This window comes from Halichoerus grypus, chromosome X (genome assembly GCF_964656455.1).
Source record: "Halichoerus grypus chromosome X, mHalGry1.hap1.1, whole genome shotgun sequence".
Taxonomy (NCBI): Eukaryota; Metazoa; Chordata; class Mammalia; order Carnivora; family Phocidae; genus Halichoerus; species Halichoerus grypus.
Genome location: NC_135727.1, coordinates 49,637,461 through 49,709,549, shown reverse-complemented (window position 1 = coordinate 49,709,549; position 72,089 = coordinate 49,637,461).

Genomic DNA, 72,089 nt, shown 5'->3' with positions numbered 1-72,089 from the left:
TTCATATCCATGTTGGAATGATCAGGTGTGTGTATGTGAGTGTGTGAGTGTGTGTGTGTGTGTGTGTGTGTGTGTGTGTGTATGTGTGCATATTTCTTAAATTGTCATTGGTATGGATGAAGACAAAGTTAAAAGCCTTGCGAAACATGAAGAAGCAAAACATCTTCACATTACTGTAAGAGATTTCCAATTCATTGAGTACTTTTTAATTACTTTAATGTTTCAACTTAAAAACAGATCCAGCAGAATGATAGCATTCATGGTTTCTTAATCATTTTTATCAAACTCTTTAACAGATTGGTTTATGAAAAGAATGTAATCAATCTGAAATTTCCTGGGATTATTAACCATTTGAAATGTTGAGAGTTTTGTATTGGTGAATCCATCAAACAGAAATATACATCTTTAAGGCTGAAGGGGTTATTGATTCACTGACCCATGATTATTTTCCAAAATGAAAAACACAATTAGCAAAAGGGATTAAACACTTTCTTAAAAATCCCACAATTCAAATCAAATCAAATTTGATTTCCCTAGAAATCTTTTTCCCCCCGAGGGACTGCATTACAGCTGCTGCTATGGGATTATCATAAGATTAACAAACTGTGAGATTTTTCAATCAGATGTTAAACTTTGCCATGGCAGAGAAAGCACTTTGTAAGATAAGCATCAATTTGTCTGTGCACAGGGATGGAAGCAGTTTGTCTGGATTTTGCTTGTCTTCTCAGCTGAGCCTAACATTGAGAACTCTAAATTTCAAGTTCAAAGTTGAAAGTAGTACAGGGTATTCAGCTAAATTCCCACTCTTAAGGAATGGATCATCTATATACTTTCTCTTAACTTATAATTGATTTGCTTTTTCTCTGGATTGGCTAATGCAGAATTTCCAGACACCCTTTTAAATGTCCTAATAGTCAAAATTTTCTAAAAGTTCCCAGGGGTGTTTTATATATGCACATGAACCTTGTAAATTGTTGATTGCATTTCCCTGCTCTCTGTGTTCTGCCTCCTCTACCTCCAGTGATATACACTAATGCTTTTTCTTGTGTTCACAGAAGAGTAACTGACTGTGGGCACTCTTTTCTCTGTCAGAATTCTTTGTCACATCTACTTAAAGCCACAATTTCATACCATAATGGTGCATGTTCTTTGGATTCCTCAATAATCTTTAATCAGCCTATGTTCACCATGGAATGGAATCAATGTCTCCCTATCATATAAATTTTAGACTTTTCTTCATATGAATATCCCAATATTTTTCACATTATTTAGTAAAACTATTTTTAATGTTTTCCCTCACTTACAGTGAAGCCTCCTGCCCCCCATATAAGGTGCATAAGATGCAATCTGTGACATGAAGAGTCTACAGAAAAATCCAAGTGATTAAACACCACATTTTCCAGAGGTTCACATGCTTCCAAATCTTTCTTCACTTAGAAAGATGACTTAGGCCCATGTGCCAATAGATTTTTGTCAGGGATTGTCCCATAAATTGGCACTTCCCAGATACATAAAGAAAAGTAGAAGCAACTAAAAAAAAGTAGAAGCAACTAAAATGAAGAAGTCTCAGTGATATTTTTTCTTACAGGGAGTTGCTAATGAGTACAGGAATATGGGTGAGGAGGTGCTGAAAACCCACAGGCTCAGTATGCTTTCAGTTTTACCTTGTTTCTCTATTAGACTGGCTGTAGAAAAGGTGGTGTAAAGGTAAGCCTGATACAATAGTTCTCCATAGTTTTCCACCTAAACTGTTCACATGCATAAAACATTCTCTTGTAATTGTCTTTCTTCCTGTAATGATTCTCTAGGAAATTGATCACTACGTATTGGGAGCTGTAGGAAGTAGAGGCATAGAACACATATCAGAGAATCTGGACTTAGAGGAAGTATGTTAATTTGAAAAAACCCTAGGCCCTGGAAATTTCTACAGGATCTCACCCCCACTCTTGCTTCATAGAATCACTAATGTAGTGTGAAAGAGTCCTGGCATTTGGGGGATATCATGTTTTTTTTCCACCTATGATCTATGATCCAGGCTATTCTATTAATCCTTATTTTGCTATGACTTTTGGACTTCACCCTTTGTTTTTGTTTATAAAATTTTGCTCTATAGAGGTTTTACGTATTTTAATATACTTTTTTCTTGTTTGGAACTGCTGCCTTAACCTAGTTTGGGTCAAGACCAGTCAATTCTTCTTCTTGAGCATCTGATTAAGTCCACACCCAGCATCTTCCTTAACTGGGCTTTCACATTCTACAATACTAATCACCTGGGGCTAGGTACCAGACAAATAGGGATAGCTCCTATGCCCCAGAGCCTACCAAAATTCAAACTATTCAAATTAGTGACTTTGTAAGAAGACAGTGAAATATAGCTAACCCCACCTCACTTGCCATACATAAGCTGCCTCCTATGGCTCCAGCTTGTTGTTACCTTGTCCTCAGGTGTAATCTTCTTCAGGGCCCTGCTTTGCAGCCCTCTCTCCTTTGGAGCTGTAAGTAACAAAGAATTCTGTGTTTCATCTATCCTACTGACATTGTGCCTGGCCCTGTCATCAAAAGAATCTTTAAATCTTATAAAACACATATTTATTTTTTATATTTTGTCCTTCAGTAGTATCTGACTTTACAATGATCTCTCCCAATCAGATACTTGTAGCAGTAGAATATAGTAGGACTTGGAATTAGACCTGTCTGAACTCAAATTCTGGTTCTGACACTGATTAGTTATATTACCAGAAGCAAGGTCCTGTCTCTTTGGGTCTCTGTTTCTTCATTTGTAAAGTAAGAGTATAAATAATAGTACCTGTTTCACAGTATTGTGGTAATAATTAAATGATAGTTTAAATCTATATAAATAGGTATTGATATATAGATGATATAGATACAGATATAGATAAATATAAATACATGGTCTTTTCATACTACCTCACATAAAGTAAGCACTAAATAAATGGTAGCTATGATTATTGATAAGTATATATTTTTGTATTTGTTTCTCTGATTTGACTATGTTATAATTATATCTTTTATTCTCCCAGGGCTTATTTGGTAGAGTAAAAAGATAAGTGTTTTATTTTCCAAAATATAATCAATTGTCCCGGCAGGATTTTTTCAAAATTCATCTTTGTGTTTCCAATAATTTATTATTCCACTTTTACCACATACTCCTTATGAGTTCGAGGGTTTGTTTTGTGTTATCTATTTTGTTCCATTGATCTGCTTATTTTTACATTAATATCATACTGTTTTAATTATTGATGTTTTAAATAAACTTTAATGACTGATGGCTTTCTCTATTACTCTTTTTTCCTCAATAAGTTCTTAGATACTCTTGCCTTTCTATTAGTCACAGTAAATTTTAGAATCACTGTGTCACACTAAAAAATTCTTATTGGTAATTTTACTGTAATTGTGTTAAATCTAAAAATGAATATGGGATAAACTGGAATCTTAACAATTAATATTTCCCTCTAGGAACATCGTTCTCCACTTATGATGTATCCTTTTTAAAACATACTTAGGAACCTGTATGAAGGGCAAGCTACATTCTAGTACAGTTCCCCTTGTAACTAAATATGTGCTTTTGGATAAATTTTATAATCCTGATCTAATTCCTGCTCTGTAGAGCTTATGGCATTTATATTAAAGGTAAAGCAAATTAAAGTATGCATGTGAAATAGCAAAGTAAATAGCTCTGTATTCATAGAGAAGCAAGAAGATATTACTATTATTTAAAAAGTAAACTTGAGAAAAAGTCAAATTTTTCATCTCAAATAAAAGACCTCCACAGAAAAAGAACAAAAATTAAAACAGAAATGCAGAGATCCAAGTATGTCAATATTGATAAGATCTTCAAAAAAACTCTTTACTAACCACTACTAAATTAATTCCAATATCTCCATATGGTGAATACATTTTACCATGGAATCTATACACTGACCTCATAAAATCAACCTCATGTTTACATAGATTCATAAAGTTTGAAGGGACCATGAGGTCATCTAATTCAAATTTTTTAAGTGGAAATGCCTTTCCTCTAATATTTCCAGCAATAGTGAATTCATTATTTGATAAGTAATTATTAGAAATCTCATCTTTTGAAATGTCCTTAATGTACCAATATCTGTTTCCCTGTAGCTTTCACCTATGCACAGGTGCTATGGAAACAGGAAAGTGAAGCATCTAATTCCAACTGTCAGGAAGTAAGGAAGGGAGTAGGAAGGGTCAGCCAAACAGTGCATTCTAGAGGATGTATGGCTTGAACTGAATTTTGAAGAGAGAAAGTTTAAGGCATTCTAGGTCAAAGAGCATCACTGAAAGTATGACACATTTGGAAACCACTAAGTTTGGTTCTGCTGAAGAAAACATATATATGAGGGAGTAGTAAAAGATGAGGATGAAGAAATAGGCAAGTGAATGGTACAGAAAGCCTTCTGTGCCAAGGTGACTTTAGGTTTTGTTGACAATAAAAAGTCATTAAAATATTCCTTAAACTCAGTGGTATTGTTTTAGTTGTACTTGCTGAACTTACACAAAATCTATCTATCTATCTATCTATATTTAACCTTCTCTAGTTTTTCAAGGCACTTGAAGGTAGTCTTATGTCTTTCTAGTTCTTTTAAGAATTTGTCATCTAAATATTTTTGATATTATTACCCTTGTGGTCCTTTCACCTATACTCATTCTAGTTTGTTGAAATTCATCTTAAATTGTAATACCCAGAATCAAGTTAATACTTTAGATATGATTTAATGCTGTAAAGTAGTTCAATATTATGTTATCTCATTAATTCTATACAAAACTTTTTTTAAAGATTTAATTTAATTTAGTTTGGCTTATTCTGGAGTTGGAGTGGGGACAATACACCAGACATTAGAAGCTCTGTTGTGCTGCACTAACAACTCCAAAATCTCAGTGACTCAACACAACAAAGATTTTTCACAGTCATTCAGGGACTCAAGTTGACAGAAACTTCACTATAATACCTGCTTCCAGTCAACAAGACAGAAAGAATGAAAAGTAGTCAACTGTGCACTGGCTCTTAAAGTTTCCAAAGCAAGTTAATTGGTCTCATCTAAATTCAAAGGGAGTGGGGACATGCAGTCCTACTATGGACCTAGAAGGAGAGGAGAGCTAGGCTATTTGACTAGTCCTGATGACTTCCACCAGCTTACAACTAGATCACAAGGATCTTGTTACCAATTATTTTTTCTTGTTTTGACATAAATGGGTACCAAGCTAGGTCTTCTTAATATTATAAAATCCTTTTCATTTTTTAAAAGGGTTACCAATTTAGATTCAGTCTACTGTTTGTTTTGACCTGAATGTTTGTGTCACCCCCAAATTCATATGTTGAAATACTAACCTCCAAGTGATGCTATTCAGAGGTAGGGCCTTCAGGAGATGATGATGCCACAAAGACATCGCCCACATGACTGGGATTAGTGCCCTATTAAATAGAGGCCACACAGAATTTACTTGCCCCTTCTACCATGTGAAAACAGCAAGAAGATATGGTCATCTACAAACCAGGAAGATGGTCTGCACCAGCCACAAAATCTGCCAGCCTCCAGAAATTGAGAAATAAATTTCTGATGTTTATAAGTCACTCCATATAGTATTTTGTTATATCAGTCTGAAGAGACAAAGACATTGTTCATATTTTTAAAAGATGTTAATCCAGCATATATTTTACTGGTTAATGTTTACAGCTTTGGGTCATGTTGCAAACTAGCAAATATATAATCTCTGTCCTTAGGAACCTATGACACTGTACAAGACACTTTAAGTTACATTGATCCATTACTTTATTGATGCCATAATGGTAAGGTATTCAACCTCTGGAGTTATTCTTAAAAAATATATTATAAGCCCTAAGGATTGAGTGTGGAAGCAGCTGAAATGTCAGCAGCATTCCTGTTCTTGGGCTATTGAATGCAATGGCTTGGTAGGAGCAGGATCCCACAATCCCCAGCGGCAGGGCATAAGTTAGGAACTATGAAAGAATGTAACCCTCAGTCTCCCCTTTCTGCACCTGGCAATTGCTAGCCCAAACATCCCACTTCTCCCTTATCCCATGACTGACTCCCTACATGCCTACATGTAGGGGAAAATGTTAACCTCCTTCAAGATTTTTGCCATCCCTTTGTACTCCTTTCCCATGCTTGGAGGCATCTATCCTTGCTTTTCTGATAAAAAACAAAGTAAAAGCTATGTGCAGGATTCAGCTGCTGCTGCTCTTCCTTGCAGAAGCAGCCCTCCATGACCACTCAGATTGGTGTCTGAGAATTTTATTTCAGTACGCAATGACACAACCAGCTTTCAATCTACCTAACTGTATAACCGAGTCTTAGTTCAACAAACGACTTTAAGATTATCATCTGAGACTTTACCAAATGCTTTGCCCCAGTCAAGTTATAAAATATCTAAGCATTATCATGGTATAGCAACCTAGCAACCCTATCAAGAAAGGAACCAATTTTAGTTGATTTTGTCTTGTGTTCAAGTTGATCACGTCTTATGTTGGCTCCTGATTACTCTCACTCTTCCAAATTTCACAAACTATCTTGTTAGTAATCTGTTTAAGATTTTTTGTTAAAAACTAAACCCAGCATTTCTAGTACATAGTTTCTAAAAACAACCTTTCCTCTCCATTTTTGGAAATCAAGATATATGTTCTTATCTCCAAAATTTAACCTTCCTTCTCATTTTATATGAATCTTCAATTTTTATATACGTTGGCACTGATACAAATAGGCACATTTTTAATAGAGCTTTTGGGGAATATGTAGACTCATTTCAATGCCACCAGAACTTTGTTGGACTTTAAACAGAATTTATAGTGTATTATTTATGATATTTGTTCTAGATTTTTTCAGTTGGAAGACCATTTTACTTGCCAGAAGATATTGAGGTAAAATAGATTTGAAATAGTTCAAACTTCTTTTTTTTTTTTTTTTTTTTTTTTTTTAAAGATTTTATTTATTTATTTGAGAGAGAGAGAGAGAGCACATGAGAGGGGGGAGGGTCAGAGGGAGAAGCAGACTCCCTGCTGAGCAGGGAGCCTGATGTGGGACTCGATCCTGGGACTCCAGGATCATGACCTGAGCCGAAGGCAGTTGCTTAACCAACTGAGCCACCCAGGCACCCAGTTCAAACTTCTTTCTTTCATCTGTTAACATTTATCATCTTCCCCATGCAATGGACCTCTCCCTTTGTTCTTACTGCTTTAAAACTTGCTTGAAAAACTCCTTTAATTTACCCTAACATTTTTCACAAGTCTCAGTTAGTTTGGGGTACTAGAATCTTCAACGATATTGGTAGAGTTTTGTGACATTCTCTTATATTCTGGTCATTTGAAGCATTTTTTCATTTAAAATTTGAATCTCTTCCAAAATAAGTTATTGCCAATACATATCATATAGACATGTTTTCTTGCTTTCTCACTTCAATCATCTACTTGGAGTTACTAGTTACTTAGTGTTTTCTTTTTTCTTAGAGTGGAAGACATAAAAAAAGAATAAATATCTATATGTAGATATAATAAACTCCAGAGATGGTCTCTGTTAATATTTTGGGAGATTTCCTTCCAGACGAATGTTATTTCAACTGTGCAGGAAAAAAAATTCTGTTTATTGAGAGGCTTAACCTCTGTAAATCTCTTTTATCACAGATATGAGAGTGATAGCCTATCCCTAACTTCCCACTTGATGCTTATTAAATATTTCCTAGAGATTTTATGGTGTTTCTATCACTATTATATCTGGGTTGTCAAAATAAAGAGATAATTTTCAAGAAGAATGATAATAATTATAACCAGATGGAAAGACAAATATTAATATAATTATTGTTGTTACAATTATAATAATAAAACCACATAAATAGTTACAAGGTACTTTTCTAAGTATGGTTGATTTATATTTAATTTTTTAATCTTCATGGTAACCTTTAGATAGGTGCTTGGATTTTCAAAGCTGCAGATGGGTAGGGCACAAGATCTTTTCTCTGTGCAAGGTGGAGTGAGGGGGTCAGAACTGAGAACCCAACATAAAAGCTTATGCATGAATTACTATATTCAACTTTAAAAGTTACATGACAAGAAATCTACAGGCTGCAAAAGGAGATGACAAGAAACCTTATTAGTTTCAGCCTTCCTCTAGGATAAAAAATATAGTTTGCATCTTTAATTCTTAATTGGATGTTAGGTTCAAATTTTTACTACATATATGGTCTGGTAATTCCCAGAGGCATCAGTGTAAAGTATTTCTGGGATAATAATTCTCTAAGGCATCTGGGACAAACAATTGCCAATCTTATCTGGAAAGGTTCATCTTCAAGACAAGCCATGCATTATTCTCACAGATAAAATCAAGTTGAATATGAGCAAACAATTGAAAATGATAAAATGCACAAGGAAAGATGTCACCATGAGTAGGAGCCAGGTTAAACACCAATCATCAAATTTTTTAAAATTTTTATTGTTATGTTAATCACCACACATTACATCATTAGTTTTTGATGTAGTGTTCCATGATGCATTGTTGGTGCATAACACCCAGTGCTCCATGCAGAACGTGTGCTCCCCAATACCCATCACCAGGCTAACCCATCCTCCCACCCCCCTCCCTTCTAGAACCCTCAGTTTGTTTTTCAGAGTCCATCGTCTCTCATGGTTCATCTCCCCCTCCGATTTCCCCCCCTTCATTCTTCCCCTCCTGCTATCTTCTTCTTCTTTTTATTTTTTCTTAACATATATTGGATTATTTGTTCAGAGGTACAGATCTGTGATTCAACAGTCTTACACAATTCACAGTGCTCACCATAGCACATACCCTCCCCAATGTCTATCACCCAGCCACCCCATCCCTCCCATCCCCGCCCCACTCCAGCAACCCTCAGTTTGTTTCCTGAGATTAAGAATTCCTCATATCAGTGAGGTCATATGATACATGTCTGTCTCTGATTGACTTATTTCGCTCAGCATAACACCCTCCAGTTCTATCCACGTCATTGCAAATGGCAAGATCTCATTCCTTTTGATGGCTGCATTATATTCCATTATATATCTATATATCTATATATCTATATATATATATCACATCTTCTTTATCCATTCATCTGTCGATGGACATCTTGGCTCTTTCCACAGTTTGGCTATTGTGGACATTGCTGCTATAAACATTGGGGTGCACATACCCCTTCGGATCAGTACATTTGTCTCTTTGGGGTAAATACCCAGTAGTGCAATTGTTAGATCATATGGAAGCTCTATTTTCAACTTTTTGAGGAACCTCCATACTGTTTTCCAGAGTGGTTACACCAGCTTGCCTTCCCACCAGCAGTGTAGGAGGGTTCCCCTTTCTCCGCAACCCCACCAACATCTGTTGTTTCCTGACTTGTTAATTTTAGCCCTTCTGACTGGTGTGAGGTGGTATCTCATTGAGGTTTTGATTTGGATTTCCCTGATGCCGAGTGATGTTGAGCACTTTTTCATGTGTCTGTTGGCCATTTGGATGTCTTCTTTGGAAAAATGACTGTTCATGTCTTCTGCCCATTTCTTGATTGGATCATTTGTTCTTTGGGTGTTGAGTTTGATAAGATCTTTATAGATTTTGGATACTAGCCCTTTATCTGATATGTCATTTGCAAATATCTTCTCCCATTCTGTTGGTTGTCTTTTGGTTTTACTGACTGTTTCTTTTGCTATGCAAAAGCTTTTTATCTTGATGAAGTCCCAATAGTTCATTTTTTGCCCTTGCTTCCCTTGCCTTTGGCGATGTTTCTAGGAAGAAGTTGCTGCGGCTGAGGTTGAAGAGTTTGCTGCCTGTGTTCTCCTTTAGGATTTTGATGGACTCCTGTCTCACATTTAGGTCTTTCAACTATTTGGAGTCTATTTTTGTGTGTGGTGTAAGGAAATGGTCCAGTTTCATTCTTCTGCATGTGGCTGTCCAATTTTCCCAACACCATTTGTTGAAGAGACTGTCTTTTTTCCATTGGACATTCTTTCCTGCTTTGTCGAAGATTAGTTGACCATAGAGTTGAGGGTCCATTTCTGGGCTCTCTATTCTGTTCTATGTGTCTGTTTTTGTGCCAGTACCATACTGTCTTGATGATGACAGCTTTGTAATAGAGCTGGAAGTCCGGAATTGTGATACTGCCAGCTTTGCTTTTCTTTTTCAACATTCCTCTGGCTATTCGGGGTCTTTTCTGGTTTCACACAAATTTTACGATTATTTGTTCTATTTCTTTGAAAAAAAGTGGATGATATTTTGATGGGGATTGTATTAAATGTGTAGATGGCTCTAGGTAGCATTGACATTTTCACAATATTTGTTCTTCCAATCCATGAGCATGGAACATTTTTCCATTTCTTCATGTCTTCCTCAATTTCTTTCATGAGTATTTTATAGTTTTCTGAGTACAGATTCTTTGCCTCTTTGGTTAGATTTATTCTGAGGTATCTTATGATTTTGGGTGCAATTGTAAATGGGATCGACTCCTTAATTTCTCTTTCTTCTGTCTTGTTGTTGGTGTATAGGAATGCCACTGATTTCTGTGCATTGATTTTATATCCTGCCACTTGACTGAATTCCTGTATGAGTTCTAGCAGTTTTGGGGTGGAGTCTTTTGGGTTTTCCACATAAAGTATCATTTCATCTGCAAAGAGTGAGAGTTTGACTTCTTCTTTGCCGATTTGGATGCCTTTGATTTCTTTTTGTTGTCTGATTGCTGTGGCTAGGACTTCTAATACTATGTTGAATAGCAGTGGTGATAGTGGACATCCCTGCCGCGTTCCTGACTTTAGGGGGAAAGCTCTCAGTTTTTCCCCATTGAGAATGATATTCGCTGTAGGTTTTTCATAGACGGCTTTTATGATATTGAGGTATGTACCCTCTATGCCTATACTCTGAAGAGTTTTGATCAAGAAAGGATGCTGTACTTTGTCAAATGTTTTTTCTGCATCTATTGAGAGGATCATATGATTCTTGTTCTTTCTTTTGTTAATGTATTGTATCACACTAATTGATTTGCAGATGTCGAAGCAACCTTGCAGCCCAGGGATAAATCCCACTTCTCGTGGTGAATAATCCTTCTAATGTACTGTTGGATCCTATTGGCTACTATTTTCGTGAGAATTTTGGATCCATGTTCATCAAGGATATTGGTCTGTAATTCTCCTTTTTGATGGGGTCTTTGTCTGGTTTGGGGATCAAGGTAATGGTGGCCTCATAAAACGAGTTTGGAAGTTTTCCTTCCATTTCTATTTTTTGGAATAGTTTCAGAAGAATAGGTATTAATTCTTTTTGAAATGTTTGGTAGAACTCCCCTGGGAAGCCATCTGGCCCTGGGCTTTTGTGTTTTGGGAGATTTTTGATGACTGCTTCAACTTCCTTAGTTGTTATAGGTCTGTTCAGATTTTCTATTTTTTCCTGGTTCAGTTTTGGTAGTTCATACATCTCTAGGAATGCATCCATTTCTTCCAGGTTATATAATTTGCTGGCATATATTTGCTCATAATATGTTCTTATAATTGTATTTCTTTGGTGTTGGTTTTGATCTCTCCTCTTTCATTCATGATTTTGTTGATTTGTGTCATTTCTCTTTTCTTTTTGATCAGTCTGGCCAGGGTTTTATCAATCTTGTTAATTCTTTCAAAGAACCAGCTCTTAGTTTCATTGATCTGTTCTACTGTTCTTTTTTTTTTTTTTATTTCATTGATTTCTGCTCTGATCTTTATTATTTCTCTTCTCCTGCTGGGTTTAGGCTTCATTTACTATTTTTTCTCTAGCTCCTTTAGGTGTAAGGTTAGGTTGTGTATTTGAGACTTTTCTTGTTTCTTGAGAAAGGTTTGTATTGCTATATACTTTCTTCTTAAGACTGCCTTTGCTGCATCCCAAAGATTTTGAACAGTTGTGTTTTCATATTCATTTGTTTCCATGAATTTTTTTAAATTCTTCTTTTATTACCTGGTTGACCCAGTCATTCTTTAGTAGGATGCTCTTTAGCCTCCATGTATTTGAGTTCTTTCCATCTTTCCTCTTGTGATTGAGTTCTAGTTTCAAAGCATTTTGGTCTGAAAATATGCAGGGAATAATCCCAGTCTTTTGGTACCAGTTGAGACCTGATTTGTGACCTAGGATGTGATCTATTCTGGAGAATATTCCATGGGCAGTAGAGAAGAATGTGTATTCTGTTGCTTTGTGATGGAATGTTCTGAATGTCTGTGAAGTCCATTTGGTCCAGTGTGTCATTTAAAGTCTTAACTTCCCTGTTGATCTTTTGCTTAGATGATCTGTCCATTTCAGTGAGGGGGGTGTTAAAGTCTCCCACTATTATTGTAGTGTTGTCAATGTGTTTCTTTGCTTTTGTTATTAATTGCCTTATATAACTGGCTGCTCCCATGTTAGGGGCATAAATATTTACACTTGTTAGATCTTCTTGTTGTATAGACCCTTTAAGTAGGATATAGTGTCCTTCCTCATCTCTTATTACAGTCTTTGGTTTAAAATCTAATTTATCTGATATAATGATTGCCACTCCAGCTTTCTTTTGGTGTCCATTAGCATGGTAAATGGTTTTCCACCCCCTCACTTTCAATCTGGGGGTGTCTTTGGGTCTAAAGTGAGTCTCTTGCAGACAGCATATGGATGAGTCTTGTTTTTTAATCCAATCTGATAGCCTGTGTTTTTTGATTGGGGCATTTAGCCCATTTACTTTCAGGGTAACTATTGAAAGATATGATTTTAGTGCCATTGTATTGCCTGTAAGGTGACTGTTTTTATTTTTTTTTAAAGATTTTATTTATTTATTTGACAGAGAGAGACACAGCGAGAGAGGGAATACAAGTGAGGGAGAGGGAGAAGCAGGCTTCCTGCTGAGCAGGGAGCCCGATGTGGGGCTCGATCCCAGGACCCTGAGATCATGACCTGAGCTGAAGGCAGACACTTAACGGCTGAGCCACCCAGGCGCCCCTGTAAGGTGACTGTTACTCTATATCGTCTGCGTTCCTTTCTGGTCTATGTTGCTTTTAGGCTCTCTCTTTGCTTAGAGGACCCCTTTCAATATTTCTTGTAGGACTGGTTTCATGTTTGCAAATTCTTTAGTTTTTGTTTGTCCTGGAAGCTTTTTATCTCTCCTTCTATTTTCAATGACCGCCTAGCTGGATATAGTATTCTTGGCTGCATATTTTTCTCATTTAGTGCTCTGAATATATCCTGCCAGTCCTTTCTGGCCTGCCAGGTCTCTGTGGATAGGTCTGTTGTCAATCTAATGTTTCTACCATTGTAGGTTACAGATCTCTTCTCCCGAGCTGCTTTCAGGATTTTCTCTTTGTCTCTGAGACTTGTAAGTTTTGCTCTTAGATGTCAGGGTGTTGACCTATTTTTATTGATTTTGAGAGGGGTTCTCTGTGCCTCCTGGATTTTGATGCCTGTTTCCTACCCCAAATTAAGGAAGTTCTCTGCTATAATTTGCTCCAATATACCTTCTGCCCCTCTCTCTCTTTCTTCTTCTTCTGGGATCCCAATTATTCTAATGTTGTTTCATCTTATGGTATCACTTATCTCAAACTCTGCTCTTGTGATCCAGTAGTTGTTTATTTCTCTTTTTCTCAGCTTCTTTATTTTCCATTATTTGGTCTTCTATCTCACTGATTCTCTCTTCTGCCTCATTTATCCTTGCAGTTAGTGCCCCCATTTTTGATTGCACCTCATTATTAGCCTTTTTGATTTCGACTTGGTTAGATTTTAGTCTTTTATTTCTCCAGAAAGGGTTTCTCTAATAACTTCCATGCTTTTTCAAACCAAGCTAATATCTTTAAAATCATGATTCTAGACTCTAGGTCTGACATCATACTAATGTCCATATTGAGTAGGTCCTTGGCAGTCGGTACTACCTCTTGTTCTTTTTGTTGAGGTGATTTTTTCCATCTTGTCATTTTGTCCAGAGGAGAATAGATGAATGAGAGAATAAAATGCTAACAGGGAAACAATGTCCCCAGAAAATATATCTAAACAAATCAGAAAAGACCTGAAACTGGGGGAAAAGAAAGGGAAAGAAAGAAAAAAGAAAAAGAAAAAAAAAGAAAAAGAAAAAGATAAAAACAAACAAAAACAGAACAAAACAAAACAAAAAACAGAATATGATCAAATATGATCAGGCTGGTGCATAGGTCAGTGCCACACACTAGATTTTGGGTGTATTTTGGTCTGTTAGACGAAAGTGCCTCCCAAAATTTTAAAGAAAAAAAAACTTACATATTTTCAAAAATAAGGGTTGATACAATGAAGGGATGGAATATGATTGTAAAGATGAAAATTATAAAAAATTTTATAAGAGGAATTGATAAGAAGTTGTTTGAAAAAAGAAAGAAGAGGATTAAAAAAAAAAGAAAAAAAAGGGAGAGAATGTGATCAGGCAGGAGACTAGAACAAAGCCATACGCTAGAGATTTAGGGTATATTTTGATCTGTTAGAAGAAACTGTATCTCAAAATTTTAAAGAGAGAACAACTTATATATATGTATATGCCAAAAATAAGGGTAACTACTATGAAGGGATAGAATATGACTCTAAAAATGAAAAATAAAAATGTTTTTTAAAAAAGGGATTGATTAGATGTTGGTTGAAAAAGGGAAAAAGAAAAATTCAAAAAAAAAGACAGTTAAAAAAAATTAACTCTGAAAGACTAAAGAATCATGCTAAAAAAGCCATGGATTCTATGTGCAGTATTCCCCTAGCGCTGGAGTTCTGCCGTTCTCATTGATCGGTAAACTTGGTCTTGGCGGGCTGTTCTTGCTGATCTTCTGGGGGAGGGGCCTGTTGCCATGGTTCCGAAATGTCTTTGCCGGAGGCGGAATTGCCCCGCCCTTGCCTGGTCCAGGCTAAGTAATCTGCTCGGGTTTGCTCTCGGGAGCTTTTGTTCCCTGCAAGCTTTTGGTACAGCTTTGGAGGATGAGAGTGATAATGGCGGCCTCCCAATCTCCATCCCGGAGGATCCAAAAACTCAGGGCTACACTCCTCAGTGTGCCCCCAGAGAAAAGCAGTCAATCACTCCTGTCTCCCCGGTCTCCAGCTGCACTCCATTCTCACCCGGCCTGTGACCAAGCATTTCTATCTCTGGCACCCGACTCGGTGTGGAGTCTCCAAACCCAGCAGATCCCTGTGGTGTGCTCCCACGCTGCTCCTCCCAGGGGAGGAAAGGGAGTCTCCCCTTATCTGCCATTTGTTGAGTCCCTGCTGGAGGAGCAGTGGCCCAACTGTGCTGCAGATCACCGTTTATGGCAACCCCGAGCTGAGAGCCTGTGCCTCGGCTCCGTCTCTGCAGCCAGCTTCCCCACTCCAATACCTGGGAGCTCTGCTGCACTCAGGCACCCCTGGTCTTTCTGTGACCCCGAGGGTCCTGAGACCACACTGTCCTGTGAGGGTTCCACCCCCTGCTTAGCCACTGGAGTGACGTCCCTCAGCGGAGCCAACTTCTAAAAGTTCCAATTTTGTGCTCTGCTGCTCTATCACTTGCCAGAAGCAACCAATGGAGGCCCCCTCCCCCGCTGTCTATCCTCCTATATATTGCTTCGGATTCACTTCCTACCTTCCAGAAAGTGGTCGCTTTTCTGTTCAGAGAGTTGTTGTTATTCTTTTCTTTGATCTCCTGTTGAGTTTGTAGGTGTTCAGAATGGTTTGATCCCTATCCAGCTGAATTAGTGAGACCAGGCCAAATCCAGGTCTCCTACTCCTCTGCCATCTTGCTCCACCCCCTGAATATCTACCCCAATCATCAAATTTAAAGCCTAAAGAACATGAGCTATTGAAAACATCAGATAAAGATAAATATGTTTAAAATGCTTAAAGATTTAAAAAGATGGATTTCAAAACACTACAAAAAAATAAGACAGTTAGAAAACACAAGGTGCTAAAGAAACTTTAAATGGCAGACTTTAAGAAGAGAAAAAATAAACACTGAATGAAGGAATAAGTTGCCAGAAAGAATGGTAGACAAATATATTAGTCAATGTTGTCCCTCTAAACTAGGGGTGAGTAAACTGTGACCCACAGATCAAATCTAGCCCACCCATTTATTATTTATTTAATAAAATAAAACAAATTTGGAGGCATCACAATTCTGAACTTCAAATTATATTACAAAGTTGTAATAATCAAAACATTATGGCACTGACCCAAAAATAGACACATAGATCAATATAACAGAATAAATAATCCAGAAATAAACCCATAATTATATGGTCAATTAATCTTTGACAAAGCTGGAAAGAATATCCAATGGTAAAAAGACAGCCTCTTCAACAAATGATGTTGGGAAAGCTGGACAGCAACATGCAAAAGAACAGAACTGGACCACTTTTTTATACCATATACATAAATTCAAAATGGATTAAAGACCTAAATGTGAGATCTGAAACTGTAAAAATACTGCACATGCAGTAATTTCTCTGACATCAGCCATAGCAACATTTTTATAGATATGTCTCCTGAGGCAAGAGAAATAAAAACAAAAATTAACTGTTGGGACTACATCTAAATAAAAGACTTCTGCACAGCAAAGGAAATGACCCACAACATTAAAAGGCAGCCTACTGGATGGAAGAAGATATTTGCAAATGATATATTTGATAAAGGGTTAGTATCCAAAAGTTATAAAGAATTTATACAACTCAACACCAAAACCAAATAATTCAATTAAACATGGGCAGAAGACATGAACAAACATTTATCTAAAGAAGACCAATAGACACATGAGAAGATGCTCATTATTACTCATCATGAGAGAAATTCACATCAAAACTACAATGAGATATCGCCTCACACAGGTCTGAATGGATAAAATCAACAACACGAGAAACAGCAGGTGTTGGCGAGGATGTGGAGAAAAGAGAAGCCTCGTGAACTGTTGGTGGGAATGCAAACGGGTGCAGCCATTGTGGAAGAGAATATGGAGGTTTCTCAAAAAGTTTAAAATAGAAGTAACTATGATCTCACAATTGCACTACTGGATATTTACCCAAAGAATACAAAAACACTAATTCAAAGGGATACATGCACCCTGATGTTTATAGCAGCATTATTTATAATAGCCAAGATATGGAAGCAGCCTGAGTGTCTTATTGACTCATGAATGGATGTAAAAGATCTGAGATACACACACACACACACACACACACACACACACACATACACACACAAATGGAATATTATTCAGCCATAAAAAAATGAAATCTTGCCATTTGCAATGATGTGGATGGAGCTAGAAAGTACATTGCTAAGCAGAATAAGTCCATCAGAGAAAGACAAATAACATGATTTCACTCATATGTGGAATTTAAGAACCAAAACAAACAAAGGGGAAAATGAGAGAGAGAGAGAGAGAGAGAGAGAAATCAAGAAAATCTCTTAATTACAGAGAGCAAACTGATGGTTACTAGAGGGGAAGTGGGTGCGGGGGGATGGGTGAAACTGGTGACAGGGTTTAAGGAGTGCACTTGTCCTAATGAGTACAGGATGATGTATGGAAGTTTTTAATCACTACATTGTACACTTGAAACTAATATGACAATATATGTTAACTAACTGGAATTAAAATAAAAACTTTAAAAAATGATATAAAAAGACCATGTTCTGGGTGCTTATTAAAAAAAATGATAAGGAAGACATAAGTAACAATCATTTTAAAACAAGTGAGACAACTCCGCCAAAAGAGGTTTAAAAAAAAGTAAAGCAAAAGAAACAGGAAAAAAAAAAGTAAAAAAAAAAAAATCTGATAGAAATAAGTTTAAATATACCATAATCAAAGCAGTGCAAATGGAGTACACTTAAAAGTTATAACACAGAGATTTAATTGCAATGAAAAAATACAGCCATACACTCTTTACAAAAAGCATAAAAGAAAAGGAAAAAATATATACTGTTAAATACTAACCAATAGAAAGGCTGGTGTAGCTTTATTAATATTAACTAAGAGGATTCTAAGGAACAAGGTTTTTTTTTAAGGTAAAGAGAGTTACTACATAATGCTAAAGACTATTTTACCAAGAATATATTCAAGTTCTAAACTCACATATATTTAATAATGTAGAATAAATTTATATCAGACAAAATTTACATAATTATAAAAAGAAACAATTTCCCAGTAACAGTGGAAGATTTTTTAAATGATCCTTTCAATGAATGATAAATCAAGTAGACAAAAACATCAATAAAAACATAGCATATTTGAACACCACAGCACGCTGGGTTTTGTGAGTTTATGTAGAACTTTGCACTCAAAGAGTAGAAAATACACATTTTTTTTTCAAGCAACATGGATCATTTGTGAAAACTGGCCACAAATTAATCCACAAATAATGTTTCAACAAATTTATGAGAATAATTATACAGACCACATTCTCAACAATGATGCATTCAAGTTAGAAAAAATAACTAAAAGTAGCACCATACTTTTGAAAATAAAAAAAGAAACACTTTTTTATAATTCGTAGGTCAAAGAATCATAATGAAAAATAGAAAATATTTACTACTAAACAACAGTTAAAACATGGCTTATAATATTTGTGAGATCCAAGCAGAATAGAATTTTGAGAAAATTTTTTGGCCTTAAATGTTTATATTTAAAAGAAAAAAAAAAACAACTAGAGTCTGAAAATTTAATAGACATGCAATAAATTTGAGAAATAGAAAATAGAAAAGTACAAACAGAATAAATTCATGCATGGTGGATATTAGGGAATAACAAACACAAGAACAGAAATTAATGAAGGAAAAAGAATCACAGCTATAAAGAGGATCAACAAGGAAAAAATAGTTATTTGAAAATCAAGAATAGACTTGTGTTTGACAAACTGTCAAGAAAAGAATTAGAATAAATAAGCAATATTAGGAATGGTATGGAGATGTAATTACAGTTACAATAGAGGTTAAAACATAATAACTGCAACTATGAACAATTTTGTCAAAAATTCTGAAAAAAATAAAATTGACCATTTTTATAGAAAAATATAACTTCAAAATAAGTTGATACGAAAGAGAAGCCATAACCAGTCTTATAATAATTAAAGTAATCAAATCAGTAGTTCAAAAATTCCCATTCAGTCCCCCACATCACCCCTGACACCACAAAAATAAATTTCATACATTCATTCTAGCAAACACTGGAAGATCATTCAAACTGTAGGAAAAAATGTTTCAGATAGTAGGAGTATAGAGAATTTTTTCCAACTAATTTTTGATGCTGGCATATGAAATTAAAAGCAGATAAAGAAATTATGAGGAAGGAAAATTATAAGCTAATCTTAAGAATATAGATGTAAAAATATTGTAAATATAAGCAACTGAATATATATTAAAAAATTATGACCAAATTGGACTTACCTGATAAATTTTCTTTTGTAGTTTAAAATTTTTATTTAAATTGCAGTTAGTTAACATACAGTGTAATATTAGTTTCAGGTGTAGGATTTAGTGATTCATCACTTACATACAACACCCACTGCTCATCACAAGTGCCCTCCATAATATCCATCACTCATTTAACCCATCCTTCCACCCACCTCTCCTCCAGCAACCCTCAGTTTGTCCTCTACAGTTAAGAATCTGCTTTATGGTTTGTGTCTCTCTTTGTGTCACCTCAATATGTTCATCTGTTTCATTTCTTAAATTCCGCATATGAGTGAAATCATATGGTATTTGTCTTTCTCTGACTGACTTATTTTGCTTAGCACAATACTCTCTAGCACCATCAATGTCATTGCAAATGGCAAGATTTCATTCATTTTTATGGCTGAGTAAAAATAGATATAGATGATAGATATATAGATACAGGTGATATAGATATAGATATAGATAATATAGATATAGATATAGATATAGATATAGATAGATAGATATATACCACGTCTTCTTTATTCATTCATCAGTTGAGGGACATTTGGGCTCTTTCTATAATTTGGCTATTGTTGATAAAGCTGCTATAAATACCGGGGTGTATGTATCCCTTTGAAAAAGGACTTTTATACCCTTTGGGTAAATACCTAGTAGTGCAATGGCTGGAATGTATGGTGATTATATTTCTAACTTTTTGAGGAACCTCCATAATGTTTTTCAGAGTGGCTGCACCACTTTGCATTCCCACCAACACTGTAAGAAGGTTGTCCTTTCTCCGTATCCTTGCCAACATCTGTTGTTTCTTGTGATGTTTATTTTAACCATTCTGACATATGTAAGGTGATATCTCATTGTAGTTTTGATTTGTATTTCCCTGGTGATGAGTAATATTGAGCATCTTTTCACGTGTCTGTTAGCCATCTGGATGTCTTCTTTGGAAAAATGTCTATTCATGTGTTCTGCCCATTTCTTAAATGGATTATTTGGTTTTGGGTGTTGAGTATGATAAGTTCTTTATACATTTTGGATATTAACCCTTTATCATATATGTCATTTGCAAATATCTTTTCCCATTCCAGAAGTTGCCTTTTGGTTTTGCTGTTTCCTTCACTGTGCAGAAGCTTTTTATCATGATGAAGTCTCAATAGTTCATTTTTGCTTTTGTATCCCTTGCCTCAGGACACATACCTAGTAAGACGCTGCTATGGCCAGTGTCAAAGAGGTTACTGCCTCTGTTATCCTCTGGGATTTTGATTGTTTCCTGTCTCACATTTAGGTCTTTCATCCTTTTTTTTTTTTTTTTAGATTTTATTTATTTGAGAGAGAGAGACAGAGATAGTGAGGGAGAGAGCACAAGTGTGGAGGAGAGGGAGAAGCAGGCTCCCCACAGAGCAGGGAGCCCAATGCGGGACTTGATCCCAGGACTCTGGGATCATGACCTGAGCTGAAGGCAGACGCTCAACCGACTGAGCCACCCAGGCGTCCTGGTCTTTCATCCATTTTGAATTTATTTTTGTTTATGGTGTAAGGAGGTAATACAGTTTTATTCTTCTGCATGTTGCTGTCCAGTTTTTCCAACAGTATTCATTGAAGAGACTGTCTTTTTTCCATTTGCTATTCTTTCCAGCTTTGGCAAAGATTAGTTGACCATATAGTCTGGTTCCATTTCTGGGTTTTCTATTCTGTTCCATTGGCCTATGTGTCTGTTTTGCACCATTACCATACTATCTTGATCACTACAGCTTTGTCATATAACTTGGTTTGGAATTGTGATGCTTCCAGCTTTGCTTTTCTTATTCAAGGTGGCTTTGACTATTCGGGCTCTTTTATGGTTCCATCCAAATTTTAGGATTGTTTGTTCTAGTTCTGTGAAAAATGCTGGTGTTATTTTGATAGGGATTACATTAAATGTGTTGATTGCTTTGGGTAGTATAGACATTTTAACAATATTTTTTCTTCCAATCCATGAGCATGGAATATTTTTCCATTTCTTTGTGTCATCTTCAATTTCTTTCATAAGTGTTCTACAGTTTTCAACATACAGATCTTTTACCTCTTTGGTTAGGTTTATTCCTAGTTATCTTATGTTTTCTGGTGCAATTGTAAACGGTATCAATTCCCTGATTAATCTTCCTGCTGTTTCATTTCTGGTGTATAGAAATGCAACAGATTTCTGTATGTGGATTTTGTATCCTGCAACTTTACTGCAACTTCATGTATCAGTTCTAGCAATTTTTTGGTGGAGTCTTTCAGGTTTTCTACATAGAAAATTATGTCATCTGCAAATAGTGGAAGTTTGACTTCTTCCTTGCTGATTCAGATGCCTTTTATTTCTTTTTGTTGTCATGTTGCTGAGGCTAGGACTTCTAGTACTATGTTAAATAATCATGGAGGGAGTGGACATCTCTGTCTTATTCCTGACTGTAGAGGAAAAAGTTCTCAGTTTTTCCCCTTTGAGGATGATATTAGCTGTGAGTTTTTCATATATGGCCTTTATGATATTGAGGTTATGTTCCCTCTATCCTTACTTTGTTGAAGGTTTTTATCAAGAATGAATGTTTTATTTTGTCAAATACCTTTTCTGCATCTACTGAGAGGATCAAATGATTCATATCCTTTCTTTTATAATGTGGTGTACCAAACACCTTGATTGATTTGCGAATATTAAACCACCCTTGCAACCCAGGAATAAATCCCATTTGATCATGGTGAATGATTCTTTACATGTACTGTTCAATTCAGTTTGCTAGTACTTTGTTGAGAATTTTTGCATCCATGTTCATCAGGGATATTGGCCTGTAATTTTTGGTTTTAGTGGAGTCTTTGGTTTTGGAATCAGGGTAATGCTGGCCTCATAGAATGAGTCTGGAAATTTTCTTTCCATTTCTAATTTTTGGAACAGTTTGAGAAGAATAGGTATTACCTCATCTTTAAATATTTGGTCAATTTCCCCTGAGAAGCCATCTGACCCAGGACTTTTGTTTGTTGGGCAATTTTTGATTATTGATGCAATTTCTTATGTGGTTATCATTCTGTTCAAGTTTTCTATTTCTTTCTGTTTCAGTTTTGGTAGTTTTTATGTTTCTAGGAATGTATCCATTTCTTTCAGATTGTCCAATTTGTTGGCATATTGTTTTTCATAATCTTCTTTATAATTGTTAGTATTTCTGTGGTGTTGATTATTCTTCTCTCTGATGCTTGCCTTTATTTATTTGGGTCTTTTTATTTTCTTTTTGATAAGTCTGGCTACGGGTTTATCAATTGTATTAATTTTTTCAGAGGACCAGCTCCTGGTTTCATTCAACTGTTCTACTGTGGTTTTTTGTTTGTTTGTTTGTATACCATTTATTTCTGCTCTAATCTTTATTATTTTCCTTCTTCTGCTGGCTTTAAACTTCATTTGTTGTTCTTTTTCTGGCTCCTTTAAGTGTAAGGCTAGATTGTGTATTTGGGATTTTTTTTTGCTTCTTGCAGTAGGCCTGTATTGCTATATACTTCCCTCTTATGACCACTTCTGTTGCATCCCAAAGGTTTTGGACCATTGCATTTTCATTATCATTTGTTTCCATGTATTTTTTTTTTAAATTTCTTCTTTAATTTCCTGGTTGACCCATCCATTCTTGTTGTTATTTAACCTCCATGTATTTGTGGTCTTTCCATTTTTTTTTTCTTTTGGTTGACTTCAAGTTTCATAGCATTGTGGTCAGAAAATATGCATGATATGATCTCAGTCTTTTTGTACTTATTGAGGCCTGATTTGTGACCTAGTATGTGATCTGTTCTGGAGAATGTCTCATGTTGACTTGAAAAGAATGTGTATTCTGTTGCTTTAGGATGAGATATTCTGAGTATATCTGTTAAGTCCATCTAGTTCAGTGTGTCACTCAAAGCCATTGTTTCCTTGTTGATTTTCTGCTGAGACAATCTGTCCATTGCTGTAAGTGGGGTGTTAAAGTCCCCTACTATTTTTGTATTATTATCAAGGAGTTCCTTTATGTTTGTTATTGTTTTATATATTTGGGTGCTTCCATGTTGGGGGTACAAATATTTATAATTGTTAGATCTTCTTGTTGTGTAGATCCCTTTATTATGATTTAGTGCCCTTCTTCATCTCTTGTTGCAATCTTTGGTTTATAATATAGTTTGTCTGATATATGTATTGCTACTCTGGCTTTCTTTTGGTGTCAATTAGCATGGTAAATATTACTCCATCCCCTCACTTTAAATCTGCAGGTATCTTTAGGTCCAAAATGAGTCTCTTTTAGGCAGTATATTGATGGGTCTTTTTTTTTTTTATCCAATCTGACACCCTATGTCTTTTGATTGGAGCATTTATTCCATTTACATTCAGAGTAATTTTTGATAGATATAAATTTAGTGCCATTTTATTACAGTTTTGTCATTGTTTCTGGAGATTTTCTCTGTTCCTTTCAAATCTTTGTTGCTTTTGGTCTTTCTCACTCAAAGAATCCCTTTTAATATTTCTTGCAGAGTGGGCTTAGTGATCACAAACTCCTTTAATTTTTGTCTGAGAAACTCTTTATCCCTCCTTCTATTCTAAATGATAGCCTTGCTGGGTAGAATATTTTTGGCTGCAGATTTTTCCTGTTCAGCTTGTTGAATATGTCATGCCACTTTCTTCTGACGTGACAAGTTGCTGTGGGAAGATCTGCTACTAACATTATTTGTCTTCCCTTGTAAGTTAGGGACTTTTTTTGTCTTGCTGCTTGTAGGATTTTTTTTCTTTATCTTTATATTTTGCAAATTTAACTGTGATATATCTTGGTGTTGGCCTGCTTTTGTTGATTTTGATGGTAGTTCTCTGTGCCTCCGGATTTGGAAGTTTGTTTCCTTCCCCAGGTTAGGAAATTTTTAGCTATAACTCCCTCAAATAAATCTTCTGCTCCCTTTTCTCTATCTTCTTCTCCTGGGACTCCCAAGAAACAAATATTATTGTTTCATGGAGTCACTGAGTTTCTTATGTCTACTTTCATGATCCAAGATTTTTCTTTCCCTCTTTTGATCAGTTTCATTGTTTTCCATATTCTATTTTCTATATCACTCATTTGTTCCTCTGTTTCTTCCATCCTTGTGGTCATTACATTACATGCAGTTGGTTTCAAATCTCATTTATTGTGTTTTTCCTTCCAGCCTTATTTGTTTTTAGTCTTTTTATCTCTGTGTTAAGCGTTTCCATAGTGTTTTCTGTGCTTTTCTCAAGTCCAGCTAGTATACTTATGATTGTTGCTTTAAATTCTGGATCAGACATATTACTGATATTTATTTTGATTAGATCCCTGGCCATGACTTTTTCTTGTTCTTTCTTTTGAGATGAATTCTTCTGTCTTGGCATTTTGTCTAGGTCTCTGTCTTCTCTGTGTTAGGAAAGCCACTTATGTTTCCTGCTCCTGAAAGTAATGGCTTCATGAAGAAAAGTTCATATAATATCCAGGGCTTGGTGCTTCAGGGAGTATCTCTGGTGTATGTTCTGGGCACTCTGCTGGTGTTTTATGGCTGCTCTTTCCCTCACGTCAGTCTTCTACAGTGTTTCTCTTTCCCTGCAGTAGGGAGTGTTTGGACCCTGGCCAGAGTGTGGTGAGTTTTAACTACGTGTGCTCTGGTTTGCTTGTAAAAAGAGCCTGATGCTGTTTCCACTAGAGCTGAAGCTTTGCAGAGCTCTATGGCCAGTAGATGTGGTGCAAGGGGGCTTGTGCTGGTCTTCTGGGCAAGGGCCCACTGCTCTGGTTATCAGGCATACTTGCCCAAGAGAAACAGACCAGGAAAAGGCAGGGAAGTGGGGCTTGGAGTAAACAGATTAGTCAGCCAGTGTTGGTGCTGTGCTGTTTACTGAGGTAGTTTATGCTGAGGAATAGAGGAAGGAAATGTCTCCAGTCAGCTCCTTTGTCCCCAGAGGGGTTATTCTTATTTGCTGCTGTCAGGGAAGCCCTCCCAGAAGAGCAAATAAGTGCACTCTGTGCATTCTAGATGTTTTTCAGATCGCTGTTCTCACACTATGTGTGTCCAGATTGTTTGCCTGCCTGGAGCAGCACAGTGCACTTTGGGCTCTATCTCAGCCAGGCTGCCTGAGTTTCAAAACTCCAAACTTTAGGGACCTGGTGTTGTGGGGACTTGAGCTGGTCTTCTAGGTGAGGGTCTCACCACACTGGGATTGATACAGGTTTGACCCAGAAGGATAGTTGTACCAGAGCACAGGAGCATGGGTTTGGAGCAAAGCACACCAAAGAGCCAGTGTCTAGGTTAGCCACCCTCAGCAGGTGTCTCAGCACCTATGCTGAAGGGCGGAGGAGGGAAATGGCATCTACTGGCTCCTTTATCCCCAGAGAGGGAATGCCACCTCTCTCAGATGTGCTCCAAGAGGGGGGAACCATCTCTCCCAGTATGTCTCAGACAATCCTCAGATCTCTCAGCCTGCCCCTGGCTACCTGCCTGCCTTCTCTACGGAGCACTGCAGCCCCCTCAGGCTCTATACCAACCACATTCTGGACCTCTAAAACTCCAGTCTTTTAGCCCTGCTGGTTGTAAAAATTCACTAAAATCAGCCCCTCTCGTTTTCCCAGTCAATGTCTCTGGAAGTGTTTTCCTCATGTAAGCCCTGTGTGTTGCTCTCTCTCTCTCTCTCTTTTTCCATGACCAGGGCTCCACCCCGCCATAGCAACCGCAATCCATTTTTCCCCCAAACCATGTCTCCACATTCCTACCTTCCATGATGTGGCCTCTTCTCTCCCTCTAGTTGTGCAGTTTGTTCTGTCAGTCCTCTGGTTGATTTCTTGGGTATTCAGAATGATTTGATATTTATCTAGCTGTGTTTGTGGGACCAGGCAAGCCTAGGGTCCTTCTATTACTTCACTGTCTTAGCTCCTGCTTATCCCATAAATAAGAATGATTTAACATTGAAAAATTGTTTATATAGTTAATCATATTAATGGAATCATGGAGAAAAACTATGTCCTTACATCATTACATGCAGAAAAATCATTTGACTAAATATGCCATTCAGTTAGGAAATTGTAAAATGAAAAAGCCTGCCATATTCTCATAAGTATCCATTAAAACTATGAAAAACACCATGCTTAATAGCATATTTTTGACAGCTTTTCATGTTCTAAGAAAAAATGAGAGACAAGGATGTCTGCTATTAACACTTCCCATCAATTAATGAAGACTTCAGCCAAGTCAATAAGATGATCAATTACAAGAAAAAAAAAGGAAACAAAATGTTTACTATTTGCAGTCAGGAAGATTACACACATAGAAAATCTAAGAGGATTTATAAATTATTAGAATTAATAAAAGTGTTCATAAAGTTCGGTGAATATGTAAGCTCAATATTCCAATATCAAATACATTCTTAATTACTAGCTGCAAATAGTTATAAAATATAATATTAAAAAAATAATGTCATTTAAAATAGAAAGCAAATATATAAAGTGCCTAGAAATAAATTCAAAAGATCTTCAAGTCTTTGAAAAAGATCATTTTATTTATTTATTTTTAAAGTTTTTTTATTATGTTATGTTAATCACCATACATTACATCATTAGTTTTTGATGTAGTGTTCCATGCTTCATTGTTTGCGTATAACTCCCAGTGCTCCATTCAGTATGTGCCCTATTTAATACCGATCACCAGGCTAACCCATCCCCCCACCCCCTCCCCTCTAGAACTCTCTGCTTGTTTCTCAGAGTCCATAGTCCCTCATGGTTCATATCCCCCTCCAAATTCCCCCCCCTTCATTTTTCCCTTCCTACTACCTTCTTCTTTTTTTTTTTTTTTTAACATATAATATATTATTTGTTTCAGAAGTACAGGTCTGTGATTCAACAGTCTTACACAATTCACAGCGCTCACCATAACACATACCCTCCCCAATGTCTATCACCCAGCCACCCCATACCTCCCACCCCCCACCACTCCAGCAATCCTCAGTTTGTTTCCTGAGATTAAGAATTCCTCATATCAATGAGATCATATGATACATGTCTTTTTCTGATTGACTTATTTCGTTCAGCATAATACCCTCCAGTTCCATCCATGTCGCTGCAAATGGCAAGATTTCATTTCTTTTGATGGCTGCATAATATTCCACTATATATATATATACACCATATCATCTTTATCCATTCATCTGTCTATGGACATCTTGGCTATTACCATAGTTTGGCTATTGTGGACATTGCTGCTATAAACATCAGGCTGCACATACCTCTTTGGATCACTACATTTGTCTCTTTGGGGTAAATGCCCAGTAGTGCAATTGCTGGGTCATAGGGTAGCTCTATTTTCAACTTTTTGAGGAACCTCCATACTGTTTTCCAGAGTGGCTGCACCAGCTTGCATTCCCACCAACAGTGTAGGAGGGTTTCCCTTTCTCCGCATCCCCGCCAACATCTGTTGTTTCCTGACTTGTTAATTTTAGCCCTTCTGACTGGTGTGAGGTGGTATCTCATTGAGGTTTTGATTTGGATTTCCCTGATGCCGAGTGATGTTGAGCACTTTTTCATGTGTTTGTTGGCCATTTGGATGTCTTCTTTGGAAAAATGACTGTTCATGTCTTCTGCCCATTTCTTGATTGGATCATTTGTTCTTTGGGTGCTGAGTTTGATAAGATCTTTATAGGTTTTGGATACTAGCCCTTTATCTGATATGTCATTTGCAAATATCTTCTCCTATTCTGTTGGTTGTCTTTTGGTTTTGCTGTTTCTTTTGCTGTGCAAAAGCTTTTTATCTGGGTGAAGTCCAAATAGTTCATTTTTTGCCCTTGCTTCCTTTGCCTTTGGCAATGTTTCTAGAAAGAAGTTGCTGCGGCTGAGGTTGAAGAGGTTGCTGCCTGTGTTCTCCTTTAGGATTTTGATGGACTCCTGTCTCACATTTAGGTCTTTCAACCATTTGGAGTCTATTTTTGTATGTGGTGTAAGGAAATGGTCCAGTTTCATTCTTCTGTATGTGGCTGTCCAATTTTCCCAACACCATTTGTTGAAGAGACTGTCTTTTTTCCATTGGACATTCTTTCCTGCTTTGTCGAAGATTAGTTGACCATAGAGTTGAGGGTCCATTTCTGGGCTCTCTATTCTGTTCTATGTGTCTGTTTTTGTGCCAGTACCATACTGTCTTGATGATGACAGCTTTGTAATAGAGCTGGAAGTCCGGAATTGTGATACTGCCGGCTTTGCTTTTCTTTTTCAACATTCCTCTGGCTATTCGGGGTCTTTTCTGGTTTCACACAAATTTTACGATTATTTGTTCTATTTCTTTGAAAAAAAGTGGATGATATTTTGATGGGGATTGTATTAAATGTGTAGATGGCTCTAGGTAGCATTGACATTTTCACAATATTTGTTCTTCCAATCCATGAGCATGGAACATTTTTCCATTTCTTCATGTCTTCCTCAATTTCTTTCATGAGTATTTTATAGTTTTCTGAGTACAGATTCTTTGCCTCTTTGGTTAGATTTATTCTGAGGTATCTTATGATTTTGGGTGCAATTGTAAATGGGATCGACTCCTTAATTTCTCTTTCTTCTGTCTTGTTGTTGGTGTATAGGAATGCCACTGATTTCTGTGCATTGATTTTATATCCTGCCACTTGACTGAATTCCTGTATGAGTTCTAGCAGTTTTGGGGTGGAGTCTTTTGGGTTTTCCACATAAAGTATCATTTCATCTGCAAAGAGTGAGAGTTTGACTTCTTCTTTGCTGATTCAGATGCATTTTATTTCTTTTTGTTGTCTGATTGCTGAAGCTAGGACTTCTAGTACTATGTTGAACAGCAGTGGTGATAGTGGACATCCTGCCATGTTCCTGACCTTAGGGGAAAAGCTCTCAGTTTCTCCCCATTGAGAATGATATTCGCTGTGGGTTTTTCCTAGGTGGCTTTTATGATATTGAGGTATGCACCTTCCATCTGTACACTGTGGAAGTTTTAATCAAGAAAAGATGCTATAGGGGTGCCTGGGTGGCTCAGATGGTTAAGCGTCTGCCTTCAGCTCAGGTCATGATCCCAGGGTCCTGGGATTGAGCCCCACATTGGGCTACCTGCTTGGCAGGGAGCCTGCTTCTCCCTCTCCCTCTACTGTTCCCTCTACTGTGCTCTCTCACTCTCTCTGTCAAATAAATAAATAAAATATAAAAAAAAAAAAAAAAAAAAAGAAAGGATGCTATACTTAGTCAAATGCTTTTTTGCCTTTATTGGGAAGATCATATGGTTCTTGATGTTTCTTTTTTTTATGTAGTGTATCAAAATGATTGATTTGCAGATATTGAACCAACCTTGCAGCCCAGGAATTAATCCCACTTGGTCGTGGTGAATAATCCTTTTAATGTACTATTGGATCCAAAAGGGTAGTATTTTGGTGAGAATTTTTGCATCCATGTTCATCAAAGATACTGGTCTATAATTTTCCTTTTTGATGGGGTCTTTGTCTGGTTTTGGGATCAAGGTAATGGTGGCCTCATAAACCGAGTTTGGAAGTTTTCCTTCCATTTCTATTTTTTGGAACGGTTTCAGAAGAATAGGTATTAATTCTTCTTTAAACGTTTGGTAGAGTTCCCCTGGGAAGCCATCTGGCCCTGGGCTTTGGTTTTGGGAGATTTTTGATGACTGCTTCAATTTCCTTAGTAGTTATAGGTCTGTTCAAGTTTTCTACTTTTTCCTGGTTCAGTTTTGGTAGTTCATACATCTCTAGGAATGCATCCATTTCTTCCAGATTATCTAATTTGCTGGCATAGAGTTGCTCATAATATGTTCTTATAATTGTTTGTATTTCTTTGGTGTTGGTTGTGATCTCTCCTCTTTCATTCATGATTTTATTGATTTGGGTACTTTCTCTTTTCTTTTTGATAAGTCTGGCCAGGGATTTATCAATCTTGTTAATTCTTTGAAAGAACCAGCTCCTAGTTTCGTTGATCTGTTCTACTGTTCTTTTGGTTTCTATTTCATTGATTTCTGCTCTGATCTTTATTATTTCTCTTCTCCTGCTGGGTTTAGGCTTTATTTGCTGTTTTTTCTCTAGCTCCTTTAGGTGTAGGGTAAGGTTGTGTATTTGAGACCTTTCTTGTTTCTTGAGAAAAGCTTGTATTGCTATATACTTTCATCTTAGGACTGCCTTTGCTGCATCCCAAAGATTTTGAATAGCTGTGTTTTCATTTTCATTTGTTTCCATGAATTTTTTAAATTCTTCTTTAATTTCCTGGTTGACCCATTCATTCTTTAGTAGGATGCTCTTTAGCCTCCATGTATTTGAGTTCTTTCCAACTTTCCTTTTATGATTGAGTTTTGGATTCAAAGCATTGTGGTCAGAAAATATGCAGGGAATGATCCCAATCTTTTGGTACCAGTTGAGACCTGATTTGTGACCTAAGATGTGATCTATTCTGGAGAATGTTCCATGGGCACTAGAGAAGAACGTGTATTCTGTTGCTTTGGGATGGAATGCTCTGAATATATCTGTGAAGTCCATGTGGTCCAGTGTGTCATTTAAAGTCTTTATTTCCTTGTTGATCTTTTGCTTAGATGATCTGTCCATTTCAGTGAAGGGGGTGTTAAAGTCCCCCACTATTATTGTATTGTTGTTGATGTGTTTCTTTGCTTTTGTTATTAATTGGCGTATATAATTAGCTGCTCTTATGTTAGGGGCATAGATATTTACAATTGTTAGATATTCTTGTTGGATAGACCCTTTAAGTAAGATATAGTGTCCTTCCTCATCTCTTATTATAGTCTTTGGTTTAAAATCTAATTTATCTGATATAAGGATTGCCACTCCAGCTTTCTTTTGGTGTCCATTAACATGGTAACTAGTTTTTCACCCCCTCACTTTCAATTTGGGGCTGTCTTTGGTTCTAAAATGCGTCTCTTGTGGACAGCATATCGATGGGTCTTGTTTTTTTTTATCCAATCTGATAGCCTGTGTCTTTTGATTGGGGCATTTACCCCATTTACATTCAGGGTAACTTTTGAAAGATATGAATTTAGTGCCATTGTATTGCCTGTAAGGTGACTGTTACTGTATATTGTCTGCGTTCCTTTCTGGTCTATGTTACTTTGAGGCTGTCTCTTTGCTTAGAGGACCCCTTTCAATATTTCTTGTAGGGCTGGTTTTGTATTTGCAAATTCCTTTAGTTTTTGTTTGTCCTGGAAGCTTTTTATCTCTCCTTCTATTTTCAATGACAGCCTAGCTGGATATAGTATTCTTGGCTGCATATTTTCTCATTTAGAGCTCTGAATATATCATGCCAGTCCTTTCTGGCCTGCCAGGTCTCTGTGGATAGGTCTGTTACTAATTTAATGTTTCTACCATTGTAGGTTACAGATCTCTTCTCCCGAGCTGCTTTCAGGATTTTCTCTTTGTCTCTGAGACTCATAAGTTTTACTATTAGTTGCCGAGGTGTTGACCTATTTTTATTGATTTTGAGGGCAGATCTCTGTGCCTCCTGGATTTTGATGCCTGTTTCCTTCTTCAAATTAGGGAAGTTCTCTGCTATAATTTGCTCCAATATACCTTCTGCCCCTCTCTCTCTTTCTTCTTCTTCTGGGACCCCAATTCTTCTAATATTATTTCATCTTATGGTATCACTTATCTCTTGAATTCTGCCCTTGTGTTCCAGTAGTTGTTTATCTCTCTTTTTCTCAGCTTCTTTATTTTCCATCATTTGGTCTTCTATTTCACTAATTCCTCTTCTGCTTCATTTATCTTAGCAGTTAGAGCCTCCGTTTTTGATTGCACTTCATCAATAGCCTTTTTGATTTCTACTTGGTTAGATTTTAGTTCTTTTATTTCTCCAGAAATGGTTTGTTTAATATCTTCCATGCTTTTTTCAATCTTAGCTAGTATGTTTATAATCATTATTCTGAACTCTAGTTCCAACATCTTACTAATGTCCGTATTGATTAGGTCCCTGGCAGTTGGTACTGACTCTTGTTCTTTTTTTTTTGAGGTGATTTTTTCCATCTTGTCATTTTGTCCAGAGAAGAATAGATGAATGAGAGAACAAAATGCTAACAGGGTAACAATGAGCCCAGAAAAATATACGCTAAACAAATCAGAAGAGACTTGAAATCAGGGGAAAAGAAAGGGAACGAAAGAAAGAAGAAAAAAAATATGACCAAATATGATCAGGCTGGTGAATAGATCAGTGCCACACACTAGATTTTGGGCATATTCTAGTCTGTTAGAAGAAACTGCCTCCCAAAATTTTAAAGAGAAAAAGCTTATATATGTACAAAAATAAGGGTAAATATGGTGAAGGGATGGAATATGACTGTAAAGATAAAAATTATAAAAGATTGTATAAAAGGAATTGATAAGAAGTTGGTTGAAAAAAGATAGAAGAGAAATTAAAAAAAAAATGGAGAGAATGTGATCAGGCAGGAGACTAGAACAAAGCATACACTAGAGATTTAGCATATATTTTGGTCTGTTAGAAGCAACTGTATCTCAAAATTTTAAAGAGAGAACAACTTATATATATACAAAAAATAAGGTTAACTACTATTACTATGAAGGGATAAAATATGACTCTAAAAATGAAAAATAAAAAAGATTTTCAAAAAAGGGATTGATAAGATGTTGGTTGAAAAAGAGAAAAAAAATTCAAAAAAAAGAAAAAAAGAAAATTAAAAAAATTAACTTTGAAAGACTAAAGAATCATGGTAAAAAAAAGCCATGAATTCTATGTGCTGTATTCCCCTAGGGCTGGAGTTCTGCCATTCTCATTGATCAGTAAACTTAGTCTTCGCTGGCTGTTCTTGCTGATCTTCTGGGGGAGGGGCCTGTTGCTGTGGTTCTCAAATGTCTTTGCTGGAGGTGGAATTGTCTCACCCTTGCCGGGGGCCAGGCTAAGTAATCTGCTTGGGTTTGCTCTTGGGAGCTTTTGTTCCCTGCAAGCTTTCTGTACAACTTTGGAGGACGAGAGTGAAAATGGCAGCCTCCCAATCTCTGCCCTGGAGGAGCAGAGAAGTCAGGGCCCTACTCCTCAGTGAGCCCTCAGGGAAAAGCAGTCAATCACTCCCCTCTTCCCAGTCTCCGGCTGCACTCTGTGCTCACCCAGCCTGTGACTGAATGTTTCTAGCTCTGGCACATGACCCCATTTGGAGTCTCCAAATCCAGCAGATTTCAGCGGTGTACTCCTGCGCTGCTCCTCCTGTGGGAGGAAGGGGAGTCTCCTCAGATCTGCTGCTTCTTGGGTCCATGCTGGAAGAGCAGTGGCCAGACTGTGCCAAAGACCATGGTTTATGGCAACCCTGAGATGAGAGCCCACTCCTCAGCTCCATCTCTGCAGCCGACTTCCCTGCTCTGATACCTGGGAGCTCTGCCGCACTCAGGCACCCCTGGTCTTTCTGTGACCCTGAGGGTTCTGAGACCACACTGTCCCAGTGAGGGTTCCACCCCCTGCTTAGCCACTGGAGCGACGTCCCTCAGCAGAGCAGACTTCTAAAAGTTCCAATTTTGTGCTCCACTGCTCTATCACTTGCTGGTAGTGGCTGATGGAGGCTTTCTCCCCCCGCCATCTATCTTCCTGACTATCGCCTCGGATTCACTTCTCCACATGTCTTACCTTCCAGAAAGTGGTCGCTTTTCTGTTCAGAGAGTTGCTGCTATTTTTTCTTTGATCTCCTGTTGAGTTTGTAGGTGTTCAGAATGGTTTGATCCCTATCTAGCTGAATTCCTGGGACCAGATGAAATTTAGGTCTCCTACTCCTCCACCATCTTGCTCCTGCTGACTCCTCCAGAGGGCTTCACTGAGTACTTCTAAAAAATTTGGAAAAGGGAGTGTTAAATTAATTAAATAAGGAAGCCATTAGACTGGGATGGTTCTAATGCCCAGGCTGCTTGAAAAAGATCATTTTAAAGCTCAATTGAAAGACAGGAAAGAAATCTACATAGAAGAAATTCCATATTCATAGTTTGGAAGAATCAATATCATAAAGATGTCACTCATTCTGAGTTATTCCAGACAATTCATTTAATTCAAATCCAATCAAAATGCTGTTTTGTTTTGTTCTATTTTTAGAAACTTAAGAAGAAGGACAAGGTAGAAGAAGTTTCTCTAACAGACATCAAGATACCATAAAGCTACTGGTAACTATGCCACTGTGGTGTTGGCCTAGAGAACAAACTGACAACAAACTAATATCCAAAATTCCAAATATGGGCATAATTGCTATAAAACAGTAAGAATCCAACACTAATGAAAAAAGAGGTTAAATATCTGAATATATAATTAACAAAAAAGGAACTCCAGATGATCAATAGCATTTGAAACGATACTTAACTTTCCTAGTATTCAGAGAAATGCAAACTAAGCCTGAGAACACAGCATTTTCTGTTTATGAAAGTGGCTGAAAATTAAGTCTGTATATCAAGTGTTATTGAAGGTGTAGAGCATTGACAACACAAACACAACTGCAGTCCATATGGAAAATAATTTGGCATTATGTGATAAATTTGAAGATGAACTTATACTGTGACCCAGACATCCCATTACTCATGTATACTTTAAAGAAATCTTTGTATGTGTATTCAAAGAGACATATATAAAAATGTTCATGGAACATTGTAATAGCAAAACCCTGGAGACAGCACTAATGTATACCTAAATAAATAAGTAAATAAACAAATAAACAAACAAATAAATACATTGTGGTATATTAATCCAATGGAATACCATCCTACAATGAAAATGAATAATGCAGATCTACATGTGTCAGCATGGATAAATATCCAATACATAGTGTTGAACAAACTACAGGTTGCAAGTTATATCATTTATATGAAGTTTTAAAATACTTACAACGATACTATCTATTATTTAATGGTATGCATATGTAGCATGTAGTATAAATACATGAATAGAAATAATATGCACTCAAGTCAGAGTAGTGATTTTTCTGGAGTGGAGGGAAAATAATTTGATTGGTAAGGATATGCAGAGGTCCTCACTGTATTTTGTTTCACTTATTTCTTAAGCTGGATAAGGTTGTATATGTACATTTGTTTTATTATGCTTTGCATATTAATGCTTTATTATACATTTCAATATGTGTAAGCTAGTTCTAGATAAATTTAAAGAAAAGAAAAAGCTCTTTGAACTCTTAGAACATTAACCTTTCTGCATGGAAACAACAGATAGTAATGGAAGTTGAAAAGATGAAGGGATTTTGCTTGCTTCATGTTAGTCCATTCTGGCTGCTATAACAAAAATACAATAGACTGGGTGGTTTATAAACAAAAGAAATTTATTTCTCATAGTTCTGGAAGCTGCAAGTCCAAGATCAAGGTGCCAGGCATGGTTGGGTTTTGGTGAAAACCCTCTTCCAGGTTGCATACTGCCAAGTTCTCTCTGTATCTTGACATTGTAGATGGTGGGGAGGGGGGAAGAATCTCTGTGGAGATGTTTTATAAGGGGACTTAATCAAAGGCCCGACTTCCTAATAAATAATCTTAGGGGTTAAGATTTCAGCATATGAAATTTGAGGAGACATAAACATTCAGAGCATAACACTCTACCATTTTGCCTGAGTTGATATATGTGAAAATCTCTGGTGCTCATCTTTGAATTTTGTCAGAATATATTCTCTTTGGTTTCATTGCATTTGATGTTATGTTTTTTCATGTTGAGTTTAATTATTTGTAGCAAAAAAACAAACATACTTCTTCAAAGTCTGTGTTTTAAAGATTGATAAAGATTTGTTTTTAAATAATTAACAGTATGTTTAAAAAAGATAAGAATTCATGATTTTTTGATCAAATATTAGGAACATTTTTAAATAAAATCTGACCCCAAATTATTTTCTCTTGGCTGAGTCAGAAAGGTTTTTAAAATACTAATAAACTAGAAAGTGATCTTTCTATTTAAAAAGATAGAACAGATCAAAATAAACTAAGGCTTTTCTGTTTACTTTACATTGTAATGTCCACCAAACAAAAATATGGTCGAATTTATATTTTATCATCTTTCAGTTATTCACCCTGTCTACTACAATATATGGACAACTTTCTTAAATATACATGATTCATATGAAAATATTCAATGGAGTATATAGTAGACCTGTATAAATTTTTTATATATTTATTTATAAAATACTATTTAGGCTAGATGTTCCCAAATAAGTTTGCTAAAACCTGAAAGCTCTTGGCTGTTAGGAGGTTTAAAGTTCCAACTAACAAACATATCTCAACATAATAACAGCCATATTTGAAAAACCCATAGCTAATATCATCCTTAATGAGGAAAAATTGAGAGATTTTTCTCTACGGGCAACAACAAGACAGGGATATCCACTCTCACCACTTTCATTCAACATAGTACTGGAAGTCCTAGCCACAACAATCAGACAACAAAAAGAAGTAGAAGTCATCCAAATCAGCAAGGAAGAAATCAAACTGTCACTATTTGCAGATGACATGATACTATATAAACCAAAAACTTGCTAGGGTTAAGGTTAGGGTTAGGGCACAAAAGCAGACACATAGAATAGAAAACCCAGAAATGGACCCGTAACTATATGGTGAATTAATCTTCAGTGAAGCAGGAAAGTATATCCAATGAGAAAAAGTCTCTTCAACAAATGGTGTTGGGAAAACTGGACAGCAATTTGCAAAAGAGAGAAACTGGACCACTTTCTTACACCAAACACAAAATGAACTCAAAACGAATCAAGGATCTAAATGTGAGATCTGAAGCCATAAAAATCCTAGAGGAGAACACAGGGAATAACCTCTTTGACATCAGCTGTAACAGCTTCTCTCTAGATATGTCTCCTAAGTCATAAAATAAACTGTTGGGACTTCATCACAATAAAAATCTTCTGCACAGCGAAAGAAACAATCAACAAAATTAAAAGACAAGCTTTAGAATAGGAGAAGATATCTGCAAATGACATATCTGATAAATAGTATCCAAAATACATGACGAATTAATGGAACTCTACACCCAAAAAACAAACAATCCATTTAAAAAATTGGTAGAAGACATAAACAGACATTTCTCCAAAGGAGACATATAGCTGGCCAGTAGACATATAAGAAGATGTTCATCATCACTGATCATCAAGGAACTGCTGATCATCAAGGAAACACAAATCAAAACTACAATGAGATGTCACCTCACACCAGTCAGAATGGATAAAATCAACACAAGAAAGAGCAGGTGTTTGTCAAGGATGTGGAGAAAGGGCAACTCTCTTGAGTTATTGGTGGGAATGTAAGCTTGTGCAGCCACTGTGGAAAACAGTATGGAGGTTCCTCAAAATGTTAAAAATAGAATTATCCTAGAATCCAGCAATTGTACTACTAGGTATTCACCCAAAGAATACAAAAATACTAATTCAAAGGGATACATGCACCTTGATGTTTATAGCAGCATTATCTACAATAGCCAAATATGGAAACAGCTCAAGTATCTATGGACTGATGAATGAATAAAAAAGATGTGATACACACACACACACACACAATGAAATGTTACTCAGCCATAGCAAAGAATGAAATCTTGCCATTTGCAACAACATGGATATAGAGATTATGATGCTAAGTGAAACAAGTCAGTCAGAGAAAGACAAATGCCATATGTTTTCACTTTTGTGTAGAATTTAAGAAATAAAACAAAGGAACAAAGGGGAAAAAAGAGAGAGAGAGGCAAATGAAGAAACAGACTCTTAACTGTAGAGAACAAACTGATGGTTACCAGGGGTGAGGTGGGAGGGGGAATGGGTGAAATCAGTGATAGGGATTAAGGAGTGCACTTGTTGTGATGAGCTCTAGGTGTTATATGGAAGTGTTGAATCACTATGTTGAGTACTTGAAACTAATATTACACTGTATGTTAACAAACTGGAATGTAAATAAAAACTTAAAGTTTCAACAAACAAATTTTAATTAAAAAGCTTGATGATTATTTGATAATGCATTTAGAAAGTATCATGGAAGCTACTGTAATAATAAGGTAAAACAATTTTTGTGCAAGCAATATTATTTATATCAGCCTAAGTGTTCAATTAGGTTGGGAGAGTGGATTGATAACAATTTCAGCAGAAATGCAGCGAGGTTACCTTGACTTTCTACATAGAGTAGCTATCCAAAGCTTATACAAAAAAGGCTAGTCCAGATAAATAAAACACTCCTGGAAACTAAGCTAAGCACTTAACTTTTTGGCAGAAACTCTCTCATAGTACTTTATGACTGTATTAAATAAATAGTAACCCACTGGCCTAAAAGACTGAATACATTATTCAAAGTGGAATAAGCATAGTCATCTGGTGAGGTCTTTCTTTGTGCCACCTAATATAAATTGCCACAATAAAAAGAAAATATTTTGTTTAAAACTTTTAATTCCATTTGGCAAGATGCCCTATCTTCTTGTCTCTAAGAACTAATCAGAATTCGGTGACTGTTCAACTCAAAACAATTGAAAATGTAAGCTTACCATTGAAAAGAAGACAAGGAACATGTATTACTGCTAGTGGTGAGAAAAGTAGATACTGTACACACACACACACACACACACACACACACACACACACACACACACAGAAACAATTGGGATCAAAGAATCCCATTATATGATGGTTAATAACATCTCTGCTTCTATAGTTTTTGTAAGTGAAATAGAATCAAACTAAAGAGATAGACATACTGGCATTCCATTGCCTTTCTTGTCCAAATACCCTTTTCAAATAATATTGACACCAAATTTGGATTTGCAATTTTGAATGCCCCTCTCCCTGCATCCAGCAACCACTTTATACTTATTTTTATTCAAGGATTGTGGAGTTCACATTAACAGTGAAACCTCTTTTAAGTAAGTGGTGGGGATTTCTCTGTTCACAATCACAGTTCTGTTTTGTCAGGTAGTTAGAGGAAATCTGGGCCAAGACAGTAATCTCTGGATCTGCATAAGAAGGATTAACCAGCCAGAAATCAAAGAAAGGCCTCATTAAGATTAACCTGTAATTTCCTGGGGCCCACACTAAAGGAAAGCTACTGCCTTGATCAAGGTGACCAGGGGTAGGCGTCACTGATGTTTGTCCCTTGGGAAAGGGGGTTAAGAAGAATCTAAGTTTAAGGAAACGGTGCTCCCAAGTCTTGTTGATCAAGAAACAACCAATAAAAAGATCTCAGAACACAAGAGAGGTCATTCATATGTAGTTGCTATTATAAAATACTCAGATATCATGAGGACATAAGTACAGTCCCACAAAATGGAGTTTATCCGTGTTTAATATATTTAAACAGATTGCCTAAAACGCCCTCCCTAAGGTTTGTGAATATGCCCCTCCTTTTCTTATGGTGTTTGCACAGTAATGGGGCAAATTATATGAGCTCACAGTTCAGTACAAATATCAATTGATTGTCAGTTGGAAAACTCTGTTGGGTAGATCCATTTTTTAAAGAGGATGAAGTTTGATCCATTGTATGTGTTTTTTCCAACCACATGCTAAATGTGTCTCAGGATTCTTCAAGGTCCATTGCAACAAACAGTGTAGGTTGGAATTGGTCACTTTGGCTAATTCCTCCCGATTTCCTTAACAAGCATTTCTTGAATTCACACTGCAATAAAGTATTACCAATTTTCTGTTCTGGAACTATCCAAACATTTTATTTACTCACTCTTGTCCATCTGCCAAGTCCTGAATGGAAAAGACCTTTCTTTAGAAAACTTTTTGTCCATAAAGTATTTTCCACACAAATACATGGCCTCTGGTCCCACTCAATAACAATGGTGCTCTAGAATAAGCCCTCATAAGAAGGAATTTCTCGTTCACATTTTTATTCAATAAGAGAAAAAAAAAAGAGAGATCTAGGAGATTTGTCAAAGGAGCAAGGAAGCCTAGGCAACTAAGGTTTGGAGAGAGACAGAATAAACATTTATAAAGTCAGGGAGCTCAAACTCCACCTCTACCTATCTCTGGAAAGTGAGCAAGAATTTCCTAATGTAGTAACAGTTAACAGTGGTTATTTTATTCATTGTCACTTATAACTAAGGCTAGACTGCTTCTGCTGATACCTAATGGAAAATTGGGAATGTGGTACCCACAAAATAAATAAAAGATTATACAGCTGCACTTTTATGTGTCTGCTGGAAGGACTTACATACTTTCTCAAAATATAAGAAAATCCAAATGAACTAGAAAGACAATACTTGATTTTCCAAGTTTCCAGAAACAAGGGAAAATCTAACTCACAGACTGTTTTTGGATTTTCCTTCATGATTTATAGCACTGTGGGTGTGAGAAACCCAATTTATTTTCTTTTCAGTTATATACACCCTAAGTCCATTTTCACCTGGGCTTGTCCATCTTCACCAGTCTGTCACATTTGACTTAGTTTGATGTGAAAACATGCAGTCATGTGGTAATAAATGGATGCAGTTACTTGATCCAGATTACTTATTAAACTTTCTTAACCTCAATTTATGAATAATTTTGATAATACGTAAAATTGAAATTGTTTCAGAATCTTTTCTTCTGTACAATATGGTAGAACTGATTCTACCAGTGAATAGGGAGTAAAAAGAAATTATACATTAACTCTTTAAAGACTCTTTTTATATACAGTTCTTAAATAATTACTCCTCACTGACAGAAGCAGATCTCTGGTGTTATTTCCTAATGGCTTCTAAGGAGACTGGCAACACAACTGATCTAGAAGGAACAGTAGGGGTAACCTAAAAAAAGTGTTAATGTCTTTTTAAAAAAGATTTTATTATTTATTTATTTATTTAGAGAGTGAGCAGAGGGAGGGGGAGAGGGAGAGATAGAATCTCAAGCAGACTTTGGCTGAGCACAGAGCTCCATGTGGGGCTTGAGCCCACAACCCAGAGATCATGACCTGAGCCGAAATCAAAAGTTGGAAGCTTAACTAACTGAGCCACCTAGGCACCCCAAGTATTAATGCTTTTGAAAGTGTTATCACTAAAACTAAAAAACGTGAACTAAGTGGAGCATCTATTTAATAGATGCTTATGCACTCATGGCAGGACCATCACATTGCAAAACTCTAGAGGGCCACATGAAGCAGTTACGTTTGTTCCAGGGATTGCATTTCATGTAGACTACAATTCCCTATGAATTGTCCCCTCTGGAGTCATGCAATTTGGCAGCCCTGGTCATGGAGTCATAATTAAATACATATTATAAAAATCAACTTCAGCTTCTCTTGTTGGCCTAGAGTGGTTATTTGATAGCATTTTACATTTATAGCTAATGACCTTGAATGCAGGATACAAGAGCAAGCTCACTGAGTTTGTAAATTGTATCAATTGCATGAGGGTGTACTGATACTATAGCTATGGCACTTCCTGTGCCCTAGAATATTACACTGGTCCAGGGCATGGGAAGCTTTGGGAAAAAAACCCTGACTTCTAACAATGGAGAGTTCGTTAATGTTAATGCTTCACTTTCTCTTTCAATCTCAAAGGTTTTATTAACATCTGCTTTGCTGATTTAATTTGCTATCAAGATCCTTGATAACCTACACAGGGAGAGTTTGTCCCAAGAAACTGCATTTGCTGGACTGGTTAAATTAGTTTGTCTAACAATGTGGATTTTTTTTTTTTTTTTTTTTTTTTTTTTTTTGCTATATTACTTCCCCAAACTGGTATTTTTCATATGTGGGAGAGATACATATAGACATCAAACAGTTTTCTGCACAACTTGGTTACAGTGTAACAAGAATGAACTGCCCTTTTCCTACTCTTGCTTACTTTGGAAAGTCTTTGATAAGAAAGGTGCTAAGCTTATCTACAAATGTGGAAAACAGGAAGAAAAATTGAAGTGAAGATTTCATTAAAAGTAATGAGAGTGCAAACCTGAAGTGAAGTTTCACAACTTTTGATTAGTTGATCCTTTATTTGGTAGACTTAACTTCCAAGTTACTACATTACTGTAAAAGAACAGTGTTCCCAGCACTGATTCTTCATATCCCTCTCCCCGAAGTATTGTGGGCATGCATGTGTGCAAACACACACACACACACACACACACACACAGTCCAACTTCCATTCAGTGCTAACATATTACCAGACCTATGTCTATTAATAAGTTTCATGCATTGACTATTTAATCAATGACTAAAGGGTTAGGATAATTTTGAGCCTGAAAGCACATTACAGGCTGATCTAACACATGTCTTTCATTTTAAAGATGAGGAAACAAGCTCAGTGAGGGTATGTTATTTGTACAAAGCTGTGCTGCTTTGGGGACAGTGAAAAAGTGGACCAAATTCTTTTGTTTGTCTTGACTCCTAATTTAGCATAGCATACCGCTGCACCATAATTTAGCACCCCAGTCCTATGTCTACTTTATATAGCAACAATGCATAACTTAAAATGTAGTTTATGAATGAAAGTCCTAGATATACATTTGTAATCATGTTTTACTCTGAATTTTTGCCTATTTTTTCCTAAGTTCTCTATACTTTTTTCCCAAGGGTATATAATACCCTTGCAAATACAACAATAACTAACACATTTATTGCCTACTTTATGTCACATACTATTCCAGACACTTTACATACACCAAACCATTTGATCCTCGCAACAAGCCTATTGAGTCATGGACAGTTATTCTCATTTTACAACTGAGAAATTTGAGGCACAGAGTCTAAGTCACTTATCCAAGGTCACACAGATACTAGGTGGTATCCTGATATTTGACCTGAAACACTGTAGCTTCTGAGTTCATCCTTAATAAAATTAGTTATCAAGTATATTTCTATAAATCAAATCATTCTGCAACTTATTTCCAGATTAAACTATAGTTGCAAGAAAGAATCAAGCATCCCAGGACATTAGAAAAATTAGCATATATGTTGAAAACACTTTAAAAGTACATTTAATGAAAATTTGATAAAAATATTAAATAAGTTTCAAAGTGTAAATGCTGTAACAAAAACCACTATTTATGTGAAATGTATTATAGAGCAAATCTATCTCAAGATAGAGCAAATCTATCTCAAGAGAAGAAATGTCCTATTAGTTGCCTTGTTTTATGCAATCAACATATCCCTAGGATGACAAAAATTGTTTCTATCTATAATTTGATACCACACAGAAATTGAATTTTAAAAAGAAAATCATCCAAAGCAATTTGTCATGATTATTTGAATGAATCTATGGTAAATTAGTTGTAAAACAAAGCCTTATTCACTAATACAGCAGTTTTTTTTTTTTTTTTAAAGATTTTATTTATTTATTTGACAGAGAGAGACACAGCGAGAGAGGGAACACAAGCAGGGGGAGTGGGAGAGGGAGAAGCAGGCCTCCTGCGGAGCAGGGAGCCCGATGCGGGGCTCGATCCCAGGACCCTGAGATCATGACCTGAGCTGAAGGCAGACACTTAACGACTGAGCCACCCAGGCACCCCTACTAATACAGCAGTTTTATAAACTCATGTTTTTCATATACCAAGTTGTAGGACACATGTGTATCATAGCTCCTTTTAACCAAGGTATGGCACTCAATTTCTATTGCAAGTAATTTGTCACCTATGACATTTATAAAACTTGAATTAGATTTACTTTTATATCTTGGAAACAAACAAACAAAAATCCCATAATTCTACCACCTGTGACATTTACAAAACATATTATATGCTCATTGACAGAGAATTTAAAAAGTACAGACAGATATAATGAAAAATAAAAGCCTCCCTTCTTTCTAGTTTTGATCTAAGGTTAATACTCTTAAAATTTCTTGCACATACTTACGCAGATTAAATTAAACGTTCATCCCAGTTTAAATGCATAGGATGCAATTCTTTTTTATTTATGGGAATAGTAATGTATTCTATAGACTGTAATAAGCTTTGATTTTTTACCCAATATCTTTTCTCATCCGCACATATAGATTTAATTCATCCTTTTTAATGGTTGTCTATTATTCTATGTTCTCTAAGTATTTGTAGATGTTTATACATACATATATGTCATATACCATATTTGTGTGTATATATCTATATTTGTGTGTGTATATATATACAAAACAGTAAATATATATACCATACACTGTTTATAGATATAATTTGTGTGTATGTATGTATCATAGGTGTGTGTGTATGTATGTGTGTGTGTATGCGTATACAAATATAGACTCACAAATACAAACATATTCTTCAAGAGTTTCAAGTTTTTAACCATTATGAAAATGTTGCAAAGAAAATTAATGCCCATACATCTTTGCATATTTTGGCTAATAAATATGAAAGTTTTGTATATATATATATATATATATATATATATATATACATATATATATATAAAATGAAAAAATATATATGTATATATATAAAACCTATTCATCTTTTTCTTTTTTCTGATGTAAGAAATCTTTATTTTTTATTATTTTAAAAATATTATCTTTTTTTTTAATTTTTATTATTATTATTATTTATTTACTTATTTATTTTTTAATTTTTATTATTAAAGTATGGTTGACATACAATGTTATATTAGTTTCTAGTGTGCAACAGTGATTCCACAATTCTCTACCTTGTGCAATGCTCTCTGCCATAAGTGTAGTTACCATCTGTCACCATACAACATTATTTTATTATTGACTATATTCCCTATGCTGTACTTTTCATCTCTGTGACTTATTTATTTCATAACTGGAAGTTTGTTACAAATGTTGCATTCCCCCTTAGTTTTTCATTTGTCCCCTGATTCTATTAATGTTTTCTTTTTCTACATATTTTAATTTTTATATGGTAAAATTTATCAATCATCAAGCCCCCTTGTTAAAGCTTCAAAATTATAAAGTTAAAGATTATTGATGTCTTAGGTCTGATAGATTTTACCTGATCCAATACAGCATAAATGATCCTCTGTATGTATATGTCCCTCCTCTACAGTTTAACTCAGTCAAGTGAAGACAGCATTAAATCTGCTTTGTCTTTTCTTCCTCATCTTTCAGACCTGTGAATTGCGGCCCTGACAAGTCATGTTGAAACCTGAAGCAAAGAGGAAAATTAGTAATGCTGATTCTATCTCTACTTACAATTTTGATATTTTGTTCATTAAAGATTTTTGTATTAATTTTGATTTTTTAAAAAAATATTGCATTAAAATTGTTTTTCTTCATTGTTGAGGGTTTTATGTTTTTTTTTTGGTGCCCCCTTAAATTTTGTGCCCAGAGTGAATGCCCCACTTGCTTTACCTTAATCCCAGCCCTACATTGGGATTTCCCAGGAATCAGTACAGAAGCTCTTGGACTTCTTTTCTATGTCTGCACCCACTTCCTTAATAATCTCATACTTTGACTCTAAATACCACATATATACTGATAGGTCCTAAGTTAATATTTTCACCCAAGACTTCAGTTCTGAACTCCATACTCATATTTCCAACTGTCTACTCTACAACTCCATTACATGGACGTCTAATAGCTATCTTAAGCTTAATATGTGTCAAATAAAAAGCAGCTAATTGTTGTCTCAATGACTCCCTGAGTATTGACACTTGTCCTGCTTGTTTTGAACTTTTATGGAGCCATGGTTCATTTCTTGAGACCCATCCCCAATATGTGTGTTCCAGCAATAAGCTTCATGATGACTTCCCCATTTTACCCCTTTCCTTCTTTCCATGTTGACCCAGTTACATTCATTACCCAATAAGAATGCTTCCCACATGCCACAAGCTCCCTCACCTATGACCCTCAATAAAGGCACTTGCCTATGAGTCCTCGCTTTACTCTCTTCTTGCCTGTCAAGACCAAATTTTGGGCTTTTGGGTGACTTTGCATGGCTTTGTAGGAGTACGGTGCCTCTCTAGGACTTGTGAGTATAATAAATTCTTTAATTTCGTATGCTTCTCTGAAGTTAATCTCTGCTGCTATGTTGGAGTGATCCTCAAAGACCCCACAAGGGAGGCTTAGTACCCAATTTACTAAACAATATGTAAAACCACATTCTTGAAGTCTGCACCTATCTTCTCTTCCACCACTTCTTCCTATCTCTGCATATGATGCCACTATCTACTTATTTACTTAAACTAAAAAACTTAACCATCATCCTAGACTTATTTCTTCATCATTTGCCCAATCCCATCTACTAGTACTAGTTCACCTTACCTCTGAATTATATCCCAATTCCATTTGGTTCTCTTCACCTTTACCACCATTATCTTTATCCAAACTCTCATATTCTTTTGCCTGAGTTATTAGAATAGCTGTTGCTTCTGCCCTTGTCTCTCCCACCATATCTCTTTTCTACACAGCAACCAGAATGATATCAGTATATAAGTAAGATCATGTTTCCTCTCTGCTCAAAATCCTGCAATGACCTTCAATCTCACTCACAGTAAAATGCCTTTACAATAATATACAGAGTTCTCCATGACCCACAGTACTCTCAACATCACTTTTATGAGTTCATCTCCTACTGTCTCCCTTTTACTCACTCTGTCACACTGGTCTCATTTCTCTTCCATGTAAATATGAAACAAATCCCCAAGTTGAGGATTTTGTGCTGTTCTTTACTGGGAATGTAATATTCCCCCATTATGTGCATGATTCATGCTTTTATTTCTGTCAGCTTTAAGCTCACATACCATCTCATCAGAGAGACTTATCTATGATCCCCCTGTTTAAAACAGAACTCTTTCCCCACAACCACCAGCACTCTTTAAACTCTTTGCTTTATTTATCCTTTTTAGCACTTTTCACCATTGCCATATCCTATCGTGTGTGTGCGTGTGTATTTATTTACTTGTTTCTTATTTTTTAGCCCTTATTCCCTATTTATCAGGGTAGAAACTGTGTGTGTGTGTGTGTGTGTGTGTGCTTTACTGCTTTAATCCTAGTGTTTAAAGTCTGACTCATAGTATGGCTTCAGTAAATATTTCTTGAATGAAGGAATGAATTAAATCCATGATTCTTTCCCCACAATGGCTGTTCATTACTTTTTTCCTCCTTCTTAAACTAAAATCTTCTACCTACTTTTCTTTTACTTAGAGAAGTAAAAGTACTTAGTTTACTTAGAGAAGAATTTTCATCACACTATGCTTAGACTGACACTATGAGGTGTAAACTCCCTAAACTATTCTATTTGCATTGCAACTTTTCTTGATTTCTGCACTAACTTTTTTTTTTTTTTAAAGATTTTTTATTTATTTATTTGAGAGAGAGAGAATGAGAGAGAGCAAGCACATGAGGGGGGGGGGGTCAGAGGGAGAAGCAGACTCCCCGCCGAGCAGGGAGCCCGATGCGGGACTCGATCCAGGGACTCCAGGATCATGACCTGAGCCGAAGGCAGTCGCTTAACCAACTGAGCCACCCAGGCGCCCTGCACTAACTTTTTAATGTACTATGTTGATTTCAAGATATTCTTTCCCTTATCTAATCAATAACTTTCTTTCACAAGGGACAGATTAGTGCAATTGTTAAAGGCACTGTTTTGCATTCAGAACTTTGGATCTACCACATACATAGAGCAAGTTACTTAATGGCTCTGAGCTTCAGTTTCCCCATCTTTAAAATGGCATCAACAGGGGTGTCTGGATGGCTCAGTTGGTTAGGCATTGCCTTCGGCTCAGGTCATGGTCTTGGGGTCCTGGGATCAATATCCACATCGGACTCCCTGTTCAGTCTGCTTCTCCCTCTGTCCCACTCCCCCACTTGTGTGTCCCCCCTCTTGCTCCCACTCTCTCAAATAAATAAATAAAATCTTTAAAAAAATGGCATCAACATATATAATACCTACTTCAAAGAATTCTTTAGAGGAATAAATAACTTAAAACATACAATCAAGTTCATCATAATACCAAATTATTGTATAGCATGCCAGATACTGTTCTAAGCACTTTAATACATTAAAATTTTTGTTCTAATCTCACTTTTGTAATATATCTATGGTTGTTAATAATATTTTTTCATTCTTCTTCATTGTTGTGTGTTTGTCATGGTTGGGCATTCCTCTTTGAAATATTTTCCTTTATACAGCATTTTCTTCCCCTGATTATTAATATAATTTCCTTTGCTATCATCTTATTTCTCTGTCTCATAGTGTGAGATACCTCATATCCATGTAATGTATATTTAATATGTGTTCACTACTGCTGAGCAATTCACTGTACTAGGACCTATAGAGATCATAACTATATATAATATATGCTGTCAACATTTAAAAAAATTGTAATGCCTAGTGCTGAAAATGTTATCATATATCCAGGTTGATAGTATTTAAAATTGGAAAAGAATATGAAATATATATATAGCAAGGCCAGTAAAGACATGCATTCCTTTGATTAAGCAACATTTATTATAAAAATACATCCTAAGCTGATATTTTATACTACTCAATACACTATATAAATGAGCTTTTTGATTGCAACATTATGTATGAGAGAAAATAATTGGAAATAGTCTACATATGAAACAATAGAATAAAGAAACATTGTGATTATCCAATAAATTCATGTTGAATAAAATTATGGTATATTAATAGGATAGAATATTGTGCCACTGTTGGGCGCCGGGGTGGCTCAGTTGGTTGAGCAACTGCCTTCGGCTCAGGTCATGATCCTGGAGTCCCGGGATCGAGTCCCGCATCAGGCTCCCTGCTCGGCGGGGAGTCTGCTTCTCCCTCTCCCGCTCCCCCCTCTTGTGCTCTCTCTGTCTCTCAAATAAATAAAAAAAAAAAAAAAAAAAGAATATTGTGCCACTGTTGAAACTTAAAACAGAAATATTTATAACAAATTAAGTTCTTAAAGTGTACAATTAGATATACCAAATTATTTCCATCATGTAAAATATTTTTATATGGGCAAGGATTAGAAAATAAAAATATGCAAAAATAAGTTGTGATAGGATGTTATCTTAGATTACTTTTTTCTTTTTCTCAAAATTTTCTTTAATAAGATTATTTCCATTGATTTTCATTTAAAATGGAAAAATAGAAAAATAGGTAGACTGCCTGGTCCCTACTCTTGCTGAATTTATAATTGTCTTAGAGTCACATAGCACATACATTAAACAGTTGAATAAGGTAATACAATAAGGCAAAATATTCAACATTCATTCATTCAGGGAGTTTCAATTAATATGCATAGTATACTATATGAATATACATATACATATATTAAGTTTATATACAAATGAACATGGGGAGAGCAGTCAGTAGATAAATATCAACTTTTAGGTCCAGGTTTTGGTTTTCTATTGTTTTATTCTAGATTTCTAGTTTTTTTCTTTTTTTCTTTCTTTCTTTCTTTCTTTGGTCACATATTCCTCTAATTTGTTATCCCCAGCAACAACTTTTCTTACTTAATGATGGCTAGAAGGGGTAGACTTGACTATTTAATGACAGCAGACTAATTACATTCTACCTTGATTTGCAACGGTGAGACTAATAATTTCTCTGTTAGCTTTTTGGAGGTAGTCTGTTATATTTATTATTTACATAAAAAATATTAGCACTTCAATGGTGGTCAAGAGAGATGTGAAATTAGTTGAGGGATTAGGAAGGACTCATGAAAATTGGGAATATGTGAATCTATAAATTTGGGATGAAATGAGTTTTCAATAAACAGTGATGATCCTCTAAATTAACTATATTTACTCTCACATGCTGAGTATTGTCTAAAACTCCATGATATTAATATTGCAAAGAATTGATTATCATCTGAATCTCTTCATTTTAAAAACTGGCTTCATAATCTAGCCAAAAATAGTTCCTTATTTTCATTTCCCATCAATCCACTTGACATTTTTAATACTTCTTGGATTTGAGACTAGGACAAAAATAGCAGAAGCACATATTATAATAGCTATTTCTGAATCCCCCAAATCTTTAAGTGCACAAAATAAATGTTTCATAAACTAAAAAATAAAACTTTCCTACTGAGATGACTGAGCATATTTTAAAAAATAAATATGAAAATTTTATTCATTTTTATTAAAAATAACAGCCCATATATATCATATTATTACTTGAGACCTTTACAAAAAAAGCTTAGTTAAATAGTATCTTGGCTTTTCTCTCACTTTTATTCTCATTAATGGTCTGTGAAACAATTGCTTTAATGAATGAATTCCAGACAGTCCTCTGAGCAGGTTCAAAATGCCAGAATAAGATGTTCTCGTGTCATAACACCTACTTCTTTTTGAAGCTTATATCAAACATTACTTCTATGAAGATTTTCCTCATATCCATTATTTTCTTTCCCCTCCTGGAGAGAATCTTCATACCAGCCACTGTTCCATGTATGGAATTCTATTTGAACATCCTTAAATGTGGCTGCACTTACTTGTTTACATGTGTTTATCTCTTACCCTGTAGACTCTGAGCCCTGCTCCTTGAGGACAAGGATGGCATCTCACTGCACTTTGTATCACTAGTACCTGACACTGAGTGTGAGATTTAATAAATCCTAATCGTTATCCCTTTCAGTACCTATATATCCCTTACATGTCAAATATCCCTTGCATGTATCCTTCCACTCTAATGCTGGGTTTGGTGATATGATCAGCTTTGGCCAATGAGATGTTGGTAAATTGTGATGCAAAATTAGGCTTCAAAACTGTTTGTGTGATTGGGTTTGCTTGCTCTTGGATTCTGCAATTATTATGAAAACATGACTAAGTTAACCTGCTGGAGATTGATTAATATAGAATCACTCCAGTTTTTCTAAGTGAGGCCATTCTAAATCACTTAACAACCAGCCAACTCCCACCCATGTGAGCAAGTTGAGAAATGAATGTTTCCAGATGGCATAGGGAAGGGGCACCTGGGCAGCTTGGTTAAGTGTCTGCCATTGGCTCAGGCCATGATCCTGGAGTCCTGAAATTGAGCCCTGTGTGTCTCGCTCCCTGCTCAGCAGGGAGCCTGCTTCTCCCTCTCCTTCAGCTGCTCTTCCTGCTTATACTCTCTCTCTCTGTCAAATAAATAAATAAATACATACATACATACATAAATAAATAAATAAAATCTTTTAAAAAATAGATGGCACAGGGAAAAGGAACAACAACAACAAAAAAGATGAAAAGGAAAGCAAAAGCAAAAGACACATTTGTCTCCTAAAATCGTATGATTAAAACTCCCTAATTATAGCTTCACCTATACAAAAATAGTCTAAATATGATGAAAAAGGAAACTGTTCATTGCTCAAAGCCTAAGAAAAGTGAAGCTGGCATTAAGTGAGTGCCTACTATGCCCCAGGCATTTTCACAAATTATTCCATTTAATCCTCATGCCAACTCAGGAGGTAGGAATTGTCTTCATTTTAGAATGAGAAAAAATAAGATTCAATCAAGTAACTTGTCCAAGGTTATATGTTTAGAAAGCTGTAAATTTAGTGAAAGAAGGCTCATTGTGGAAAATGTATTTATGAAATGGGGGGAGTAAGGCATAGAAAGAATGGACTTAGAAAGGCTAATGCCAACTGGGGACTATACAAATGTTTATTGACCACCTACCATATGTCAAATACTTTGCTAGCTACTGAAATATAATTAGCATTAAAGAATGACATGATTTAAAGATATAATGAAATAAAATAAAGATGTATGTTGTAAATGCTACAGCAACCACTACATTTTATTTTATTTTATTTATTTTTAAGGATTTATTTATTTATTTTAGAGAGAGAGCAAACAGGGGAAAGGACAGAGGGAGAGAATTTCAAGCATACTCCCCTTTGAGTATGAAGACCTTGCAGGGCTCAGTTTCATGACCCTGAGATCACGACCTAAGCTGAAACCAAGAGCCAGATGCTTAACCAACTGAGCCACCCAGGTGCCCCAGCAACCACTACATTTTAAAGCAAAGAAGTATAACTAATAAGTAAACAGAGGGGATAAAGTGGAATTGATTTTTTAAATCTTAAATTATGCAAGAGAAGATAATAAAGCAAAAAAAGAACAACAAACAGGCAAGACAAACAGAAAATAAATTGCAAGATGATAGATGTAAACCCAACCACAACAATAATATAAATGGTTTAAAATTCTAATTAAAGGACATAGATTTAAAAATTAGATACAAATTCTAAGATCTACTGGTATGTCATCTATAAGAAATCAACTTTAGGGGCGCCTGGGTGGCTCAGTCATTAAGCGTCTGCCTTTGGCTCAGGTCATGATCCCAGGGTCCTGGGATTGAGCCCCACATTGGGCTCCCTGCTCGGCAAGGAGCCTGCTTCTCCCTCTCCCACTCCCCCTGCTTGTGTTCCCTCTCTCGCTGTGTCTCTCTCTGTCAAATAAATAAATAAAATCTTTAAAAAAAAAAAGAAATCAACTTTAAATATGATGACAGAGGTTGAAAGTAAAAGAATAGAAAAAAAAAATATATATATATATCATGTAAACACTTAAAGAAAGCTGGAGTCATAAACTGATATTGAACAAAGTAGACTTCAGAACAAGGAATGCCTCCAGGGATAGAGATATACATTTTATAAGAATAAAAAAAGAGGGAGGGAGGCAAGATGGTGGAGGAGTAGCAGACCCCATTTCAACTGGTCCCCTGAATTTTGCTGGATATCTATCAAATCATTCTGAACACCCATGAAATCAGCCTGAGATGTAAGAATATATATCTGGATCTCTACAAACAGAAAAGTGACTGCTTTTTCCAAGGTAGGATGTGTGGAGTCATGAATCTGTGGGGAGATATCAGAAGATAAACAGAAGGGGGAGGGATCCTCCATAAGCTGGCTCCTGGAAAGTGATATAACACTGGAGTGCAAAATTAGAACATTTAGAAATCTGCTCTAGGGAGAGACATCCATCTCTGAAAGGGGCTCTGGAAATGAAAATGCGGAATTCTAGGTAGGGCATTGTTTTCTTGGGATATGAGAAGCCACAGAGCAAAAGGGGATGCCTGAACCGGAAGAGTGCTGGAGCAGTGGAGCCAGGAAGCAGGTTATGGCCAGCAAGCCCAGGAAGGGACTCTCAGCTCGGATCACCATAAACCATAGTTGCAACCAGGCGGTGGATAATCGCTCTTTTCTTGAGCAGCCGGAAAAAGTCTAGAACCTGCAGCCAACTGGACAAAAACTCGCAAGGCTGTAGCGTCCCAGAAAGGACATAAAAGTGGCACCCAGACATAATCCAGGAGCTTCCTGTGTGCACAGGAGCCCCAGGCCACTCACAGTTTTAGAATCACAAAGAGCAGTGGCACTCCCAAGCCCCTGGGACTAGCTCTGATGGAGGTGCTGTGGGCGCACACCACGGGAGGCTGTGGTTTTCAGCTGCACAGACAGAAGTGGAGATTGTTTGCCCTGGAGGGTTTATTAAAGAGGGCAGACTGCAAATTCTCTGCTCTGGGCCAGAGGTTTGGGTGCCTCCATTTTTGCTCTGACCCTTGGAAGAGGCACAGAAAGCCTCCAGAGAATAAAAGCCACACAGAGGATCGGTTTCCACTGAGCCTATCCTTCTGACAGGGGGTGGGGCAACTCTGACCAGGCAGGGTTACCTGAGAAACAGTGTGGCCGGCCCCTCCCAGATAAAATTCTCCTTTTCTTTTTCTTGTGCCTTTTCTCTGTTTTTTTTTTCTTTTCACCTTTTTCTCATTTCAACTAGATGTTTATTACATCAACTCATATTTTATAGTAGCTTTTTTTTTACCTTTAACAAATCTTTTATTGATGTATATCATGCTCACAGAAAGATATGAATAACACAGATGTATAGCTTATTGGATTTTCACAAACTGAACACACCCGGGAAACTTCACCTAGATCAACAAGCAGAGAGTCTTTATAAATACTCTTACACAGAACTGGATCCTAATGTTCCCTGGAGTTTGCCATCCTGCTTTTTCCACTTAACATTTTATTGCCACATATTTCCCACGTTACTACATATTACTCATAGTAGCTTTTTAACTTGTATTTTTTCACACTTATATTTTTATAGATATAGGCTTCATTTTATTCCTTTTTCCACTCTATTCAATTTTATCTTTATATATATATATATATTACTTCCCTTGCAATTTTGGATGTAGTGTTTACTAACACACAATCCAAAATTCACCCAGGGACAACTGAAAAATCCTGCTTTGTCCACAATGAGAGATTGCAGCCCCCCTTCCCCTACCCCCCCTTTTAAAATTTTAAAATTTTTATTTTTGTGTTTCATTTTGGCTTTGTTTTTCGGTGGTGGCTTCTGACCACTCAGGATTTTGCTACAGTGCATCTTGCTTGGGTTGTGGTTTATATTTTGGATTCTGCTCATTCGTTCAATCATCCCTCAAAAGAATGACTAGGAGGAGGAACTCTCACAAAGAAAAGAACCAGAGACAATGTCCTCTGCCACAGAACTAATGGATATGGATATAAGCAAGATGTCAGAGATAGAATTCAAGATAGCAATCATAAAGTCAATAACTAGGCTTGAGAAAAGCATCAATGACAATATAGAATCCTAAGGGGAGAAATGAGATCTAATCAGGCTGAATTTAAAAATGCTCTGAACGAGAGGCAGTCTAAACTGGATACTCTAACAGCCAGGGAAAATGAGGTAGAGGGAAAATAAGTGATCTAGAGATAAGCTGATGGAAAGGAAGGAACTTGAGGAAACCAGAGATATGCAGCTAGTAGCATATGAAAAAAGGATGGGAGAGATTAATGATCCCATGAAACGTTCCAATGTCAGAATTATTGGGATCCCCATGGGGATGGAGGGAGAGAGGACTAGAAGGTATATTTTAGCAAATCATAACTGAGAACTTCCCTAGTCTGGGGAAGGAAACAAGCATTCATATTTGGGCAGAGAGGACCCCTTCCCAAATCAGTAAAAATAGATCAACACCCCAACATATAATAGTGAAGCATGCATATTTTACAGCCAAAGACACTATCCTGAAAGTAGCTAGGGAGACTAGATTCCTTACATATAGAGGGAGGAACATCAGAATAACATCAGACCTATCCACAGAAAGTGGGCAAGCCAGAAAGGGCTGGGAAGACATATTCAACATATTAAATGAGAAGGACATGCAGCCAAGAATACTTTATCCAGCAAGGCTATAATTCAGAATGGATGGAGTGATAAAGAGCTTCCAGGACTGGCAGAAACTGAAAGAATATGTGACCACTAAGCCAGCCCTACAAGAAATATTAAGGGGGATTCTGTAAGCAAAGAGAGACCCCAAGAGTCACATAGAGCAGAAAGAAAGAAGGAAAATCTACAGAAACAGGGACTTTACAGGCAATACAATGGTGCTAAATTCATATCTTTTAATAGTGACTCTGACTGTAAATGGGCTGAATGCTCCTATCAAAAGACAGAGGCTTTCAGATTGGATAAAAAAGCAGGACTCATCCATATGCTGTCTACAAGACACTCATTTTGAACCTAAAGACACCTCCGGATTGAAAGTGAGGGGATGGAGAACAATTTACCCTGCCAATGGACCTCAAAAGAAAGTTGGGGTAGCAATCCTCATATCAGACAAATTAGATTTTAAACCAAAGAAGGTAGTAAGAGATGTAGAGGGACACCGTATCATACTTAAAGAGTCTATCCAACAAGAAGATCTAACATTTGTAAATATGTATGCCCCCAACATGGGAGCAGCCAACCATATAAACCAATTAATGACCCAAATAAAGAAACATACTGATGGTAAAACATTAATAGTAGGAGACTTCAACACTCCACTCACAGCAATGGACAGATTACCTAACCAGAAGATAAACAAAGAAACAACAGCTTTCAACAAAGAAACAACAGCTTTGAAGGACACATTGGACCAGATGGACTTCGTAGATACATACAGAACATTCCATCCTAAAACAACAGAATACTCATTTTCTCCAGTGCACATGGAACATTCTCCAGAATAGACCACATACTGGGTCAAAATTCAGGTCTCAATTGATACCAAAAGATTGAGATTATTCCCTGCATATTTTCATACCACAATGCTTTGAAACTGTAACTCAACCATAAGAAGAAATTTTGAAGGAACTCAAACATTTGGAAGTTAAAGAGCATCTTGCTAAAGAATAGATGGATCAACCAGGAAATTAAAGAAGAACTTAAGCAGTTCATTAAAATTAGTGAGAATGAAAACACAGTGGTCCAAAACCTATGGGATACTGCAAAGGCAGTCCTTAGAGGGAAGTACATAGCCATCCATGCCTCCGACAAAAAATTAGAAAAATCTTGAATGTACAAGCTAACCTTATAGCTAAAGGACCTGGAAAAAGAACAGCAAATAAATACTAAACCAAGCAGGAAAAGAGAAATAATAAAGATTAAAGCAGAAATCAATGAAATAGAAACCAGAGAAACAGTAGAACAGATCAACGAAACTAGAAGCTGGTTCTTTGAAAGAATTGACACAATTGATAAACCTCTGGCCAGACTTATCCAAAAGAAAAGAGAAAGGACTCAAATTAAGAAAATCATGAATGAAAGGGGAGAGGTCACGACTAACACCAGGGAAATAGAAACAATTATTAAGAATTATTACCAGCAACTATATGCCAACAAATTAGGCAATCTGGAAGAAATGGGTGCATTCCCGGAAACATAAACTACAAAGACTGAAACAGAAAGAAATAGACAATCTGAACAGACCAATAACCACCAAGGAAATTAAAACAGTAATCAAAACCTCCCAAAAACAGGAGTCCAGGGCCAGATGGCTTCCCAGGGGAATCCTACAAAACACTTAAAGATGAAATAATACCAGGCACCTGGGTGGCTCAGTTCGTTAAGCGACTGCCTTCAGCTCAGGTCATGATCCTGGAGTCCCTGGATCGAGTCCCACATCGGGCTCCCTGCTCGGCAGGGAGTCTGCTTCTCCCTCTGACCCTCCCCCCTCTCATGTGCTGTCTCTCTCATTCTCTCTCTCTCAAATAAATAAATAAAATCTTTAAAAAAAAAAAAAGATGAAATAATACCTATTCTACCAAAGCTGTTTCAAAAAATAGAAATAGAAGGAGAACTTCCAAACTCATTCTATGAGGCCAGCATTATCCTGATCCCAAAACCAGACAAAGACCCCATCAAAAAGAGAATTACAGACCAATATCCCTGATGAACATAGATGGCAAAATACTCACCAAGATACTTGCGAGTAGGATCCAATAACACATTAAAAGTATTATTCACCATGACTAGGTGGGATTTATTCCTGGGCTGCAAGTATGGTTCAACATTCACAAATCAGTCAACATAAGAGAGCACATTAATAAAAGAAAACACAAGAACCACATGATCCTCTCAATCGATGCAGAAAAAGCATCTGACAAAATACAGTATCCTTTCCCGATTTAAACTCTTCAAAGTATAGGGATAGAGGGAATATGCCTCAATATCATAAAAACCATCTATGAAAAGCCCACAGTGAATATAATTCTCAATGGGGAAAAACTGAGAGCTTTTCCCTTAAGGTCAGGAACACGACAAGAATGCCCACTCTCACCATTATTGTTCAACATAGTACAAGAAGTCCTAGTCTCAGCAATTAGAAAATGAAAAGACATAAAAGACATTCAGAATGGCAAAGAAGAAGTCAAACTCTCTCTCTTCACAGACCACATGATACTTTATGTGGAAAACCCAAGAGACTCCACGCCCAAATTACTAGAACTCATATAGCAATTCAGTAATGTGGCAGGAAACAAAATCAGTGCACAGAAATCAGTTTCATTTCTACACACTAAAAATGTGACTGAAGCGGGGGGAAAGATGGCAGAGGAGTAGGGGACCCTATTCCAACTGGTCCCTGGAATTGAGCTGGATATCTACCAGACCGCTCTGAGCACCCACGAAACCAGCCTGAGATGTAAGAAGATCTGGATTTCTACAAACAGAATATCACAGGCGGTTGGTTTTGAGGTACGAAGCGGGGAGCCGTGATTCCGTGGGCAGGTATCGGAGGATAAATGGCAGTGGGCAGGTGCCTGGCCAAGGGGATCCTACACTGCCGGTGAGTGACAGCCTCGTGCACTGCAGATGAGGCACAGACTTGCAGACCTGTAGCTGCAGGGAAAGGACTCTAGGGCAGCCCCCAGGGCAGAAACCTGAAGCGGCGGGGTCACGCCTGTGAACTGCAAGCCCCCAGGATGGAAACCCGGAGTGGCGGGGTCACGCGGGTGCGCAAACTGGGAGCGGCTGGCGGTTTTAGAAGCACAAAGGGCAGAGACGTGCTCCCACCTGGAGGCAGGACTGGGAGCGCTGCGGAAGGGCACACAACCCAGGACGCTGCAGTTTAGAGCAGCACGGACAGAGACGGAGACAGTGTGGCCTGGAGAGCTCACTGAAGAACAGACTGTGATCTCTCTGCTCTAAGGCAGAGGGTTGGAAACGGTCTCTTCTGCTCTGACTCGCAGAAGAGACGCGGAAAGCCGCCAAGGAAAGCCGCCAGAGAACAAAAGCCCCCAAAACTGATTCCCACTGAGCCCATCCCCCGCCACAGGGGCGCAGGGCAACTCCCCCGAACAGGGTTGCCTGAGTAACAGCACGGCAGGCCCTTCCCGCAGAAGACAGCTTGGGAAAACAAGAGGCCAGCAACCTTAAGGTCCCAAGGAAACAGGTGCATCTTGCTTGGGTTCTGGTCAATAATTTGGACTCTATACATTACCTCAAACACCCATCAACAGAATGACTAGGAGGAGGAGCCCCCAAAACAGAAAAGACTCAGAGATTATGACTTATGCTGCAGATTTACAAATGGATGCAGATATAACCAAGATGTCGGGGATGGAATTCAGGCTAGCAATGGTGAAGACAATGGCTAGAATGGAGAAATCAATTAATGGCAACATAGAGTCTCTAAGGGCAGAAATAAAAGATGAATTGGCAGAACTTAAAAATGCTATCAATGAGATCCAATCCAATCTAGATAATGCAACAGCTAGGGTAACTGAGACAGAAGAGAGAATAAGTGACCTGGAAGACAATATAATAGATAAAAAAGGAAAAGAAGAGGCCAGGGAAAAACAACTCAGAATCCATGAAAATAGAATCAGAGAAATAAGTGACACCATGAAGCATTCCAATGTCAGAATAATTAGAATCCCGGAGGGAGTGGAGAGAGAGAGAGGACTAGAAGATGTATTTGACAAATCGTAGCTGAGAACTTCCCTAATCTGGGGAATGAAACAAACATTCGAGTCCTAGAGGCAGAGAGGACCCTTCGTAAGATCAAGGAAAACAGGCCAACACTCCGGCATGTAATAGTAAAACTTGCAGATCTTAGAACCAAGGAAACCATCTTAAGGGCAGTTAGGGGGAAGAGATTCCTTACGTACAGAGGGAGGAACATCAGAATAACATCAGACTTATCCACAGAGACCTGACAAGCCAGAAAGGCCTGGCAAGACATATTCAGGGTACTAAATGAGAAGAACATGCAGCCAAGAATACTTTATCCGGCAAGGCTTTCATTTAGAATGGATGGAGAGATGCAGAGCTTCCACGACCAGCAGAAGTTGAAAGAATATGTGACCACTAAGCTGGCCCTGCAAGAAATATTGAGGGGGATTCTATAAAAGAGAGAGACCCCAAGAGTGATCTACAACAGAAATTTACAGGGACAATCTATAAAAACAACATCTTCACAGGCAACATGATGACAATTAATTCATATCTTTCAATAATCACTCTCAACGTGAATGGCCTAAACACTCCCATAAAATGGCACAGGGTTGCAGATCGGATAAAAACACAGGACCCATCCATATGCTGTCTACAAGAGACTCATTTTGAACCTAAAGATACATCCAGACTGAAAATGAAGGGATGGAGATCCATCTTCCATGCCAGCGGACATCAAAAGAAAGCTGGGGTAGCAATTCTTATATCAGACAAATTAGATTTTAAACTAAAGTCTGTAATAAGAGACACAGAAGGACACTATATCATTCTTAAAGGGTCTATCCAACAAGAAGATCTAACAATTGTAAATATCTATGCCCCCAACATGGGAGCAGCCATCTATATAAGCCAACTGTCAACCAAAGTAAAGAGTCATATTGATAACAATACGTTAATTGTAGGAGACCTCAATACTCCACTCTCAGCAATGGACAGATCATCTAAGCAGAAAATCAACAAGAAAACAAGAGCTTTGAATGATACATTGGACCAGATGGACCTCTTAGATATTTACAGAACATTCCACCCTAAAACAACAGAATACTCATTCTTCTCGACTGTACATGGAACTTTCTCCAGAATAGACCATATACTGGGTCACAAATCAGGTCTCAACTGATAACAAAAGATTGAGATTATTCCCTGCATATTCTCAGACCACAATGCTCTAAAACTGGAACTCAATCACAAGAAAAAATTTGGCAGAAATTCAAACACTTGGAAGCTAAAGACCAGTCTGCTCAAGAATGTTTGGGTCAACCAAGAAATCAAAGAAGAACTGAAACAATTCATGGAAATCAATGAGAATGAAAACACATCGGTCCAAAACCTATGGGATACTGCAAAGGGGGTCCAAAGGGGGAAATACATAGTCATCCAAACCTCACTCAAAAAAATAGAAAAATCCCGAATTCACCAACTAACTCTACACCTTAAAGAACTAGAGAAAAAGCAACAAACAATGCCTAAGCCATGCATTAGAAGAGAAATAATTAAAATTAGAGCAGGAATCAATGAATTAGAAACCAGAAACACAGTAGATCAGATCAACAAAACTAGAAGTTGGTGCTTTGAAAGAATTAATAAGATTGATGAAGCACTGGCCAGACTTATCCAAAAGAAAAGAGAAAGGGCCCAAATTAATAAAATGATGAATGAAAGGGGAGAGATCACGACTAACACCAAGGAAATAGAAACAATTATTAGAAATTATTATCAACAACTATATGCTAAGAAACTGAGCAATCTGGATGAAATGGAGGCCTTCCTGGAAACCTATAAGCTGCCAAGACTGAAACAGGAAGAAATTGACAACCTGAATAGGCCAACAACCAGTAACGATTTTGAAGCAGTGATCCAAAACCTCCAAAAAAACAAGAGTCCAGGGCCTGATGGATTCCCTGGGGAATTCTACCAAACATTCAAAGAAGAAATAATACTTATTCTCCTGAAGCTGTTTCAAAAAATAAAAACAGAAGGAAAACTTCCAAACTCATTCTATGAGGCCAGCATTACCTTAATCCCCAAACCAGGCAAAGACCCCATCAAAAAGGAGAATTTCAGACCCATATCCCTGATGAATATGGATTCCAAAATCCTCAACAAAACCCTAGCTAATAGGATCCAACAATACGTTAAAAGGATCATCCACCACAACCAAGTGGGATTTATCCCCAGGATGCAAGGGTGGTTCAACATGTGCAAATCAATCAATGTGATAGAACACATTAATAAGAGGAGGGAGAAGAACCATATGGTCCTCTCAACTGATGCAGAAAAAGCATTTGACAAAATACAACATCCTTTCCTGATTAAAACTCTCCAGAGTATAGGGATAGAGGGAACATTCCTCAAGTTCATAAAATCCATCTATGAAAATCCCACAGCGAATATCATCCTCAATGGAGAAAAGCTGAGAGCCTTTCCCTTAAGATCAGGAACACGTCAAGGATGCCCACTCTCGCCGCTATTGTTCAACATCGTACTAGAAGTCCTAGCAACAGCAATCAGACAACAAAAAGAAATAAAAGGTATTTAAATTGGCAAAAAAGAAGTCAAGCTCTCTCTTTTCACAGACGACATGATTCTTTATGTGGAAAACCCAAAAGACTCCACCCCCAAATTACTAGAACTCATCCAGCAATTCAGTAATGTGGCAGGATACAAAATCAATGCACAGAAATCAGTTGCTTTCTTATACACTAACAACGCAACTGTAGAAAGAGAAATTAGAGAAAGGATTCCATTTACAATAGTACCAAAAACCATAAGATACCTCGGAATAAACCTAACCAAAGAGGTAAAGGATCTATACTCTAGGAACTACAAAACACTCATGAAAGAAATTGAAGAAGATACAAAAAGATGTAAAAACATCCCATGGTCATGGATCGGAAGAATAAACATTGTTAGAATGTCTATGCCACCCAGAGCAATCTATACCTTCAATGCCATCCTGATCAAAATTCCAATGACATTTTTCAAAGTACTGGAACAAACAATCCTAAAATTTGTATGGAATCAGAAAAGACCCCGAATCGCCAAGGAAATGTTGAAAAAGAAAAACAAAGCTGGGGGCATCACTTTGCCCGATTTCAAGCTATATTACAAAGCTGTGATCACCAAGACAGCATGGTACTGGCACAAAAAAAGACATATAGACCAATGGAACAGAATAGAGAGCCCAGATATGGACCCTCAACTCTATGGTCAAATAATCTTTGACAAAGCAGGGAAAAACATGCAATGGAAAAAAGACAGTCTCTTCAATAAATGGTGCTCGGAAAATTGGACAGCCACATGCAGAAGAATGAAACTCAACCATTCTCTAACACCATTCACAAAGATAAATTCAAAGTGGATGAAAGACCTCAATGTGAGACAGGAATCCATCCAAATCCTAGAGGAGAACATAGGCAGTAACCTCTTTGACATTGGCCATGGCAACTTCTTTCAAGATACATCTCCAAAAGCTAGTGAAACAGAAGCAAAAATGAACTTTTGGGACTTCATCAAGATAAAAAGCTTCTGCACAGCAAAGGAAACAGTCAACAAAACAAAGAGGCAACCCACAGAATGGGAGAAGATATTTGCAAATGACACTACAGATAAAGGGCTGGTATCCAAGATCTATAAAGAACTTCTCAAACTCAACACCCAAAAAACAAATAATCAAGTCATAAAGTGGGCAGAAGATATGAAAAGACACTTCTCTGAAGAAGACATACAAATGACTAACAGACATATGAAAAATATTCATCATCATTAGCCATCAGGGAAATCCAAATCAAAACCACACTGAGATACCACCTTACACCAGTTAGAATGGCCAAAATGGACAGGGAAAGAAACAACAAATGTTGGAGAGGTTGTGGAAAAAGGGGAACCCTCTTACAGTATTGGTGGGAATGCAAGTTGGTACAGTCACTTTGGAAAACAGTGTGGAGGTGCCTCAAAAATTTAAAAATAGAGCTACCCTACGACCCAGCAGTTGCAGTACTGGCTGTTTACCCCAAAGACACAGATGTAGTGAAAAGAAGGGCCATATGCACCCAAATGTTCATAGCAGCAATGTCCACAATAACCAAACTGTGGAAAGAGCCGAGATGCCCTTCAACAGATGAATGGATCAAGAAGATGTGGTCCATATATACAATGGAATATTACTCAGCCATCAGAAAAGATGAATACCCAACTTTTACCTCAACATGGATGGGACTGGAGGAGATTATGCTAAGTGAAATAAGTTAAGCAGAGAAAGTCATTTATATGGTTTCACTTATTTGTGTAACATAAGGAATAACATGGAGGACATTAGGAGAAGGAAAGGAAAAATAGGGGCGGGGGGAATTGGAGGGAGAGATGAACCATGAGAGACTATGGACTCTGAGAAACAAACAGGGTTTTAGAGCGGAGGGGGGGGGGGATTGGTTAGCCCGGTGATGGGTATTAAGGAGGGCACATACTGCATGGAGCACTGGGTGTTATACGAAAACAATGGATCGTGGATCGCCACATCAAAAACCAATGATGTATTGTATGGTGACTAACATAACATAATAAAATATATATATAGAGAGAGATATATGGAAAGCTTTACACACAAGAAAAAAAATAATTGAATGAATAAATGAAGATCACATTTCTATAAAAAAAATGTGACTGAAGAAAGAGAAATTAAGGAATCGATTCCATTCACAATTGCACCAAAAACCATTAAATACCAGGAATAAACCTAACCAAAGAGGTAAAAAATCTGTACTCTAGAAACTACAGAATGCTTATGAAAGAAATTGAGGAAGACCCAAAGAGATGTAAAAACATTCCATGCTCATGGATTGGAAGATTAAATGTTAAATTGTCTATGCTGCCCAGAGCAATCTACACATTCAGTACAATCCCTATGAATATACCATTGACATTTTTCACAGAGCTGGAACAAACAGTCCTAAAATTGGTATGGAACCAGAAAAGACCCCGAATCACCAGGGGAATGCTGAAAAAGAAAACCAAAGGTGGGGTCTTCACAATGCCTGACCTCAAGCTATATTTCAAAGCTGTGATCATTAAGACAACATGGTATTGGCACAAAAACAGACACATAGATAATTGGAACAGGATAGAGACCCCAGAAATGGATCCTCAATTCTATGTTGAACTAATCTTCAACAAAGCAGGAAAGAAAATCCAGTGGGAAAAAGACAGTGTCTTCAATAAATGGTGCTGGGAAAATTGGACAGCCACATGCAGAAGAATGAAACTGTACCATACTCTTACACCATACACAAATATAAACTCAAAATGGATGAAAGACCTCAATGTGAGACAGGAATCCATCAAAATCCTAGAGGAGAACATAGGCAGTAACCTCTTCGACATTGGCCACAGCAACTTCTTTCAAGACACTTCTCTAAAGGCAAGGGAAACAAAAGCAAAAATGAACTATTGGGGCTTCATCAATATAAAAAGCTTCTGCACAGCAAAGGAAATAGTCAACAAAACTAAGAGGCAACCAAAAGAATGGGAGAAGATATTTGCAAATGACATTACAGATAAATGGCTGGTATCCAAATACTATAAAGAACTTATCAAACTCAATGCCCCCAAAAAACAAATAATCCAGTCAATAAATGGGCAGAAGACATGACCAAACACTTCTCCAACAAAGACAGACAAATGGCTAACAGACACGTGAAAAAATGTTCAATATCACTAGCCATCAGGGAAATACAAATCAAAACCACGATGAAATACCACCTTATACCATTTAGAATGGCAAAAATTAAGAAGACACTGAACAACTAATGTTGGCGAGGATGTGGCGAAAAGGGAACCCTCTTACACTGTTGGTGGGAATGTAAGCTGGTGCAGCCACTCTGGAAAACAGTATGGAGTTTCCTCAAGACTTTAAAAATAGAACTACCCTACAACCCAGCAACTGCACTGCTAGGCATTTACCCCAAACATATAGATGTAGTGAAAAGAAGGGGCACATGCACCCCAGTGTTCATAGCAGCAATGTCCACAATAGCCAAACTCTGGAAGGAGCTGAGATGTCCTTCAACAGATGAATGGATAAAGAAGATGTGGTTCATCTATACAATGGAATATTCCTCAGCCATCAGAAAGGATGAATACCTACCATTTGCATTGACATGGATGGAACTTGAGGGGATTATGCTAAGTGAAATAAGTCATTCAGAGAAAGACAATTATATGGTTTCACTCATATGTGGAACATAAGGAATAGGATGGAGGACCATAGGGGAAGGGAGGGAAAACTGAATGGGAAGAAATCAGAGTGGGAGACAAACCATGAGAGACTCTGGACTCCAGGAAACAAACAGGGTTACAGAAGGGAGTTCGATGGGAGGATGGGATAAGATGGGATAACTGGGTGATGGGTATTAAGGTGAGCACGTGTTGTGATGAGCACTGCATGTTATATGCAACTAATGAATCATTGAACACTACATCAAAAATTAATGATGTGCTTTATGTTGGGTAATTGAACATAATAATAATAATAATAAAAAGAAAGAGGCTTGCACTGTAAAAAAAAGTCTAAATTGACAATATGTGCCTTTTAATTAATGAGATTAAATCATTTATATTACTATTGTTATATTTGAAACCATTTCTACTTTAAATTTTCACTGTGGAACTGAGGAGAGTAGTAAAATAACTAGTTCCAAATGGATAGCAATTCACTGCTATTTCTCCTCAGGAAAAGTCAAATCATGATTTAAAAGTTTTCTCCATTCCTCCACCAAAATGAAAACAACAAAATGAAATTTTTTATATCCCCTTTCCCTTTAAATGCTCAAAGTACGATAAATGATGGGCAAAATGACATCTGTATTGATTTTTTAATAAATGTAAATGTAATGTAGAAAAAAGAAAAAGAAGGTTCATCAAAGAGATATAAAACCTTAAATGTTCATGCTTCTAATAATGGGATTGAAGACATACACAAAAAAACTGCTAAAAATGGAGAATAGGCAGCCCCACAATTATAATTAGAGAGTTCAATATTCCTATCTTAGTAGTTGAAGTAAAATGACAAGTGAACGAACAACAGACAACAATGAAAAATGATGCCTTTTCCTTTTGGACCCTAATTTGTTCTATCTTTTCCTACTTTCTTATGCAGTCAATTACTCAAGTTAAAAAGGCAGGTTTAGCATATTGGCAGGAAATACTAAATATATATATATATATATTTTTTTACTACTAGTTAGTATTATTGCCTGCCAGACGTTGACTAAATACCACAAGCACAAACATATTCTCTTCAAAAGCTAACGTAGTTAATGTCATCAAAAGTTGTACCTGCAAAAAGCCTATTTTTACTTTTTTTTCTATTTTATTGATTTTTCTTGTAAATAACATCTGTATATGAGTGGCTTTTTTCTTAGCAGTGTATTACTTGATTAAGGCACATTATTTTGAAAGGGTAAATAGCATTGGCATTGTTTTGCTAAACAGGTCTAAATTTATGTTATCTGCTGAACAAATATTTATTATGTTATCTGTTGAACAAATATTTAAGCTAAAAATTTTAACTTGCTTACCAAATTCAGTCCACTATTTTTTTAAAATAAAGTTTTATTGGAACACAGCCATACTCATTTGTTTATGTTGTCTATGGTTGCTTTCATACTACAATGGCATATTTGAAAAGTTTCAACAGAGACCATACCACCAGCAAAGCTAAAATGTTTGCTACCTGGCACTTTACAGAAAAAGTTTGCCTATTTTTGGTAAGCCGTGAACCTTTAATAAAGACGTTAATACTAATGTGTCTAACAAAAGAACCATTATATCTATAAATTTAAAAATTTATGTATAAAACCTTAGTACCAAGTACACATGAATATGAAATTCTTATTTTTATTCATTATTAATTTTCATTCACAAGTACATGTACAGAGACACGTGCGCATTGACACAAACATGCATACACCACTCCTACAAAGAGAATTCATAGTTACCATATCAGATTCATAATGTTCAGTCATCATCTCATGAAAATAGGAGGTAGCCTTTAAAATTGTTTAAAAGTAGTAGTTGGGATAGTTGATGCATATAATTTTGCTTATCAGATCCTCAGTCTTAGAAGATCTTAAACTTTTTCCTTTTACAAAAGTCTGAGAATCTGTCATCCATCTTGATTGGCTTCCCAAGCCTGATCAACTGATATCCAGAAAAAATAGGTACCTGACAAAGTAGGACCATGTTTTATCCTGGGATGAGAGTCATTTAATCAACAAATATGCATGGAGACATTTCAGTAAGATCACAGGGATTATTGTCTAGAAGTCCGAGAAAACAAAAGTCTTATAAAACCTATATGAATGCTTCTGATCCTATGAAAATGAAGACCCCGATTGTACTCTGAAATTAAGTAGAACCACTGTGATCATAGATGATAAATGTTATCAATCCTAGGAGCCTTCAGTCAGTATCAACAGGCAAATAAAATCTACAGATATCTCTCTTACTTGTGTTCCATTCAAACTATCTAGAAAAACCCCTTTCCTCTTTCCTATCTCAGATATCAGTATAGAATAACTGATATTTCAGGAAAATCATTATGCTTTAATGATAAAATGGCTACTTTCAAGGATCATTCTACTATTATCATTATTCTTCATAGTAGTTGTTTCCATATAATTCATTTGTAAATTAAAGTGGAATTTGAGTATGTGTGATTTGTTAAACCCAGATTATATTCAGAACCTTAGCTTTAAGAGACAGGGAAATATAGTTCACAGATTCCATTCTCTGCAGCTAAAATAGGATTCAAATGGATGTTGAGCAAGCCAACTCATGAAATAAAATAAAAAAGGAACGCAACTGTCATTTTTCACAGATCATATGTTGGTCAACACAAAAAACCTCAGAGAAGCAACTAAAAATCTAGTAATACATCTATAGACTTTCACAAATAGATTGATACAATATATAAAAAATACCATTATTCATGTATAGCAAATTAACAAATTCATAAAGGTAATAAAGGGGTCATATTCACAGATGCAACAAAAGTTTTCAGTATCAAGGAATAAAACATAAAATACATATACCAGGTCATATAAAAATAAGTTACAAAAAGGACTTAAAATAGTAATATATGAAGATATAGTCTATTTCCTTAGATGGAAAGAGTGAATAGCACAAATTTCATGACAATTTCTTTTTGTTTGTTTTTTGTATTCATTATTCCACTTATATTTTCTTTTATTTATTTTAATTTTTAAAGTTTTTATTTAAATTGCAGTTAGTTAACATACAGTGTAATATTAGTTACAGGTGTACAATATAGCAATTCCACACTTCCATACATCACCTGGTGTTCACCAACACAAGTGCACTCCTTAATCCCATCACCTATTTAACCCATCCCCCACCCACCTCCCTTCCGGTAACCATCAGTTTTTTCTCCATAGTTAAGAGCTCTTTCTTGGTTTGTCTCTCTCTCTTTTATTTTTTCCCTTTGCTTGTTTGTTTTGTTTCTTAATTTCCACATATGAGTGAAATAATGTGGCATTTGTCTTTCTCTGACTGACTTATTTCGCTTAGTATTATACACTTTAGCTTTATGTCCTTGCAAATGGTAAGATTTCATTCTTTCTATGGCTAATATTTTACTTAGTTTTAATATTCTATGGCTAATATATATCAATTCCTGTATATATAATATAATATATATATTCCACTGTATATATCAATTCTTATCTGTCCATTCATTTATTGATGGACACATGGGCTGCTTCCATAATTTGGCTATTGTTGATAATGCTGCTATAAACATCGGGGTGCATGTATACTGTGAATTAGTGTTTTTGTATTTTGGGGATAAATACCCAGTAATGTGATTATTGGATCTTAGGGTAGTTTTACTTTTAACTTTTTGAGGAACTTCCATACTGTTTTCCACAGTGGTTGCACCAGTTTGCATTCCCACTAATAGTGCAATAGGGTTCTCCTTTCCTCACATCCTCACCAACACCTGTTTCTTGTGTTGTTGACTTTATCCATTCAGACAGTTGTGAGGTGATATCTCATTGTAGTTTTGATTTGCATTTCCCTGTTGATAAGTGATGTTAAGCATCTTTTCATGTGTCTGTTGGCCATCTGTATGTCTTCTTTAGGAAAATGTCCATTCATATCTCCTGCCCATTTTTAAATTGGATTATTTGCTTTTTGGGTGTTGAATTTTATAACTTCTTTGTGGATTTGGATACTAACCCTTTATCACATATGTCATTTGCAATATCTTCTCTCATTCCAGAGGTTGTCTTTAGCTTTGTTGATTATTTCCTTTGCTGTGCAGAAGCTACTTACTTTGATATAGTCCCAACAGTTTGTTTTTATTTTGTTTCCCTTCCCTCAAGAGACATATCTAGAAAGAAGTTGCTATGGCCAATGTCAAAGAAGTTACTGCTTATGCTCTCTTCTATGACTTTTATGATTTTAGGTCTCACATTTAGGTCTTTAGTCCATTTTCAATTTATTTTTGGGTATGGTATAAGAAAGTGGTCCACTTACAATCTTTTGCATGTTGCTGTCCGGTTTTCCCATCATTTTATGAAGAGACTATCTCTTTTCCATTGTATATTTTTTTTGCTTTGTCAAAGATTAATTGACCATATAGTTGTGAGTTCATTTCTGGGTATTCTATTCTGTTCTATTGATCTATGTGTTGATTTTTGTGCCAGTACCATACTGTTTTGATCACTAGAGCTTTGAAATATAATTTGAAGCCCGGAATTATGATGCCTCCAGTTTGTTTTTATTTTTCAAGTTTGCTTTGACTATTCAGGGCCCTTTGTGGTTCCACACAAATTTTAGGATTTTTTGTTCTAACTCTGTGAAAAATGCTGGTGGTATTTTGATAGGCATTGCATTAAATCTGTAGAATGTTTTGGGTAGTATTGACAGTTAGTTTAACAATATTTGTTCTTCCAACCAATGAGCGTGGAATATATTCCATTTCTTCATGTCATTTTCAATTTCTTTCATCAGTGTTTTATAGTTTTCAGATGACTGGTCTTTCCCTTCTTTGGTGAGGTTTATTCCTATGTATCTTATTGTTTTTGGTGCAATTTTAAATGGGAGTGATTCTTTAATTTCTGTTTCTGCTGCTTCATTATTGGTGCATAGAAATGCAACAGATTTCTGTATGTTGATTTTGTATCCTGTGACTTTACTGAATTTGTGTATCAGTTCTGTCAATTTTTTTAAATCAGTTGTCATGTTTTTTTTAGAGAGGGAGAGGGGAGGGAGAGGTAGAAGGAGAGGGAGAGAGACAATCTTAAGCAGTCCCCATGCCCAGTGCAGAGTCCAATGTGGGGCTCAATCTCACAACCCTAGGATCATGACCTGCTTTAAAATCAAGAGTCAGACACTTAATCAGCTAAGCCACCCAGGTGCACCAAGTTCTGTCAAGTTTTCGATGGAGTCTTTGGGTTTTCTATATAGAGTATCATTTCATCTGCAAATAGTGAAAGTTTGACTTCTTCCTTGCCAATTTGGATACATTTCTTTATTTTTGTTGTCTGATTTATATGGCTAGGACTTCCAGAACTATGCTGAATAAAAGTGGTGATGGTTCCTGACCTTAGGGTAAAGCTCTCACTTTTTATCCTATTGAAGATGATATTAGCTGTGGGTTTTTCATAGATGGCCTTAATTATGTTGAGGTATGTTCCCTCTAAACCTACTTTGTTGAGGGTTTTTATCATGAATGGATATTGTACTTTGTCACATGCTTTTTCTGCATCTATTGATATGATCTTATGGTTCTTATCCTTTCTTTTATTAATGTGATGTATTACGTTGTTTGATTTGCAAATATTAAACCACCCTTGCAATCCAAGAATAAATCCCACTTTATCATGGTGAATGATTTTTTTAACATATTGCTAGATTTTGTTTGCTAGTATTTTACTGAGAATTTTTCATCTATTTTAATCAGGGATGTTGGCCCGTAGTTCTCTTTTTGGTGGTGTCTTTATGTGGATTTGAAATCAAAGTAATGCTGGCTTCATAGAGTGAATCTGGAAGTTTTCCTTCCTTTTCTATTTTTTTGGACTACTTTGAGAAGAAAAGGTATTAAACTTTTCTTTAAGTATTTGGTAGGATTCACTTGTGAAGGCATCTGGTCCTTGACTTTTGTTTGTTGGGAGAGTTTTGATTACTGATTCAATTTCTTTGTTGGCTATCAGTCTGTTCATGTTTTCTATTTCTTTCTGTTTCAGTTTTGGTAGTTTGTATGTTTCTAGGAATTTATGCATTTCTTTTAGATTGTCCAATTTGTTGGCATATTGTTTTTCATAATGTTCTCTTATAATTGTATTTATGTGGTGTTGGTTGTTATTTCCCCTCTTTCATTTGTGATTTTATTTATTGGATCCTTTCTCTTTTCCTTTTGAAAGTGTGGCTAGAGGCTTATCATTTTATAAAAACATTTCTTCAAAGAACCAGCTCCTGTTTTCATTGATCTGTTTTATTGTTTTGTTGTTGTTGTTGTTTTGTTTTTGTTTTTAGTTTCTGTATCATTCATTTCTGCTCTAATCTTTATTATTTCCTTCCTTCTGCTGGCCTTAGGGTTCACTTTTTT